General features: G+C 37.4%; 4 protein-coding genes and 1 long non-coding RNA gene across 7 annotated transcripts; 3 read left to right on the top strand and 2 right to left on the bottom strand.

Moving 5' to 3' along the window:
- The first annotated feature begins 20306 nt into the window (after window positions 1–20306).
- LOC104090937 (diacylglycerol kinase 2) lies at window positions 20307–30177 on the top strand. 3 transcript variants are annotated; one of them, XM_018769027.3, is made up of 8 exons: window positions 20307–20485; window positions 21813–23019; window positions 25330–25705; window positions 25981–26057; window positions 26369–26488; window positions 26579–26743; window positions 27979–28116; window positions 29579–30177. In XM_018769027.3, exons 2-8 carry the CDS (start codon window positions 21907–21909, stop codon window positions 29732–29734), a joined length of 2145 nt encoding a protein of 714 aa, XP_018624543.1. In that variant the 5' UTR covers window positions 20307–20485; window positions 21813–21906; the 3' UTR covers window positions 29735–30177. The 3 variants fall into 3 exon arrangements, with proteins under 3 accessions (XP_018624543.1, XP_033510613.1, XP_070030883.1); XM_033654722.2 differs by lacking the exon at window positions 20307–20485 and adding an exon at window positions 20587–20610; XM_070174782.1 differs by lacking the exon at window positions 20307–20485 and adding an exon at window positions 20640–20661.
- Window positions 30178–35596: 5419 nt separating this feature from the next.
- LOC104090938 (protein ZW2-like) lies at window positions 35597–37206 on the top strand. The gene is made up of 2 exons (XM_009596150.4): window positions 35597–35971; window positions 36071–37206. Exon 2 carries the CDS (start codon window positions 36081–36083, stop codon window positions 36939–36941), a length of 861 nt encoding a protein of 286 aa, XP_009594445.1. The 5' UTR covers window positions 35597–35971; window positions 36071–36080; the 3' UTR covers window positions 36942–37206.
- Window positions 37207–38517: 1311 nt separating this feature from the next.
- LOC104090939 (protein disulfide-isomerase-like) lies at window positions 38518–42423 on the bottom strand. Its single transcript, XM_009596152.4, has 11 exons — window positions 42231–42423; window positions 41445–41475; window positions 40941–41228; window positions 40658–40843; window positions 40443–40568; window positions 40191–40334; window positions 39983–40102; window positions 39552–39669; window positions 39141–39253; window positions 38814–39045; window positions 38518–38710 (listed from the first exon to the last, which is right to left on the bottom strand). The coding sequence occupies exons 1-10, from the start codon at window positions 42383–42385 to the stop codon at window positions 38818–38820; spliced, it is 1509 nt and encodes a 502-aa protein (XP_009594447.1). The 5' UTR covers window positions 42386–42423; the 3' UTR covers window positions 38518–38710; window positions 38814–38817.
- Window positions 42424–53646: 11223 nt separating this feature from the next.
- On the top strand, window positions 53647–55343 carry LOC108944216 (uncharacterized). Its single transcript, XR_001968201.3, has 2 exons — window positions 53647–54553; window positions 55006–55343. It is a non-coding gene; the product is annotated as an uncharacterized lncRNA (long non-coding RNA).
- LOC104090940 (10 kDa chaperonin, mitochondrial-like) lies at window positions 55084–56702 on the bottom strand. The gene is made up of 3 exons (XM_009596153.4): window positions 56504–56702; window positions 55446–55585; window positions 55084–55357 (listed from the first exon to the last, which is right to left on the bottom strand). Exons 1-3 carry the CDS (start codon window positions 56606–56608, stop codon window positions 55309–55311), a joined length of 294 nt encoding a protein of 97 aa, XP_009594448.1. The 5' UTR covers window positions 56609–56702; the 3' UTR covers window positions 55084–55308.
- Between the last annotated feature and the right edge of the window lie 15387 nt (window positions 56703–72089).

Raw genomic sequence — 72089 nt, 5'->3', positions numbered from 1 at the left:
TTTCACAATCCATTGTACCATTGGCAGTGCCGAGTTTGCTAAAGCTCTTTGTGATCTTGTGGCAAGTATCAATTTGATACCCTATTCGGTTTTCAAGACTTTGGGAATTGGGCAACTAAGACCCACATCTATGAGATTATAAATAGTCAATCGTACCATGAAGAAACCGTTGAGAGTGATTAAAGATGTATTGGTTTGTGTTGATAAATTCATTCTTTCGGCGAATTTTGTCATTCTTGATTGTGAAGTGGACTATGAGGTGTCGATTATTCTTGGAAGACCTTTCCTTGCTACAGGGAAGGCTCTTGTTGATGTGAAAGCCAGAGAACTCATTTTTCGGGTGAGTGAGGAAAAGGTGGTATTCCACGTGTGCAAATCTATGCGGCAACCAAATAGCAATGAAGTGTGTTCTTTTGTGGACTTGATGACTGATATGATTGTTGATGATACAAGTACCACGATCAATGTGGGTGATATGTTGGAGGACGTCTTGCTCAACTTTGATGATGGCGAGATGGATGGCTTCATGGAATGTGTGAACTCTTTGCAAGGAATGGGGCCGTACAACTATGCACCCCAGAAACTATCCTTGGATCTTGAAAATAGGAAAACTACTCCTACAAAGCCTTCAATTGAAGAGCCTCTGACCTTGGAGTTGAAGCCATTGCCTCCACATCTTCGGTATGATTTTCTTGGCCCTTGTTCTACTTAACCGGTTATTCTTTCCTCTTGTTTGACTAACGTGCAGGTTGACTCTACATTGGCGGTGCTACATAAGAGGAAGAAGGCTATTGGATGGATATTAGCGGATATTAGGGGAATAAGCCCCGCATTTTGCATGCACAAAATCAACTTGGAGGAAGACGTCAAACCATCGATTGAACATCAAAGGAGACTCAATGAGGCTATGCAAGAAGTGGTCAAAAAGGAGATTATCAAGTGGTTGGATGCCGGGGTTGTCTACCCCATTTTCGATAATTTGTGGACCTCTCTTATGCAATGTGTCCCAAAGAAGGGGGCATGACGGTGGTCATCAATGACAAGAATGAGTTGATTCCCACAAGAACGGTGACTGGTGGAGAGTGTGTATAGACTATCGCAAGCTCAACAAAGTCACAAGGAAAGATCATTTTCCACTTCCCTTCCTTGACCAAATGCTTGATAGGTTGGCCGGCCGTGCTTTCTACTATTTTCTAGATGGATATTTGGGCTACAACCAAATCCTTATTGCTCCGGAAGATCAAGAGAAAATAACTTTTACATGACCCTATGGTACTTTGGCATTCAAGCGGATGCCATTTGGTTTATCCAATGCACCAACAACTTTTCAAAGGTGTATGATGGCTATATTCACGGACATGGTGGAGAACTCTCTTGAAGTTTGCATGGATAACTTATCAGTGGTTGGGATTCCTTTGATGATTGCTTAGCAAATTTAGATAAAGTATTGGCAAGATGTGAAGAAACGAATTTGGTGTTAATTGGGAGAAGTGTCATTTCATAGTCGAGGAAGGCATTTTCCTTGGCCACAAGATCTCTAATAATGGCATTGAAGTCGAAGAGGCAAAGATTAAGGTGATTTTGAACTTCCACCTCCAACTTCGGTAAAAGGCATGCGGAGTTTCTTAGGCCACGTGGGATTTTACCGGCATTTCATCAAGGATGTCTCTAAAGTGGTGAACTTGTTATGCAAGCTTTTAGAGAAAGATGTTAAGTTTCACTTCAATAATGATTGCATGAGAGCCTTTGAATTGTTAAAGTTCAAGTTGACAACCACTCTCATTATCACCTCTCCTAATTGGAGTATCCCTTTTGAGCTCATGTGCAATACTAGTGACGTAGTGGTTGGAGCTATTTTGGGGAAACGCATCAACAAAATTTTTCATCCAGTCTACTATGCTAGTAATACCATGAATGGTGCCCAAGTCAACTACAACGTTACAGATAAAGAGCTCATTGCCATTATGTTTGCAATTGAGAAGTTTTGCCCATTGATGGGTGCGAAAGTTATTGTCCACACGGATCATGCGGCACTTTGCTATCTTAAGAGCAAGAAAGATTCCAAAGCTTGTGTGATGAGATGGGTGCTTTTGTTGCAAGAGTTTAATATTGACATCCAAGATCGAAGAGGGAGTGAAAACCAAGTGGCGGACCACTTGTCTCGTTTGGAGGAGGAGTGGAGGCCGCATGATGGCCTTGAAATCAATGACTCCTTCCCCGATGAGCAAATCTTGGCTATTTCAATGAAGGAGGTGCCATGGTTCACGAATCTGCAAATTTCCTTGTGTGTGGAATTATTCCGGATGAGTTCTCTTCAAACCAAAGAAAGAAGCTCAAACGGGATTGTCAAGATTATTATTGGGATGAGCCAAACCTTTTCCGTATTTGTACGGATGGGGTAATTAGAAGATGTACAGGAAGAAGAGCAAAGTGATATTCTTGGGGCTTATCATTCTTCGCCATATGGTGGTCACCATGGCGGAGCAAGAACGACGGCCAAAGTGCTAAGTTGTGATTTTTTTTGGACCATTCTTTACAAGGATGCAAGTGATTTAGTGAAAAGATGTGATGAATGTCAAAGGGTTGGTGGAATCTCGAAGAAGAATGAAATTCCTATCACTACTATTTTAGAGTTAATATCTTTGATGTCTGAGAAATTGACTTCATAGGTCCTTTTGTGAGTTAATATGGAAACACCTACATCTTGGTCGCAGTTGATTATGTGTATAAATGGGTTGAGGCCATTGCTCTACCAAACAATGAAGCGAGAAGTATGGTGGCATTCATGAAGAAGAATATTTTCATAAGGTTTGGTACTCCGTGGGCTATCATAAGCGATGGGGGGTTGCACTTTTGCAATAAGGCTTTTGACACTTTACTTAGAAAGTATGGTGTTACCCATAAAATTATGACTCCCTATCATCCACAAGCTAGCGGTCAAGTGGAAGTCTTCAACCGGGAGATAAAGAGTATCTTGTCCAAAATAGTGAATGCTAACCTGACAGATTGGTCCAAGAAGCTCGATAATGTATTATGGGCTTATCGGACGGCTTACAAAACACCTATCGGAATGTCTCTATATCGGTTGGTGTTCGAAAAATCTTGTCATCTTCCGGTAGAACTTGAGCACAAAGCCATGTAGGCTCTAAAGAAGTTGAATCTTGATTGGGATGTAGCCGTTAACTTGAGGGTTGCATATTTGAATGAATTGGATGAGTTTCAGTACCATGCTTATGCAAGTTCGTCCTTGTACAAAGAAAAGAAAAAATATCTTCATGACAAATACATTTGGAACATAGAGTTCAAGGTGGGTGATCTTGTATTGTTGTTCAACTCACGATTGAGGATGTTTCCCGGAAAGCTAAAGTATAAATAGAGTGGTCCTTTTGAAATTATGGGTGTGATACCTTTTGGTGCATTGGACTTGAAAAATAAAAATAATGAGGTATTCCAAGTCAATGGTCACATGGTGAAGTACTATTTGGAAAAAGTTGGTGATGTCCAGATCGTGGTGGTGATTCATTTCAAATGATGGTAATCCGCGTCGTGCCGTGACGTTAAAACAGGCGCTTCTTGGGAGGCAACCCGTGTGTTTTTTTATTTTCTTTATTTCTTTTTTATTTAGGAGTTATTTTTATCCTAACTTAATTTGAAGTGTGTTGCAGGGATGAGTGTGCTTTACAGGAATTGTGCCCAGAAATCTTGTTAAGTGTGGAAAGAAGTGCGAACCGCAATTACATTATGCGAACCGCACAATTATGGTTGTTGTAGTAGAAGGTGATCTACAGCCGCGGAATTACATTGCGGACCGCATAAATTGAAGGTGGAAAGTGATAGCTCTCTGAAGTTTGCCTGTCAAAAAAAGGGCGGATATGTGGCCGCAACACAAATTTTGCGATCCGTAACAGAATTTGCGGCCGCAAATACAATTTGCGCGGACCGCAAAACAAAAGGGCAATTAGGGCCCTAGGTAACAGAGTGCGGTCCGCAATAGGAATTTTGCAGCCGCACTCACTCCCCTTCCTTTGAATAAAACCGACAAGTATAAATAAAGGGCTTAGGGCTACTGTTCCCATTTTCCCTCTCTGAGCTCACAGCTTGCACACACAAAAATTTGAAATTTCATCTTAAATTGTCAGACTACACGCCTAGAATTTGTTGATCACTCATCTCTTGGACTCACTCATATCTCATATGCTTCATAATCTTGTTAATTTCTTTTAATTTTTAGTAGAAATTTAGACCATTTGTCTTGTTGAAACCATTTGAACAACCATGTGGGGTACTTCTCTAGTGGGTAGACTAGAAAATGCTCTAGGGGAATGGGTAAATATATTTCCATGCTTAGATATTGTTTCCATGTCAAAATTGTGCAAAAATTGAAAGCCCTAGGTAAAAATGATTGTCTGTTCGTAATTGGTTCAAATCTGTGGCCGCACAAGAAATTGTGCGGTCCGCAGAAGCTAAGTCTAGGGTGATTTAGTAAGTTATGGTTCTGCAGCCACAATGAAAAATATGCGGACCGTAGAAATCACATTGCGGCTGCAGAACACCCTATTTCCTGTGATTAGAGAGTTATCAAATTGGAGACTCTCATGTGCGGACCGCAAAAAATAGGTTGCGGCCGCAAAAGAGCCAATTCTCTGTCATCAGAGAGTTGACATATTGGTGGTATCTTAATTGCGGTCGTAATGAGAAATGTACGAACCGCAATCCAATTCCGCGGCCGCAATTGAGAATTGTGCAGTCCGCAAGTCCCATTCTGCAGCTGCAATGAAAAATCTACGGACCGCAAGTCCCCACCCTACACACATGTTTCAATTATGTCCTCACTGTATCTTCTGGTGTGTCCTTACATTCATTGTATGTCTGAACTTGAATTGCATCTAACAATTGCCTTTGCTTGGTACAGAAAATGGTTCGATCTAGAGGCACATGAGACACTTCAAAAGGAAGGGGTGACCCTTCTCGGGGCCGAGGGAAGAGACCCTTAACTAGTGCACAACAACTTGAAATTAGAAATAAAACAGTTGCCTGCCGAGGGAGAGGCACAGACCTTTCCGAGATCAGTTTTTATGCCATATCTAGGGAAGCATCAGAGGGCAACTCATCCTCTATACATGAGCAGTTAGGTGTCCAATCAAGGCCGCTAGAGAGGTATCAGCTCAGGGATGAGTCGTCCACATCTCATAGCACTTCCGATGGTTTAGAAAGTGCTAGTCAGGCTTCTGCGCCATCTATAATACCTGCCCCTGAGGCACCAGAAACATCAGTGCAGGACATCCCCGATGATGGTGAAAGGGGAGATGATGTTGTAACCGGCCTCGAGAGGTCGAAGAAGAAAGAGGTGTGGGAGGACCGATTTGTCAGTTTAGCTACCTTCAGCCATTTCCGTGAATGGTGGCCAGTGAGGTCGCTCACTCTTGAGCGGCAGTTTCAGTTGAGAGATCTTGAGAGATATAACCTTGCAGTATTGAGACAGTTTAGAGAATGCAAAGGGTGGATGTGGTTTACCCAGAGCGTGGTGGATGCGAAGGAAAACCTTGTCTAGGAATTTTACGCTAATGTGGCACATATCAAGAAAGGGACAAAGGTAACTAAAGTGAGGAACCTCAAGGTGTGACTTAATCAGCACACATTGAACACTTACTTGGGTTTTGATGATGTCGAGCCCACAGAATACTTAGAGAAATGTGCACTTGGGGATGCAGCTCGGCCTTGCCTAGTTGAGATTTTAGCAGCTCCTGGGCCACCACCACCATGGATCACAGCAGGTAGATCTGCTTATCGGGCGGTTATTTATACCTAACGGTTCAGCTTATCGGTTATCGATTTTTAAATGTATTAATCCGCAAGCCACCCGATAAGATATCGGGCGGATTGGTATCGGTTTAGCTATTATCGGGCGGTTTATTGGTCTATTTATATATCTTCTATGTATGTTTACATATTTTCCTGGAGATGCATATGATATTCTGACTTTAAAAAAACAATTATGCAATTAGATTTTTAGTGACTTGACTGGAATTGTTACTGATTCATCCACCGAATTAATGAGATGCATTATTACCTTAATTAACAGTATAAAATAACTACAGAACTAACTAAATTCTATTTTTCACTTTGTGAGCTGGCTTAGGCTGATCCTCACTTAAGCTTAAGGAAATCAAAATAAAAATAAACTAGTGTTCGAAAAACAAATAGCAACAGAAAAGAGATAGCGGGCTAGCTTGCTAGTGTTCGAATTCTTACCAGATATATTAGAACTGAATCGAAATCGAATTAGAAAGTAAATTAATTTCCTCACAAAGTAAAACTAGGAAAATGACATTCTTCTGCCACGAAATTCCTCTTTTAATCCCCAGAATAATTTTGATATTTTCCCAAATTTTTACATAGATTTGGTCTATTTTATCAATAACAGAACTAAAGATTCGACCATCAAGTAAAGATTTGAAAATGAGAAGAAAGAAAATTATCGTCTGCTACTCTAGCTATGGCCATAACTGAGAGTTTGAGATCTAGTTATGAGATTAGAGCTATAGAGCTATGGAGGAAAGACCCTTGAGAAGAGAATGGGAGGAGAGAGCGAGAGGCATCGGCTGGAGAAATTGGGAAGTCTAGATTTTAGGGTTTCTAAATTCTAAATTTCTAAGAGAGTAAATTGTACTATACATCTTTTTCTCTATATTTAATACAATGGTGAGTGATGACCACTAAGGCACTAACCGGGAAAAATAGAAAATAAAAGGCATGTATTTTGGCTACCAATACCAACACTTGTTAATGGGAAATTGGGAATTGATACTTGATACTTGACAGAAGTTATATCATTAGGATATATATATATATATATATATATATATATATATATATATATATATATATATATATATATTATTCTTAATGGGTTAACGGATAATCCGTTAAGAAAATTGAATAATCCGCCCCCAAACTGATAAGTCGTTAATAAAAAAATTTCAATATGTTCCCCGTCCGTTAAACCATTAACCCAATACTAATAAGCCATTAAGCTTCAGTTTCGGTTTGATTTTCGGTTTCGGTTCGGTTTTGAACACCCCTAACATCAGGGGTTTCTATTCACAAGAGTATGTTAAGCTTTGAGGCAAAGGAGTGGCAGACCTTTGTATGCAACTGACTAGACCCGAAACAGAATGAGACATATCTTTCTATCCCGCGGGCAGTTCTAGTGGCTTTCATCATGGCCGGGTACCCCCATCAATGTGGGAGCCGTGATGTCGGCCAATATCTCTGTGGTCGCTCGGCAAACTGACATATCCTACCCGTATTCTAACACCATTACAGAGTATCACACGGATGCGAGGGTAGAGCCGGGGGACTTTGATATAAAGATGCAGGCAAAGAAGTCGTTCTCATGGTACTCAATGATGGATGCACACAATCCTAAGAGAAAGGGTCAACCATCTACCGCCACAGGCGAGTTTGATGAGCCATTAGTGGTAGTTGCAGAGGCAGTTGATATTCTATCCACTTCGGTCGGGCCTTTATCGAGTGCCACAGATATGCCTCAACCACTATCCTCAGTTCCTACATCGTCCCTGTCACAGGTTCTACCTCGGCTCTGAATCCGGTGCCCATGCCTAATGCTCCACTCTCTGCGCTACGAGTCTCCTAGACATTGGCGAGCCTCAACAACCGGATGCAGACAACCACTGTAAAGTTGTCTGACTTATCCAGTACTGTTGCAGCACAGTCCTCTATATCGGTACCTCAGATGCCCCTATTAGTGGAAAGCATTCTAAAGAAGCTCCTGGAAAACCAGAACACTATCATGGCTATATTGGTACAGCAAGGGTCAGTGATCGAAGAGCTGGGAAACAAGTTAAGAAAATGAGAAAGTCCTAGGCCTCCAAGAAGTCAGTGGACAAGATCCGGAGACAGGTTACCAAGTTTGCTGCAGTTGGAGATATTCCATTTGATATGATGATTGACCCACACCATCCAAGCCCAGATCCTACAGCACCTACAATACCAACTAGCCAGGCCTTGCTGCTGATACTATCGAGGCAGTGCGTCAGATGTTCCCCAACCCAGTCACTCCTAGAGTTGAGAATGATGAGATCCAGCTGGATGAGACTGAGATCGGTGACGTTGCTGTGGACATAGAGATGGCCAAGGAGCCATAGGGAGCTTTCTTCAATCTTACCCTTCCTTTACTCTTATGTTGTTAAGCATTGGGGACAATGCTTATTTTTATTCGGGGGTTAAGTTTATTTGATTATATTTGATGATTCTGAGACAATTGATTTGTAATAACTTAACAATATTTTCTCATATTTCCTTATTCTGTATATATTCTCTCTTCTCCTCTCATTGTGTATATATCTTCTCATTCTCCCTCATTATGTTTATTCGTTATTCTTTCGATAGTTTTTGCTTTGTAGCTTCTTTATGTTTCTTTTCTTATTAGTTAGTGTTTAAGTGAGTAGCTTCTAGCTTCTTTTTGAATTAGTAGCTTCCTTTTGAATTAGTAGCTCCTTCTTGATTTAGTAGCTTCTTTTTAAGTTTTTGTAGACAATAAGCCTTTGATTTTCTTAATGCCACGGTTCTTTCTAAAGGTAGTTTTGTGTGAACCGGGTAACTCTTCCCAACGATGGATGGCGTGACAACTTTATGAAGGGACTGAGTCAGTTTTTACCGTGGGGATAAGGATAATAGTGAAAATTTGATACAAATTTCCATAACACTCTCTATTTTATACTTGTTCTTTAAGCTTTTAATTTCATGTCAGATTAAAAATGTCGAACTCCCAATCTGCCCATTTGAACATGGATGCTGAGTCCGGCCACCATGGTGAAACCAACAACGTGGTACCCAGCAATGAGGTGCCCCACTAACCCCAATGGAGTCCCAGTCGCTGATCTGATCGATGCTAACTCACATGTGGATATCGAAGCAAACTTGCCTACATATCGCGAAAACAACATTCATGGGTGAGCCCGGTCGATAGCCCGGAGTACACACGACGGAGAAGGTGACGTGATCAACTTGCACGTGATCTTCGAAATGTTACAGGCTCAACATGCAACGATAACCTAATTGCATAACCAAAGCTGAACCCCCAGTAGAGTTGAGCCCGAATCGTCCCGGGAAAATGCCCGCATAAATAAACCAGCCGCAGAAAGACCGGGTGAAGCAGAGCCTAGGACCAACCCCGAGATAATAAAGATGCTTGAGAAAATGACAAAACGGGTGGAATCGAGAGAAAAGAAAATCGAAGTCAACGACAAAAAAATGGAGATCTATTACTCCAGGGTCGACCAAATCCCGGAAGCACCACCGATACTGAAGGGCCTGGATTCCAAAAAATTTGTCCAAAAGCCTTTTCCTCCGAGCGCAGCTCCGAAGCCGATCCCAAAGAAGTTCCGTATGCTCGAAATTCCGAAGATTAATGGAATAACCAATCCCAACGAACATGTGACCTCTTATACGTGCGCCTTCAAAGGAAAAGACTTGGAAGATGATGAAATCGAATATGTTCTGTTGAAAACGTTCGGAGAGACCTTGTCAAAAGAGTTATGATATGGTATCACAACTTACCCCTAATTCTATTAACTCGTTTGTTAAGCTTGTAGATGCCTTTGTAAAAGATCACGCCGGGGCCATCAAGGTCGAGACTAGGAAATCAGACCTTTTCAAGGTAAAGTAAAGAGATAACAAGATGCTCAGGGAATTCGTATCGAGGTTTCAAATGGAACGGATGGACCTGCCTCCGGTCGCAGATGATTGGGCCGTTCAGGCCTTCACCCGAGGACTCAATCCCCGAAGCTCATTGTCTTCACAGCAGTTGAGGTAAAATTTGATAGAAAACCCGATAGTAACTTGGGCCGACGTCCATAACCTGTACCAATCAAAAATCAGGGTCGAAGACGATCAACTCGGGGCCCTTTATGGGTCCGTTAATCCCTTTAGAGCTGGCGACAGATCCAAAAGAGACATTGATCGTGAACCAAGATCGAATAGAGGCCGGTATCAACCATACAATGGAGATCGAAGGGGTAATGGGTCCGGACGTAACACTGTGAGAAGTGAAATAAAGAGCGACCGAGGTCACAATAATCGGGGACTCATCAAAAAAAGCGATTTTGACATACCCATCGGGTCTAAGGAAGCAGCAAGGTTATCGAAGTGCAACTTCAATGTCGACGCTGCCGCCATCATATCAGCCATCGGATGCATCAAAGATACTAAGTGGCCTCGACCATTGCAATCTGATCCTGCACTAAGGGACCCCAACCAAATGTGTAAATATCATAGCACTCATGGCTACAGAACCGAAGACTACCGACAACTGAGATAGGAAGTAGCCCAGTTATTCAACAACTGACACATTTGAGAGATTCTGAGTGATCGATCCAAAAATCACTTTAGGAATAGGGACTCCAACAAGCATATCGAGCAAGAGGAACCTCAGCACGTCATTAACATGATCATTGATGGGGTTGATGTCCCCCAGGGGCCGACGTTAAAGCGCACTAAAGTGTCCATTACAAGAGAAAAACTGACTCAAGATTATGTACCGCAGGGAATCGTATCTTTTAACGATGAGGATGTTGAAGGAATCGTGCGACCACACAATGATAAACTGGTAATATCTATACTCATAAACAAATCTCGAGTTAAGCCTGTGTTAATTGACCAAGGTAGCTCGACCAATATCATCAGATCAAGGGTCGTAGAATACTTGGGTCTACAAGACCAAATTGTGCCTGCAGTTCTAGTTTTAAACGGGTCTAACATGGTATGTGAGACAACTAAAGGGGAGATAACCCTATCAGTAAACACTGCTGGAACCATTCAGGAAGTAAAGTTATACGTGATCGAATGAGATATGAGATACAGTGCTATGTCCGGGAGACCTTGGATTAACAACATAAGGGCAATACCCTCGACACTACATCAGGCATTGAAATTTCCCACACCGGGATGGATCAAAATAGTTTATGGAGAGCAACCGGCTGCAAAAGAGATGTTTGCAGTCGATGAAGTGGTCCTAATATCTACACTCTCAACATCGAAGAACCCGAGTTCGGTCACCAAGGAAGAAACCAAATAGTAATCGCCGACACCGGCCCTGATCGAACCAGAAAAGCAGGGGGCATACGAGAAGGACAATTACGGAGTCCCAGGTCTTTCATAGCCCCTGACGATTCTTATGCAACCAAGTCGACGGTTGAGGAGCTGGAACAAATCATATTGATCGAGCACCTGCCCGATCAGAAGGTATACCTGGGGACAGGGCTTACTCCCGAGCTCAGGAAAAAACTCATTGAATTTCTTATAGCTAACATGGATTATTTCGCTTGGTCCCATCTTGACATGATAGGGATCCTGCCGGAAATAACTACTCACAAGTTGAGCTTAGATGCCGATTAAACAGAAGAAGAGGCCTCAGTCCAAAGTCAAGCACACATTCATCAAATACAAGGTATCCAAACTCCTTAAAATAGGTTCCATTTGGGAAGTTAAGTACCCGGACTGGTTAGCAAACATAGTGGTAGTGCCTAAAAAAATAGAAATAAATTAATGTGTGTATACTACAAAGACTTAAAACAGGGCATGCCCTAAGGACTCTTTTCCTTTGCCTAACATTGATCACATGATCGATGTGACGGCCGGCCACGAGATACTCAGCTTTGTCGATGCCTATTCCAGGTACAACCAGATCCGGATGGATCCGGGTGACCAAGAAAAGACTTCCTTCATTACTAAATACGGCACCTATTGTTATAACGTAATGCCATTCAGACTAAAAGATGGTGGTGCCACTTACCAACTCCTAGTAAATCGGACGTTCGAAGAGAAAATAGGGAAATATTAGTAATATTAGTTAAGTCACTGCGAGCAGAGGACTATTTGAAACATTTGCAAGAAACCTTCAACATACTAAAGAAATACAACATGAAGCTGAACCCGGAGAAGTGCGCATTCAGAGTCGGGTCCGTGAAGTTCCTCGGATTCATGGTGTCCAATCGGGAAATCAAGATCAATCCCGACAAGATCAAGGCCATAGAAAATATCACTGTGGTGGACAATGTCAAGGCCGTTCAGAGACTAACTGGGCGCATAGCTGCCTTGGGTCGATTCATTGCAAGGTCCTCCGATAAGAGCCATCAGTTCTTCTCATTATTGAAGATAATGAATAACTTCTCGTGGACTCCGGAGTGCCATCAAGCTTTGGAAGAACTCAAACGGTACCTTTCAAATACGCCTTTACTCCATACTCCAAAGGTAGACGACCAGTTGTACCTATACTTAGCAATATCCAAGATAGCAGTGAGTGGAGTCTTAGTCCAGGAAGAAGAAGGTACGCAATTCCCTATATATTATGTTAGCAGGACTCTAGGCGAGGCCAAAACAAGGTATCCTCACCTAGAGAAATTGGCGCTCGCTTTTCTAAGCGCCTCCAGGAAGTTAAAACCATATTTTCAATGCCATCTCATATGTGTCATGACTATTTACCCATTAAGGAACATAATGCACAAACCCGAGCTCTCGGGATGATTGGCCAAAAGGGTCGTAGAAATTAGTAAGTACGATATTGAATATCAACCCCGAACCGCAATCAAATCTCAAATTTTGGTAGACTTCGTGGCTGATTTCACGCCGGCCTTAATACCCAAAAAAGGAATTGTTGTTAACCTCGAGGACCTCCTCGGGGATTTGGAACCTCTTTACGGACGATGTTTCGAATGCAAAAGGGTCCGGACTCGGCATCGTGTTGCAGCCGCCCACGGGTAACATAATTAGGCAATCTATTAGAACTGTGAAATTAACTAACAATGAGGCCGAGTATGAGGCCATGATTGCAGGTCTCTAACTAGCTAAAAACCTGGGGGCCGAGGTGATCGAAGACAAATGCGATTCCCTCATTGTGGTGAATCAAGTCAATGGGACGTTCGGAGTGAAATAGGAACGAATGCGAAGATACCTGGATAAGATACAAGTAATACTACATCGATTCATGGAGTGGACCCTGCAACATATACCCCGAGATAAAAACAATGAAGCCGATGCTCTAGCTAACTTGGGGTCGTCGGTTGATGAAGATGAATTCAGCTCGGGAAAGGTCGTACAACTCATGAAATCGGTAGTGGAAGAAGGCAACGCTGAGAAAAACTTGACAAGCTTAACTTGGGACTAGAGAAACAAGTATATAGATTACTTGAAGACCGGAAAACTGCCTTCGGATCCTAAAGAATCGAGAGCTATGCGCACGAAGGCACCCAGGTTCAGTCTGTCTAAGGATAACACCCTGTTTAGAAGAACGTTCGATGGCCCACTCACCATATGTCTGGGACCGGGAGACACCGAATACGTTTTGAGGGAAGTTCACGAAGGCACATGCGGGAACCACTCGGGGGCCGAATCGTTGGTTCGTAATATAATCAGAACTGCCTATTACTGGATCGACGTGGAGAAAGATACGAAGGAGTTCATACGAAAATGCAACGGCTGTCAGAGGCACGCACCGATGATCCATCAGCCCGGGGAGCTACTGCATTCGGTCTTGTCACCTTGGCCATTCATGAAATGGGGAATGGACATCGTCGGTCCCCTACCATAGGAACCCCGTAAGTCTCAATTTATATTATTTATGACTGACTATTTTTCTAAATGGGTTGAAGCTTAGGCATTTGAGAAAGTCAGAGAAAAAGAAGTTATTGATTTTATTTGGGATCACATAATATGTCGGTTCGGAATGCCGGCCGAGATTGTATGTGACAACGGGAAATAGTTCATCGGCAGTAAGGTAAGTAAATTTTTCGAGAACCATATGATCAAAAGGATCTTGTCAATACCGTATCACCCCAGTGGGAATGGGCAGGCAAAGTCTACAAATAAGGCCATACTCCAAAACCTTAAGAAGAGGTTGACCGACACCAAAGGAAAATGGAAGTAAATTTTGCCTAAAGTCTTGTAAGCATGCCGTACGACCTCAAAGTCTAGCACCGGGCCACCCTATTTTCATTAGTCTACGGTGCCAAAGTGCTAATACCGGTCGAGGTAGAAGAAATGAGTTTCAGGTTCTGATATACAACCGAAGAATTAAATGGTGAGGCCATGAGCACGAGCCTAGAACTACTGGATGAGAGGCGCGAGGCTGCCCTCGTCTGGTTGGCCGCCCAAAAACAACGAATCGAAAGGCATTACAACAGGAGAGACAACCTCCGACACTTTAATATCGGGGACTTGGTTTTAAGAAAGGTAACATTGAACACTCAGAACTCGAACGAAGGGAAGCGGGGAACAAATTGGGAAGGTCCATATTGAATTATCGAGATTACCGGTAAAGGTTCATACAAACTCGAAGCAGGGAACGGTGTGCAACTACCGAACAAGTAACCTACTTAAAACGATACTACTGCTAAGGTACGACCCGATTCATTCTTTTCTTTACATATATTGCGAATTAGACTAACACTTAAAGGCAATACCCAAAGAATGATGCAGTTGTTAGGCCTGAAAGCACGCGTTGCACTCTTTTTTCCTTGAACCAGTTTTGTCCCAAATGGGTTTTCCGGCAACGTTTGTAGCGAGGCAACAGTGGATCGCACTAACTTAGAATCAAAGATCGGTTATGAATCGGAATTGATGGTCACATCAATAGTATCCGAGCCCTCTCGACGATCAACCTCAAATATTGGGGGCCATCACCCTCGAGTAATGATTTTAGCAAGGAAGGAAACTTTGTGCTTGAACAGTTTGGGCTTGGTGGATAGGATTTATTGTAAGGGCCAAACGGTCAAGTGAACATGCCTGCGTAGACCACCTAAGCCATAACACGAAGCTTGTACACACTTACAATCTTGTATATTGCACATAGGAATGAAAGAAATTTTCTACCTTGCAGATACATATTTTGCTCCTTAAGACTATTATATTTTGTTCCTAAAGGGTATCGAGCCCAAGGGCTGCCTCTATCCGGATCCAAGAGATCACCCCCACTCGGGGACTATCGTCTAAGGCAAACTCAGACGGCTCTGGCTATCGAAGCCCGGAGGCACAGAAGCTATTAGGCAGTGCCTAAACTTAAAAGGCTACAGCTACCCCCACTCGGGGACTGTCGTCTAAGGCAAATTCGGATGGCTCGGGTATCGAATCCCGGAGGTACTAAGCCTATTAAGCATTACCTGAACTTAAAAGGCTACGACCATCCTAGAAACGGCTCGGAGACATCCGAAGCTAGTAATCAAAATATAAGGCCTTCAAAAATTCTAAACCGGTTCTAAGGCTACCCTCGGCAAAACTATAATCTAAAGATATCTAAACAAGCACTTCGGGAAAAGCTTCCGGTCATACCGAGCCCCCCACAAGTTTTAAAAAGCATTTGCGTCGAGAATGAGTCTTGTTCGAACCTCCAAACAAGACCTTATTACTACGTTTTATTACGTGCTAAGGCATTTGAAATCTTTGCAATCATAAAGGGGAAGCCAAAAGAAACGAACTCAAAAATTGCAAAAGAAAAAAAAAGCCTCATATACATTCCAATAAGTCTTTTAGAAAGGACAATGATAACAGACTCAACAAAATGAACAAAATGCAAAAACAAAGAAAAATCCCTAAGGCACCTAAGCCTGATCTTCACCAGAACCCGTCTCGTCAACGGAGCCGTTGGGGTCTTCTCCATCCTCGGGTTCGCCGGAGCCCTCAAAGCCTTCCTCAACCTCGGGGTCAGCCAACTTCTTGGCATTGGCCTCAAGTCTTATCGCATCTTCGATCTTGGTCGAAAGGTGGAAACGCCGGGCATGGACCTTCTCGAGAGCCTCCCTTCGGGACAACCACTTTATGTACTCAACAGTAACTTTCAGGCGGTCTTAGGCTGCCTTGGCATCAGCCCTGTACTGGGCCACCATCTCTTCAGTATCAGCCCTGGTTATTTCCGGTACAAACCTCGCTATTTCGAGCTCCTTGCCGAGGGCATCCCGTTTAGCAATGGCCGAGCCCAGTTGAGACTGGAGGTCTTCGATTCGTTGAGCCCGTGCTTCAGTTTTCTCTCTCACCACTCGGAGTTGGACCTCCACCGATGATAGTTTTTCCTGGGCAGTCTCCTTCTCCAAAGCCAATAGGTCCATTTTTTCCTTTCCACCCTTCGACCATAGACTTGACCTCGTTCATCTCGGCTCGGAGTTGGTCGATCCTATTAACCTTCTGCTGGACCTGCAAGTTTTGGCCATTAGTCACCATGTCTGACTCATCATCACTAACTTAAAAAATCTTTACCTGTTTCACCGGGTCGGCATGCTTCTTCTGAGCCGCATCCAACTCAGCCCGGAGACTCTTGACTTCTTCTTCGCGTTGCTTGCTGAAAGCCTTATACATATCCCTCTTCTCAGCAAGCTCTTTGAGAGATATCAAAAACTAAACCCGAAGATTGAAGGCATGCAATGATGCCTTACCCGGTTCAGGGCTTGATGTGCGTCGTTGAACAAGCACGGCGTATCCACCTCATTCAGTTTTGTCTGGTCTTCTTTGGTTACTAGGCACCAGAGATAGCTAGCTACTCCAACGAGGGAGGAAAGAACCCGGGCATCCTCCAGGACAGTGATGATTATCGACCGCTTTCGGCTAGGATCCATGCTCGGGGCGAGGAACTGGTTGATAAATTTAGGGCTCGAGTTCAGCCCGCCGACCTCCGAAGATGGGTCTTTTCTTGGCACCTCCAAATCACCCAACCCGGAGAAGTCTTCCAGGACGGTTGAGTCCACACCTTCAAAAAAGGAACGGAGGGGATTGTTCGTACCACGGGCCCCTTCGTTGGATCGCTCCTTCACCGCTCAGGCTTCGTCGAACATAGACTCAGTAAACGAAGGCGACCCCAAAATTTCTATAACACCGGGCAGAGCGGAGCCGACGTCTCGAGAGGTCTTGACCCTCACATATACATCTGCCTTTTGAACCTGAGGGGGATCAGCCTCCGTTGTTTCCCCCTCGGCTGCCATCCACTCTTCGGGGAAGGACTGCTCACAGGCCACAAAAATATCACCTTCCTTGGGCTCGTCCCTGAGCCGGAAAGCGAGTCTGAGTCAGGCGCTTGGGAGCTAGAAATCTCCTTTGGCTTACGGGCTAACCTTCTCTTTTTCTTCTTCTTCTTTTGAACTCGGAGAACTTGGAGCCATCATTCTCTTCTTCTTTCGTGCTGCGGCCCTGGGTTGCCCCGAAGCGGAAGGATCGACGGACAGGTCTTCGCCCCCTAATAAAGGCGTAAGCTCAATGGTCTTAGGCAATCCTGCAAAAGGAAAAGAGAGGGAATGAGAACATGGTGCTGAAAATGGGAGCCTAGTGTTACTTATTCGGGAAAGAAATCTTACCGTGGGAACGGACCTCCCAGCGGCCCTTCGAGATTTCATGCCACGAGCGCTCAGAATAAGGCATCTGCGAGCAAATGCCCTCGATCCACTCCTTGAGCCAAGGAATGGCGTTTGGGACTCGAGCAAGGGCTGCACCACAACAAATATCGATGAGAAAAGGGGAGATAAAACATAAAATAGACATTTAAAATAAATTTATACTTATGTGATACATTCCACTTCTCGGAGAATGGCTTAAACTCGACAGGGATCAAGTTTGCGGTCCTCACCCGGACAAAGCGTCCCTGCCAGCCCCGATCCCAGTCCTCATCGATGTTTGAAATGGGGCTTTGCTAGCCCAGCGTACGAGTTTTATCAGTCCCCCCGAAAGATTCAGGGACTGTACATGCGGAGTAGATGATCGATGGTGAACAAGCAGAAGTCAATTTTGTTCACAAAGAATCGGAGGAGGATTACGATCCTCCACCACGATGGGTAGATCAAATCGAAGCATACTTCATACCTCCTGCAGAAGTCCAGAATATCCGGATCCACCGGGCCTAGTGTGAAGAGATAAGTGTAAACACTCAGATACCCCTCCACATGAGTAGTAATATCACTATCGGGCCCGGGGATTACTATGTCCTTATCCGCCCAGCCGCAGTCCTTACGAACCGTAGGAAGGACGACCTAGGTGATGGAACAAATGTACCTAGATACCACCTCACATTGGCCTTGCACCAATGAGGGCTTTTTGACCTTAAAGTCGTCCGCGACTGAACACCCTCCGGGGACGAACATTTTCAAGGGATGTTGGCTTCCAGTTCATCGGTAGCCGTGCCCGGAGCGAACCTCTCGAGGTCAACCACATCGTGGGCGATCTCCTCGACTTCGGTGGTCGGCTGTGAAGATGAAGAAGCAACGTTTTGGGGAATGATTTTGGAAGTTTTCGCCATTGTTGTCTGGAAAAAGCTTGAAGAATATGAAGAAAGGTTGGAAGATGAAAGGCAAAAGCTTTGCTGAGAAATCAAGTGTGTTGGTTTGGATAGAAAATAAGTGAAAGCTTACAATTTGCTTAGAAATATTGAAGAACTGAGGTAAAAATATTGGAGTATAAAGAAGGGTAGTGATATCCTGAAGTTTTGAAGGTAGAAGCTTGGTCAAAAGATAAAAAATGAACGAAGGTGAGGAGTATTTATAGAGGCTTCGTGCTGTTTCGAGTCCAGGGATGGTCTGCCGATGGCCGACACGCGTTTGAAGTCATTATGACGCGATTGACAGGACGTTTTAGATTCTTTGTCATTTCTGTCACGGCATATTGAAGACGAAATCGAAGTGCTTATGTCGTTTCTCATCGTTTCCGTAAACTTACTCTCCGAGAAACGAGGGGACTATCTGTATACGGGTGAAACCGAGCCCATGGGACGCCTCGATTTCTGATGAAGCGAACGGAGCAAGAAACCGGAATCGAGGCAAGAGCCCCATAATCCGGGGTCCAGGAAAAACACCTGCCCTCGGGAGTATCGGGGCCATGACCCCCAGGTCTGGTTCGAATCCCAAAAGCCTCGGAGAGCATTACCAGATAATCAAGTACGACCAACAAAAGGTCATGATATCCGTGACCAGCCGGATATCACGACACGTATCGGCAGAGAACCGGTAATTAGTTAACAGAAGATTTTTACCTTTTATGGAATTGTACTTAGGGTAAACCTCTCTTACTATATAAAGGGGGTCTGGTTATTCATTAAACACATTGTAACACGCATATCAAGGCAATATACTCTTATTTACTCTGTTATTCAAAGTTCTTATTTTTGTTCATCAAATCACCAGTAACGTGAGCCCGGGATCGAAGGCAGATATTTCATTAAGCTATTACTAAGTCCGGGATCACTCCTCTTGATTGGTTTGACAATTTATTACATCCTTTATTTGTTTTATGTTTGAATTGAATTAATCTGCATATCCTTAAAACCACATATAAATTCAATTATTATCCGTTTTTGAGGGTAAACACAAGTAATTATAAATAATTTTAGTGACTTGCGTAATGTTAGGCAAAATGATGTTTGGTTCACTCTGGAGAAATTTTTGATGTTTTGAAGTTATATATAGTAGAATAATTCCTACTGAATTTGAGTAATTATTATCAAATATAAAATAAAATAGAAAAAGAAGAATGGAGATTTTAAAAAATAGAACACACTTTTGGAATAAATAAACTAATAAGGTGTTGCGGTAGCATTGACTGGACGCGCATGTCCACATTTGCAGTAGGCACGGTGACATAAAAGAGAAATTTAAACAAAAATGCCGACTGATTTTGTATTTACGTTTCGAACTCCAGACCACCAAATAACGTTTTACCCCCGAGACCATCTTGCCACGTCATCTCATTTGGCCAATTGTGTTCAACCAGGATATTAAGTTCACTTAAATAAATTCGATAAGTTCATTCGAAAACTCTTGACCCAATTCCCTGGTAATACATACAAACACTACAAATACTTCACTATTAATTATACCCGTTCAAATTAACCAGGCCTGAGTTCAATTCAACATATTATAATATACAAACTACAAAAGTCATATGGCGTTCTCGAGTTGAAATTTAAAAGGGTCGGCAGACGTGAAGTTGGATCAACTAAACCTGTGAGTAAATAAACATTAAAGGAGGATTGTAATTTGTAGTAAATGTTTTGCGATCTGAAAATTCAAATATTCTACGTTCCAATTTACATTAAAAAATTGAATTAACTGACCTAACCACATAAAATGAAAAGTAAAAAGTATCATAATTTCTCATTTAGTAATCCCCTAAAAGAAAAGATTAAGAAAAAAGAGAAAACTAACGAGAAATATATACATTTTTGATCGTGTTTCTAGCTTTAGAGATCGAAGTCCCGCCTTTAAAGGTTGCTTTCACTTTTTCTTCTTCTCTCTTTTTATTTTTCCTTTTAAATTTAAATACTTAGAATTTTCTTCACGTGAAACTTTTTTTCAGCCAATGTACATTGACATTTTTACGTATAAATACAGATTCTACAGAAATTTTCTGATCTCTGAATATTCCATTAAATGTCGAATTCTGAGACAAACCCATTTCGCTTTTCCTTTTCATCCACAAATCCCTTTTGCCGCTTATTCAGGTTCCCGATCTCGCACCCTTAATTTCCACTTTTTATTTTTTTTAGTATAATGTATTTTGAATCAGTCCTCATATATGTATGTAATTCTAATTTGTAGATCTAAGTTCAATTTGCAGACCAATTCTGTATGCTGATTAATTGATTGATTGATTTGATATGAGCTAATATTGTTTCATGTGAATATATATAGACATCTATTTGTTTTTTGTGATGGCTATGGGTATTTATCTTGATAGAAATTATGTTTTTTATTTGGTTTCTGATTGTATAGTATAGCTTTATAGTATCAGTTTAGTTTTAAGGTTGTGTGGTTTGGGATGTACACAAATTTAATCTAGGTTTCCATTGTGAATTAGGCAGTTTTTTTATCCATAAAGTGCAAAATTATTGAGGATTTTGAATGATGTAGGACAGTGGTGATTTGGGGCAATTCTACTCCTTACCATATTTTTTTTCCCTTTTTATAACCGTGGTGTCTGGGCCAGCTTGCGACACTTCGACTATTCCATCAATTACTTGTTACCTCAATGTACTGGGTAACTCTACCCCCATGGCTTAGGCAGACGGAGAAAGATCACCTAGTTATTTTTTTTTTGCCTCCACTGAACTTTAAACTTGAGACCTCATGGTTCTCTCTTGCCACCCTCTTATTAGGTGGTGGTGGTGGTGGTGGGTGGGGGTGTAGAATGTGGACCTTTTTTCGGGACTTGTTTCTTTTGAGTTTTGTGTTTAAACCCAAATGACGATTGAGGTTCAGTTCAATTTACTTCTTTTATTTCTAATGGATGTCATAACCTATGAATTATGATGGATATATAATATTTTGCACTGTTCCATTGCACCTTAAAACATGGCTTATTACTTGTACCTACTAGCAACTCCACTATACGTGCTTGAATTTTGTTTTAGAATCTATTGAGGTCAAATCATGTTTGTTAGAATTTACAATAGCGCAATGGCCCTTATGGAAGACAAGCTCGTTTGTTATGTTTTCACAAACCAATAGTCTTATTCTATATCATGTGTAGCTTCACCTACCTCGTCTCAGTTCTGAGATATCATTTGATAGAATTCTCTGATGGAAATGCAATTGGACAGGAGAAGTTTCGATGCATTGTCTTTTATCTTGCTCATTTACGGATACAATTGTCTTTGGTGATTATTTGCTTTTTAGTGTATGAGATATTTCTGGATGTAGTTTAATATTTCTGGCACATTCATGTGATATTATACTATTCTACTAAAACTTTTCTGGATTCTTTCTTCTTTTTTGGGGAAATAGACTTTGCTTCTCTTGTTTTGTAAATAAAGAAAGTTCTTTTGGCAGGTTAAGGTTTCAATTACCAGAATTGGCTCCATAGCAAATTGTCTCCAGGCTTCTAATGAGAATTGAGGAAGAATAATGAGACATTGTCTTAACAATGGTTGATATCAGTGTTTCATTATTGAGGTTGCTGAACAGTTGGTATTATTTTGGTTCCTATATCTTTGCATGGTTGGTTACCGGATCTCTTGGACTCCTGGCAGTCATATATGTTTTTCTTAAATGGCAACGGAAGACATCTCTCAATTGGGTTAAAGCTGCTGCTGTAGCAAAGAAGCAAGTGTGGGAGAAGCTGAAGGTTCCCTTATCCCATCATACATGGATTGAAGATTTTGCTTATGGTGTACAGCCTTCCACATGCAGCGTGTGCCTCACATCACTCGTTTCTCCGCATACCTTAGGTACAAAAGCTGCATCACGATTTCCAGTTCATCGTTGCGCTATTTGTGGTGTCGCAGCCCATTTTCGTTGTTCTCAGTTTGCCGCAAAGGATTGCAAGTGTGTTGCACAGGCTGGTTTAAGCCATGTCCGGCACCATTGGTCTGAAAGATGGACCGACTTGGATGAGAATCCTGAGATGTCTGCCTTTTGTTTCTACTGTGATGAACCTTGTGGTGTGCCTTTCCTTGATGCATCTCCAACTTGGTATTGTTTATGGTGTCAACGATTGATACATGTCAAATGCCATGCCAAGATGTCTGAAGAATCTGGTGATATTTGTGATCTGGGTCCTCTCAGAAGGCTTATTCTTTCTCCACTCTATGTTAAAGATGTAGAAGCTGAAACTAAAGATGGTGCAATCTTAAGTTCTCTGGCAGATAAAATGAATACCAATGGGCACATCAGACGAAAGCGTCATCGGAACAAACATGGAAATGACCTCATAAATGGTAAAGCGCAAGGCAGTTGTGCTGCAAAAAGAGCTTTGGAATATGTGATTAGATCCCTGGTGGCTTTGAAGCTTTCCAACAATGAGAAGAATAACGGCTACTCTATAAAATGTAACAAGCTGGGTGGCAGAAAAGGTAGCCAGAATGGGTTGGCCTGGAACAAGCAGGAAAGTAGAATCTTGGGCAGATCTAAAAAGTATGCGCTAGTGGATTTGCCTCATGATGCTAGACCTCTTTTAGTTTTCATTAACACTAAAAGCGGAGCTCAAAATGGTCCTGCTCTTAGAAGGAGATTAAACATGCTGTTGAATCCTGTTCAGGTGAAATTTCAATTTAAGGCTAAGAGTTGCAAGTACTCCTGCATATCACAGCTTTAGTTTAAAAGGGAATAACTGGAATAATTAGCTAATGAGCAAATGATAGCGTATGTTCTAAACTATCTAGATGGCTTAACTAGGCTCTTGTACTCTTTTGGTCAGAGCCGAACTCTTAAATTATATATAGAACCACATATATCATCTACCTTTATCAAAGTGTTTAATTCAAGGCATTTCCCTTTTTTTGCAATGAAAGTTGGTGCCAGTTTATCCTATTGCTCCCTCTATTTGCTATTTGCAATAAGAGCAGGAAAAGAAGAAATAGGAACTGTTTGTAAATTCTAACGCTATAATCATCTCCGACAACTTTAAGAAAAAGGGAAAACCCGCAATTTGCTTGTTTTGTTGTTCTATATGTAACTAATATGAGCCCTCTCTTTTCTTCCCTTATTCTTATTCTTATTGCAATTTAGTTGCAAATAAAGAGAGATTGGAGAGACAACTGGCACCGCTTTGGATAGCAAGAGAAAAATACCAATATGTTAAGAAATTTGATACTCTGCCAATAGTATACGATACCAATGGTTGTGTGAAGCTAAATGCGGCCTTTAAGGCTTATTTATGATTAGATATTATATAAAGGCATAATTTAGACTATTTAGATAGTTAAGGGCCTCTGATATCTTTTGCCTTTATCTAAATGACAGTTCATGTCCTAAACTTTTTACTAACTCAAAATAGATCATCTAATAGATATTTCTTATGATTTAATTTAGGTATGCTATTTTCTTTGGGCACAATTGTGGAGGTAACAGTTGAAGTTTTGCAGGATGTAAAAAAAAAGTGATTGCAACGGTGAATTTAAGCTTAACTTTTTGAAATATGTGCTTGTTTTAATATAAAAGTGGGCTTAATATAAACTATTGAGAAAATATGAAGAGTGAAGGGAGCAAGTTTCCCCTTTTTTTAGGAATGTGGTTACAAAATATTGGACTACCCAAAACAGAAAGAGTGGCAGCTAGTTGGAACAAAAGGATTTTGTCATAGTTTGTAATTTACCCATTCTGTTTAGTGGAATTGTTATTTAGTAGCCGCAGCTGACAGTTTATGTTTATGCCTACTTGAGCTAGAGCTTGGCCCTATCTTTTGCTTTGAGCAGGATAAACCTCATATCCAAGTCACTAATGCTCGTTCTCTCTGACCTGTCTTCTTCATTTAGAATGTGATCTAAGTGATGGCTGAGCATCTATCTCCATCCTCATTTTCCTCGTAATTTTGAGTTCATTTTGTAACTTGGAATAATATGAATTCTGGAGTCGTTTGTTTTATTATGAAGTTATAATCTACAGAAAATTTGATACTCTGCCAATAGTATATGATACCAATGGTTGTGTGAAGCTAAATGGGAGCTTTAAGGCTTATTTATGATTAATATTATATAAAGGCCTAATTTAGACTTTTTAGATAGTTAACGGCCTCTGGTATCATTTGTCTTTATCTAAATGACAGTTCATGTCCTAAACATGTTACCTAGCTCAAAATTAATCATCTAATAGATAATTCTTATGGTCTAATTAAGGTATGCTAATTTCTTAGGGCACAACTGTGGAGGTAACAGTTGAAGTTTTGCATTATGTAAATGAAAGTGATTGCAACTCTGAAGTTAAGCTTAACTTTTTGAAATATTTGCTTGTTTTAATATTACAAGTGGGCTTAATATAAACTTTTGAGAAAATATGAAGAGTGAAGGGAGCAAGTTTCCCTTTTTTAGGAATGTGGTTACAAATTTTGGACTACCCAAAACAGAAAGAATGACAGTTAAAGTTGGGGCAAAAGGCTTTTGTCATAGTTTGTAACTTACCCATTCTGTTTAGTGGAATTGTTATTTAGTAGCTGCAGTGGACAGCTTATGGTTATGCCTATTTGAGCTAGATCTTGGCCCTACCTTTTACTTTGATTAGGATGGACGTCATATCCAAGTCACTAATGCTCGTTCTCTCTGACCTGTCTTCTTCATTTAGAATGTGATCTAAGTGATGGCTGACCATCTATCTCCATCCTCATTTTCCTCCTTATTTTGAGTTCATTTTGTAACTTGGAATATTCTAAGTTCTGGAGTTGTTTGTTTAATTATGAAGTTATATCTTAGAAAATTACCTGAAGGCATTTTCAATAGTTGTCCTCCTTTTTACCTTATCAAAAAAAAAAAAAACAGTTATCCTCCTTTTGTCTTGTAATTTATCCGTCATGGCAAGTGTTGTCTGTGTGTTCGAACGTTCAGATTGCATAAAAACTTCATTTTCATAAATGCAGGTATTTGAACTTGGTCAGTCCCAAGGACCTGAAGCTGGTTTAGAATTATTTAGTAACTTGCAATACTTTCGGGTCTTGGTCTGTGGTGGTGATGGGACTGTTGCTTGGGTCCTTGATGCTATTGAGCGGCATAACTTTGAGTCACCTCCACCAGTAGCAGTTCTTCCTTTGGGAACTGGAAATGATTTGTCTAGGGTCCTGCAATGGGGTGGTGGATTTGCAATGGTTGAAGGGCAAGGTGGATTAAGACCCTTTCTGCACGATTTGAACCATGCTGCCGTTACAATGCTTGATCGTTGGAAAGTCAACATAACTGAAGAAAAATCTGCTCATGACACCCCTAAGGTGCAATCAAAGTTCATGCTGAATTACTTGGGTAAACTTCCATCTGTTTCCACATTGTGACTTGTTTTCTTATTTGATTTGGGGTTTGGATGCCATTTGCCTGCCATAGGATGGGGGGAAGGGGGCTTTTGATGCTAGCCAAGAATACAATGAAAAGACCCTTCTATTTGTGCTACTTTTAGATATGATGCTTGGACCTGCCTTTTAGTATATATATATCAGCAATGCGCTCTCTAGACACCACTTGCATGTCCTTTAACTAGTACCTTTGGATCTATTTAATTACCGGAAGCTTTTCTGCTACAGGTATAGGATGTGATGCAAAGGTTGCATATGAATTTCATATGAACAGGGAAGAAAACCCTGAGAAGTTTAATAGTCAGGTATGAACATGCCATTTTGTGCCTCAGTGATCTCTAAGCTACAATTGTTTTATAACTTAATATGTGAGTGTATATATTTATATGCCCTTGGGAATCATTTTTCCAGTTGCCCATATATTTCAATGGGAAATAATATGCAGAAAAACAATGGCAAATCCTTAACGGACATTGTTGAAGATAATTGATTCTGATTGCATGTTGTCAATAGATCACTATGCTTTAGTTTCCCTCTATATTAATTAAATTCATCTCGCAATTTGCTGCTTGTGTGTGTGTGTGTGTGTGTGTGTCTAATCAAGTTTCTCCTACAGTTTGTAAATAAATTGCGATATGCAAAAGAAGGTGCTAGAGATATAATGGGCAGAACTTGTGCAGATTTGCCATGGCAAGTATGGCTTGAAGTTGATGGGAAGGACGTAGAGATCCCCAAGGTATACACATTGCAAAATCTGGAAGTCAAACTTTTTCTTGCTTTCCCATTTGTAATTCCTAATCAATCCCCTTATTTATAATTCGATCAGGATACTGAGGGCTTGATTGTGCTGAATATCGGTAGCTATATGGGTGGAGTTGATCTGTGGCAAAATGATTTCGAGCATGACGATGACTTCAACGACCAGTCGATGCATGACAAAGTACTTGAAGTTGTTAGTGTTTCTGGAGCATGGCACCTTGGCAAGCTACAGGTGTGGAAAGCTTCTTCTTTTCTATCTATTCATCAAATTCTCACTTTTGCTTTTGACCCATCTAAGAATTTTAGCATGTGTTGGAAGATTTTCTTGTAGATTGGATTTCTGTTTTAAATTTCTAAATTGATTCAATTGCGAAATAACATGACATGTGTATCTAGGGAATAGTTTAGTCAAAGCGAATTCTCCCCTCTTATTGTTCTTTCCTTCTTAAATAGTACATGTTTTCTTGTCAATGTTAGTCCTCCGTTATATAGCATTATGTGATCTTTGGCTTGGAGATTTAACATTTGCCTTTCTGCTCGCAATTGATTGTTCTCACTAAGACTACGAAGAGTGTGAAAATTCTTCTTTAGCAACTTGGTTTTGACCATTTGGAATGAGTTAACAAATTCCAGAAATATCTTGTTAAACAATTGAAGAAGCAAAATTTAAGCAAACTTATTCCGCCCACCAAAAATCTCTATAAAAAATTCCTCTCTCTCTCTCTCTCTCTCTCTCTCTCTCTTTCTCTCTCTCTCACACACACACATATCAGACACACATGGAGTTGCTTTGCCTGAACCACCCATGTGCCATGTCAACCTGACACGATTAGGAGACACGAGTATGGAATTTCCTATCAGGCTGTCACCCAATTAAAGTAGATTGGTTATTTTGCCTTTGGAGAAGACAGAAAAAAGAAGAGAAAAAGGGCAAGAAAACGTGATTCCTTGCCCTGCTGTTTTCCTCTTGCCTTCTGCTTCCCTGCTTCTCTTGTTGTACAGCTTTTGGATGCTGATGTGGATTTATTAGAATATTTTGGATTTCTTAATTAATGTCATGGAAAAGCTGCATCCTTTCTGAAAAACTTAGACCTTCAAAGCAGCAACATTCAATGATAAAATTTGTGGTTCATGGTTTACATAAACAGATGTAGATAACCAAATAATACTTACATGTAAACGTGTCTTTATCACCTTGTTATGTACCTGTGTGTAACGTGTTATCTGGATCTTTACATATCAACCTTTTGACATTGAACACTCTTGAGGACTAGGTGCCTGCTTCCCTGGCACTTACTCTTGAAACTTCTCTCTTGAATATCCAAATTTAAGTATGTATACTGACAGCATTTTCCTTCAACTACTTACTGAGATTAACCTTAGTCTGCATCTTTCATCCCCCCCTCCCTCCTGCTTTCCGTCTTCTTCTACTATTTTACTTTCCTTCTTACAATCTTTGACTTGTAGGTAGGACTTTCTCAAGCGAGGAGGCTAGCCCAAGGGGGAACTGTAAAGATACATGCTTCTAGTCCTTTCCCCGTTCAAATTGATGGGGAGCCTTTCATACAGCAACCGGGTTGTTTAGAAATAACACATCATGAACAGGTATCTAAATTTCCTTGGTCTAGTTCACAAAAATCCTGAAATGACAGGACGTTATATACAAATTAATGAAGTAGGTGCTGATATTTTTATGATTTGATCTTGGTATGTGTCTGGCCTGAATTCTGACTATTGATCAAATGGATATTTCTGAAACTGTAGATTTAAGAATGGGAAAACTTTTATTTGCTTATGGCGTTTGACTTTACAAAGAGTCAGGTTGTTGATAACTTCAAAATACCCATCTTTATTTGCTTTAAGAGCATACCATGGTATTAGTATCTATTTTCTTCTGGTTTTACACTTAAATGCTGCACAAGGCTGAACTCAACATAAATTGGACACCACAAAATGGGTTGTGTGCCCTTTTCTTTCCACATTTTGATGCATATGAGTAAATCTAAGCTTATTTATTTAGTAGTTATTTCACCCTAAATTGTTGTGACATCCTAAGGTGGCCCAGCTCACTCTTAGTCTAGCTTGGTATTCTGCTGTAAAGCACGCAAGCTATTTTTTTGGGTGATTTTATTTCTTTTGATTGAAATAGTTACTGCTCCATGTTAATGGTGCTTGAAGATTTATCAATTTTCATGAATTACAATCCAACTAATTCTATTACCTTTACAGAAGAGGCTTGTAGTGTCTAATTATCTCCTTTCTACTAGCATTTTGAGTTCAGGGTACATTGCAATCTCGGTTCCTCCAGCGTTGTCAAAGGCAAGAAGCTCTAAAAAGCCCTCCAGATATATTGGGGGCTTTAAGCGCAAAGCGCAACTAAAGTGCGGGCTTTATTAAAACAGGCGCAATGAAGGAAAAAGTTAAAATAATTATGTGTAGTTCAAAAAAAAAAAGAAACAAGTTCATTTATAATGTTTTCCTCAACAACTAATACACTTATTTGCAAATTATATTTGTTGTTTAGTACTCTCGATTCAATATAGAACTCATGGGCAAGAGGGCACACGCCTTAGTGCCTTGCCTACACTGAAGCGCATCGTAAGCGAGGCGAAGCACCCTTCCTGAGCTTTGTTGAGCTTCACAGCTTAAGCGCGCCTTAAATGAGCCTTTGACAACATTGGGTTCCTCTACATGTGGATATAACTTCTTTGAAGTGTCAAACACAAATAATCGCCTTTGACAACATTGGGTTCCTCTACATGTGGATATAACTTCTTTGAAGTGTCAAACACAAATAATAATTTTCCGTATTTCATCTAAAATGTCGTAATTTATGTCTCTCAGACTTTTTCTTCTAGTTGTGATCTATGAAAATAATTTCCAGTTATATGCTTCCATCCAAAGTTTTATGCAACTTTCAAGTTTCAGCACAAATGTGTTTGTAACTCGCTTGCTGAGTTAATTGTCTTTCTCATTGAAATTCAAAAGGGAATTTCTGGATCAAATTTAGAAGGATTAATTCTTATTTCAATCTGGCCTCTTAAATCTCCATACTGTTTGTTTCCAGATGTTCATGCTGAAGAAGGCGTCAGGGTCCAACGGGCCTAGAGGTCACGCGGCTGCAATTATGACAGAGGTTTTGGTGGATGCTGAATGTAAAGATCTCATAACTGCTGCTCAAAAGAAGGTACTTCTTCAGCAGATTGCTCTCCAGCTTTCTTGATTTCCGCCCTTGGTCAATATTTTCACTTTCATAGACTGACCTCAATCAGCTCATACAAACACAACCTTTTTCCATTCCCATTCTTTCTTTTTTCTAACCAGTAGTTTGTGCTTGAGGGAAAATTTTGTACACTAAAGAGAATGAAGAGATTTTATACACTAAAGAGAATGAAAAGATACTATAGGAGATGTGAGTTCCAAATGCAAATTTTGAGTATACGATTGTGGTTTTCTAGTTTCTACCAATAGGCAATCTCGTTAACTATTCACAACATAAAGAATTCATTGTGGTTTTTGACATTTGACAAAGGTATCTTTTTTCCTCTTTTTAATTTGTATGATGTATCGTACAAGTGCTTCTTTTACCAGGTACAGTTTTAGATGGTATGATAAAAAACTTGATGTGATTTTTTCACAATATGACATACTATAGCTACTTATTTATGATCAACATGTTCTTTTATATCTTTCTTTAACTCTTCTGTAACTCCTATCTTGCTTGAGGCAGATTAAAGGAAATCCCAAAGTATATAATTATGTTGCTAGTGTTTGCGCATGGAAAAAACTTATGCACTGGCATATATTTATTCGATTGGCATAAACTCTCATTTATTCACTGGAAGTGTTACGTTGTGCTTTGTACAACATCAAGAGGCATATCAATATTCTTTAGCAATAACATCATTGTAACCGAACAGTCAAAAGTTAAGAGTAGTCAAGATTTATCACAACTGTTTTGTAATGTTTCAATAGAAGCCCCTAATAACTAGTTCAGTTTAGTTTGACTTATCATAAAGTTTAAAAAGAAAAAAAAAAAGACTTTTGAAATATATATTCTTAAAAGTTTACGGAATAAAAGTATTGTGGGGTTATAATATTTGTGTGATCATAAAGTGAGTAAAATAAAGTGTAAAGTTAAATTATTTTTAAATATAAAAATTTGTCATTCTTATAAAAATAAACTAATAAAGAAAATATGTCATTTAAATTAAAACGATGGAGTAGTATATCCTTGTAAATTTTGGTTTATGCACAGGTCATGCAGTTTTAATCAATGTTGTTTTCCTCTCTGGAATTGTTGTGGATAGGACAAAGTCAAACATCTTTTTATGGTAATTAAATTGATTTCACCTTTTATGCATGCATTGGATATTTGGATATAGATATGCAGTACCTTGGGAGTTTGTGTCCTTTAAAGGATGAAATCAAACTTCTGGTTGGAAAAGAGAAATGAGGAAATATTAAAACAGGGAAACTACTTTATTACGCACATAGGAAAGTTGGAAAAGTTTTTTGGGGGGGGGGGGGGGGGGTTGGAGTACCTTTGAGAATATTCCCAAATAGAGAATGACAAAAGATGGGTCCCACCATGTTAGTTTAAGCCTTTAAGGTAATGTATTGTTGTTTATTTGGTTTGCTTCATTGCAACTTGAATGAATACATCATCTAATTAGTTGGACTAGGTTAAAAGTACTTTCTTCGTCTCAATCCCTTTGGTATTGTTTCTTTTTTTGGAAATCGTACGAGAATGTGCCAAAAAAAGACACTATTTATCAATAACTAGCTATTTTAATTATGCTACAAAAAATAACCCAAAAAAATTATAAATGATATATAATATTCAAAAAATATAGATAATTTTTTTTTTCCAATGGATATTATTATAATTTTTGAAAACACATAGATATGATAATATATAAAATTTAACGAAGTTTGAAGGTGAGTTAGACTAGTTTGGCGTCAATTCATTCCCAATGATAATTAATATTAAAAAACTTATACAAAAAATAATTATGTAAGGTCTGCGTACATACTACCCTCCCCAGACTCCACTTGTAGGATTTTACTGGATCGTTGTTGTTGTAAGTTTAAGCAAACTTCAATAGCTGTCCATGGCGCTTTTAGTTTAATCCTTTGACCTAATCCAACGAACTATGTTTAATAGTAATTTTTAAATCGAGTTAAGGTGCTTGATTCTCTAAATTTCAACTTAAAGGAATTAAAATATTGTAATATTGCTTAAGTCTCAAATTTGAACTATGTTTGTGTTTTAGCAAAATAGATGTGTTACAAAATGATATTTGGCTAGTTTTGGTATTAGTTTTTATTTATTTATTTGCGATTATAGAACTGTAAATTCCAATGCTTTGATATGCTGGATTTACACAACCTGAATGAATTTGGACAACTTTGATATGGATTCACAACTATCCAGAATAAATAAATTGCAATTGCAATTGCGATGCTTCTTCTTCTTCTTCTTCTTTTTCTGGGTACTTGATATCATCCTTTGATGTTGTATTTATTTGATGCTGCAGATCTTGCAGCAGCCATCTGGATTAAACTTACTTTTAGAATTTCTTTTTAACACTAATAACCAGGTGGGCGGATGCACTCTTAGTGAAGCGGTGTCACGCGACACTGTTTCGTCGAAATATTTTACTAAATATATATATTAATATTATGAAAAACCGGATAAGTAGGAAAAAATGACATCATTTGACATAAATTATCTCTTGATACATTGGTATATGCTTTATTTTGCTCTAATAGGTGAGACTTTCAAACCTCAACTAGCACATTTTTCTATAAATATTTGAAATAGAATATTTCTTGTCTAGAAGTATAATAATTAAAGTTATTATTTTGTACTTTTATAAATTTTGACACTGCTTACAAAAATTTCTGCGTATTCTCCTGCTAGTGGTGCCGTCCATGGAAAAAGAAAAAAAGTTCTTGAAACTTTGATCTTCAATTTAAATAAAATAGAAAATCCCATAAAACTCCGTGGATACAGGTGTAAATTTATACAACGCAAGTTTAAGCACAAAATGTATATGCAATTTTCAATAGAATGAACCTAATACAATACCCGATAAAAATAATACTATATGCATTACGAATCCCTTAATAAATGCTTGTTCGGTGTGTATTAAAAACAAATTTATTTCCCTTATTAAACTCTTGTGTTCAATATATACCATCAAACAAATTTAGGACTCAGCAGCAAAAAGTCAAGCAAATGAGGTACAAAGAAAGTTTCGCAGATAGAAGTCTGAGTAGTGTTGTATTTGAGAAATAATAAAACATTGGTGATTCCATCACCACAAAAGCAGGAAATTAAAGGGAGGTTTATGTCAAGTCCTACTTCCTATACAACTCAACTAACAAAAAAAGAAAAAAGAAAAGGGCCTTTAGCATTTTTAGAGAGATTCTGATATGATTTGAGTAAGGATTAAGCTCTCATTAGTAAAAGTGGCAAACTTTGCTACACAATCTGCAACTTTGATTGCCTTACCTAAAGCAGTGGTTCACAATTATATTTGCCTGATGAATAGTGCTAATAGCAGATTATTGGTTTCTCTAAGCATATTGGTGAGGACACACAATTACTAGTATTAGAAAAGGAAGATATATATAGTACAAGTAGTCCGGGGCGTATATTTTTTCAAAATTACTTAAATATATATGCGTCCACCCATGGTCAAAGACTCTTATGATACAATAATTATTGTGTGCATCTCTACGAGTAAAATTGATAGTTCAAATCTCACTTCAGATGGTCTTGTTTTCGACACAGAGCATAGATATATATATATGAAAATTACTAAAAAAATAATAATTTTGAACCTATAATTTCAAAAGTATAGTGATTTCATAGTAAGAGACTAAAGTTAAACGTGATTCTAGATTCACCTCTTCATAATATTATACCCATCCTCTTAAAATACTGGATCCGCCTCAAATCCAATTGGTATAAGAAAAGGCTAAAAGCAGTGGAACAAACTACATCATAACAGGCACAATGATCGGTGCAAATTTAAGACTATGATGACGATGGACCGATGTTGCAATGAGTAGATATATATATGCCCACTTGTTGTGGTCCAGAATCCCATAATTTGTAATATACATATATAATGCATGTAAAATATTTAATAAGATTAATTTGCCTACAAAAATATGAATCCTGATTAAAGCATTTGCTTTTTCTTTTTCTTTTTAAAATTCACCGCCAAGGCAAATTGTACTTACAGTGATTTCTACTTTGTATTGTTGTATTTTCCAGTTGTACTACTTCCCATTTGAAAAATGAAAAATGAAGACATCTGGATCTTGCCGTTCCTGTATGATTTTATCTTTTACTACTGCATTACTCTATTTTTTATTTGGTGTATCTCAAGAATTAAATAGAGGGAATAAAACATAAAACTGTAATACTTCCCAAACGGCTTAATAGTAATAATCATCCCTATCACTGCAAGGCATGCATCTGATCTAACTTTTACTCTATTATTCTAAAATTAATTAGTTCAAGCATAAATATACTGGTTCAACATAATAAAATTAGGACATGCAAAATAAGGCAGAACACAAGCTATTACAAAATAATTCTCTTTCTTCATTTGATTGGAATATGTAGGAAGGAGAAGGAGAGGAAATGTTACGCTATTAATGAGGTTTGAACCCTCTACCTCAACGGTAAAAGATGAGACATTCATCATGTGAGCTAAGCCTTATCCCCAAACGGTAGTTATATTCATTCATCATTGCAAGAATATATCATAAGGAGAGATTTTATACAATCGAGTTTTGCTAGCTAAATAAATAATAGGAGGTTAGGTTAATTTATCTCTTGTCCTATAAGAAAAAAGTTATGTGGACTAACAGTCTGTGGTGCTAAAAATAAAGTTCCGCGGAAAACAGTGTGTTGCTAGTGAAGAAAAAACTGTTTCCCTCGAGTAGAATTAACCTAAATAGTTATAATATATGTATAATCGTATATAATTAATATATAATTTACGTATACTGGATAAAAAGTAAACAGTAAATTCAGTTGGTTATTTGTTTAAAGATCAAACGTGATACTATTTTCTTATTAGTCTATTCCAAAAGAATAATGAAGATCTTTTGTAAATACCCACTCACCACAAACTATTTACTCGCTCCTACCCATAAAGTTTTCTACCTATTTTTTTTTAAATGCCCGGCCCTTCCAACCAAATAAAGTCAAACTTAGTTACTAAAACTAGTGTACAGAAATATAACAGAATCTATAAATCAAAGGATACATTATATAGTAATCAAAAAAATTATTTGTTCCTTATTTATTCTTTATTATTATTAAATTAATAAATACTTAGTATTATACGTTTACTAATATGACTTTTTATTAACTTGTCAATTGGCTTAATTAGTACATAATAAGTTAAATTATATCGTTATATATTTTATTTATTCTTGAAATTATTGTTTATATTTTTGTCTTTAGTTTTATCTATTATAATATTTTTAGTTATATGATCTTATCCATATTGCATGACCTTGAAGTTATTTATTTATTTTTATATATATATATATATATATATATATATATATATTTCTTTTTATAATAGTTTTCTTAAAAATATATAAATATTTAATTATTTTTAATTCAAATTAAAAAAGAATAACTAATTATTAACAAACCTAACTAATTTGTCATGTTAAATTTTTGTTGTGACACTTGATATCATCACATTGATTTGCTTCTCATATTCTTTATAAATAATATAGATAAGATAAATATTATGAAAGCATATTTTGACCACAAGTTTAAAAAATCACCTTATTTTTCTTAAACTCTACAGTGTCACATATATTGATGCGGAAAATAATACTAGAAACAAATTAGTATGTGGTTGACTATTGGATGTATGTTTCAAGCCACAGATACAATGAACAGAACTTAATATTATGACTGTCAAATTACAAAGTCCAGCTAGATACTGAGTCCTTACTTAGCCCACCGCTTCTGCTCTGGTTTTTACTTCTTGTCGGCTTTCTCTACCGTTATTATAAATATCTTGAACCTTTTGTTCTTAAAATCTAAATTTTATTTTCACATGCAAACAAACAGGTATGCTCACTTACTGATATACTATATATACTTGGTTCTGAAAATTTAATGTTCCTATAGTTTAAAAGACACAGTATTTTCTGAAAAGATGTGTCTAATCTTTGTAATAAGTATGACATATTTTTCACGAAATAGGCTTCATCCTTTTTGAGTCTTTATATTTCACTAAAAATCTCAAAACTCTTACAGAGGCAGTTGTAAGATTTTGAATACACAATACAAGATTTCTAAGTATAGTTCGTCGTATCTTGAGAATCATAGGACATTAATTACTATGCTATTTGCACTTTGGAAATCTACTCTGAAGTCAGCGTCTTCCATAGGGTGCCCCTCAAAACGGTATCTTTTCTTGCCAATTCTAGCATCTTATTTATTTATTAAGTAATTTTTTTTAATTAGTACTTCCATCTCTAATAGGAGTATTTTTTTTCCCAACAGCATATAGACCATGGACCAACATTTGATGAGCAATAATAGCAGAAACGGGGTTCAAAATCGCGAGACATTTCACAAGTTTTTCGAGTCATGGCTTGTTGAACAGAACCAAGATTTGGAACAGCTTGTGCGCGCCTCAAAAGAAGTCAATGGCGTAGAAGAAAACAATCGTAGAATGTTGTCGCCGTTGATTCAACGTGTCATACACCACTATGAGAATTATTACAAAGAAAAATCAAGAAGTGCTAAAGAAGATGTTTTAGGTATGTTAAATCCAACTTGGAGAAGTAATCTTGAAGATGCTTTTTTATGGATTGGAGGGTGGAGACCAAGTATGGCTTTTCATTTATTGTATTCGAAATCGGGTTTACAACTTGAAGCTGGTTTTCATGATTTATTTAGAGGAATTAGTAGAGGGGATTTAGGAGATCTTTCTGGTATTCAACTTGGGAAAATTGATGAGTTACAAAATAAGACATTAAGGGAAGAGAAAAAATTGACTGAAAGATTAGCTAAAGTTCAAGAAACAGTGGCAGATACATCAATGGTTGAATTATCACATATAGTGAGTGAATTAATGAGGGAAGAGGGAAGACAAGTAGAGGAGACTGAGGAGGAAAAAGTGAAGACAAATATTGCTAAAAAGGAGGAAGGTTTATTGGAGGCTTTAAAAAAAGCTGATGATTTAAGGCTGAGGACTCTAAAGGAGATTTTGGGAATTTTGAAACCAATTCAAGCTGTTCATTTCTTGATTGCTGCTGCTGAACTTCATTTGAGGATTCATGATTGGGGAATGAAGAAAGATACTGTTGCTGTTAATTCCCGCAACCATGGTCATGGCGTCCTCAATAACAGAGACAGAGTCAGAATTTAAGGTTTACGGGTTCTGAACTTACCGCTGCACCCGCCATATCCTTTTTATTCATTTCTGTTTATGTGGATTTTCTTCAGTTCTATTAGTGTTGCAGAAACATGATAAGCTAAGATTTTGATGTAGAATGAAGAACTTTAGTCTTTAGGTCCTTTTAATTTCATTTATGTTATTGTTGTTTTTGCATAAAGTAGGGTAGGAAGTCTCCGTCAAACCATGTACTCTATTTGTTTCGTTATATATGATATTATGTTTTATTGGGTATTTATATGACAGCATATTAAATTGAACTGAGAGTTTAAGAAAGTAAAAGATTACGAGGGTGTTTGGCTAAGCTTATAAGCTGGTCAAATTGACTTATAAATATTTTTTGGCTTATCTACACATTTGATAAATACTCAAAGTGCTTATAAGTCAAGTGTTTATAAGCTAAAATCAGTGTCATAAGTTGGTCCCCTCAACTTATGGATTTTTATCTTATAAGCATTTTTATTTTAATTAAGATTTTTATTAGTTTATCCTTAATAATATTTTTTAATTCATAAAATATTTTTCTCAAAATAAATTTTCTAACATACTTTTTATTCCATATTCGTTGTTCATTTTTTTCTTTACAAAAATTTTTTTTAAATTTATAATCTTTTATAAAGTTTTTAAGGATATTTTAGTCATTTTAATAAAAAAATTATTTATCAGCTTTTTTTTACCAAACACATCAACTGTTTATTATCAATTTAAGTACGTCTATCTAAACACGTAAATATTTATTTAAAAAAATCAGTTTCAATAGACCTTACTTGGTGTGAATTTGAGTTAATGTCGGGTATCGGATAAGAAGTAAAAATGTTAGAGAAAGGATTGTTAAAAATTGCTACTCTAATTGCAAATTGCGAGTCAGTTGCATGCATAAATGAGGTGATGCATATAAAACCAGCTCATTGACATCAAGCAAAAAGATAAAAGAGAAAAAAAGGAATTGTCAGTGAGATAATCTTAAATAACAACCAAATGACTTCAGCCAAAAAAAGAAATGCGTAACAAATCTGAAGTAAAGGTAGATCTAGAATTAAGTTCAAAGTTAGCATGTCAAAATTTCTCATAAAAATTTCAAATTTCACTTAAAGTTGAATTTCGAATTTTTTCGAAAATTTAAAAAACTCCAAGTTATTTTTAAAATTTTCACTTCAAATCACTCACAAAATTCAAAAACAACTCTAAAGTGTATTCATGTCTAAACACAACTCTAATTTTCAAATACCATTTTCAACTAAAAAAATCACTTTTTTGGAATTTTACAATTCTTATGTCCAAACACCCACTTAGATAAGAAGATATGGAAAACTGTATAGACTTTATTTTGAAATTAAATGTCTTTTTCTTTTATTAAGATGTAATTGAGTACTTTTTAAAATATGGTTTTACTAAAGTGCGATATTTAATAGTGTCATAATTTCATGACCAACAATACCAATTTAAAATCTATGTTTTTAGTTGAAATAAGTAATTATTCACCAGAGAACTGAATTTCACTGGAGCATTGAGCAAAGAGAAGTGAAGACTATTAATGCTAAGTTGGGAATTTGTGAATTGATAATAATAATAATAATAATTTAGATTCAGTTGCACCTCATACATAATAAAATGGTGCACATGATACAACCATTTTACTGTAATAAAAAAAAACACCTAAACTCAAATAAAAGAGAAAAAAAAGCAGCAAATCCACAACAAAACTTGAGTACTCTCTATTGAGACAGAAGAATGCCAAAAACCTGAACATAAGAAAATAGAAACATATTAGAACTTCCCTTGATCAATAAACTGTAGTAATATTTATAATCATCGGTTGGAAAAAAAAAAACAAGAATTTATTACCTCTTTATAGCTCATCTTTTGCTGAATCTGTTTTTACTGATTCTGATGTGGTGGAATCAGCTTCTGACTGAGCAGTTTTATCGTCGCGATTCTGCTGAATAAATTCAATGATGGCCTCTTTTGTTCTTTCGCCATTATACTGAGACAATTTACCAGAAGCAGATTTGAAGTACAATGTTGGGAATCCTTTAACGTCAAATTCATTTGTACGTATATCATTTGCAGTTGCATCCTGATTAAGAAGAACAACACAATTAACATAATGATCATAGTTTAGACTATTTAATGATCATAGAAAGAATGAAGGAATAAGTAAAAGATTCTTACTAATTTTGCTATCATAACATTTGGATCGTTTTCGAACGAGACAGCTACTTCATCCAAGATTGGAGCGAGCGCCTTGCAGTGGCCACACCAAGGTGCATAGAACTCTAGTAGTACTGTAACAAAGGAAGAAAGAATAGTCAAAACAAAAGCAAAACATTATTAGTTCTTAGAAAAGCAGGTCAGAGGCGGAGCCAGAATTTCAACCATACGGGTTCTGGATTTTAGAACGATGATTCCAAGTGTTAGTGACTGGGTTCTAAATTTAATATTTGTACATATTTAATGAATTCTAAACACTAAATACACTGTTTGAGCAAAAACTATTGGGTTCGGCCGAACCCGTATTTCGGCTTGTGCCTCCGCCCGTAAGCAGCTGCAGTAGAAATACATAATCAAGAAACACTAACACACCATTCTTCCCGGAGTTGAGAACCATTTTTTCGAGAGTATCTCTAACAACCACCTTCACAGGCTCGTCGTTAACCTCAGGGATAGGTTGTGATTTTACGTATGGCTTCAATTTTCCGTCCTGCAACAACGCAAAAAGGAAAGAAATATTGAGTAAAAACAGGAAATTAGCAAGCCATCAATTGACAGTAGAGAACTCCAAATGAAAAGACATACTGCTCTATTGATAAACACAAAAGGGCTTTTTTCATTTTTGTCCCGTCGCCCATTACAGGCGCTAGCCAACATATACACTGATTAATGATTTTGTATATCATGTGTATATTATATGTATATTTATACTTAATATACAAAATATATACATTTGGTGGCTATTATTTTGGAGGGTGGCTCAATAAAGTAATTATCCCAAGTGAAAAATGCAGATTCATCACCTTGTAATCCTTCAACCAAGAAGCAAGGGCATCGGGTTCTACATGTGCTTTGAGATACTTTTGTCCATCATTCTCCATTATTATGATCAGAGGTGCCTGTTCTGACTTCAGCCCAAAGTACTGCAAACGAATAATTAACATGTGTTTATATGGTCATTTGGAAAGCCAATATACTAATTATCAGATAGGCTTAAAGCATGTTACTAACATTGAATGCACCTTCACCAGCCTCAACATCTCCCAAGAGAAAGCTCAATCCCTTCAGACCATTCTCCTTGTAGAGCACAGCAACATCCTTATACTTGGATTGAAATGTGTCGAGCTCAGTGCTAAAGTTCACGAAAAGCATTGCCTGCATATAACAAATTTTAAGTAGTTAGTCATTGAAATAGAATGGATATAGCTTCTTGTATCAGAAAGTGTAGATTTCACAATATTAAAGCAGCAAAGACTAAAGTACCTTTGCGCCGATACCATTAAAGAACTTGCTAACATAAATTGAGTTTTCTGGATCTTTGTCAAAATAAGTGACAATAGGAATACTAGATTCTGCAATTAACTTCTCCATTGCTTCGACTTCAAAATCCTGCATAAGTACAGGTTAAGTGCCAGTCTAACCAGAAGAAACAGGTCAATATCAAACCACATAATCGTTAAAGGAACAACAAATACAACCTCAAAATCAACGAAGAATTCATCGAATGGCTTAAGGAGACGAAGAGTGGGCTTATCAACTGGCTCGCCCCGAGGGAGGAGTTTAGCATCAAGGGTGTGAGCAAAGTCATAGTCAGCTCGTAGTTTTTCAGCTAATGTTGTATAGTTTTCAAATTTCTCCCCTGAGAGTTCTTGAAATATACCAACCTAAAAGAAAATCCATGCATTTTAGGAACAAATGGAATGCTGAGAAAGAAGCTAAACAATGAGAAATGAGTAAGTGATAAAAAGAAACAGCACTTACAACAATGATCTTTTTCTCATCGATGACATTTGCAGCATCTTCTTTCGACTTGATTTCAGGAGATGCAGGACCTGATTGTTTCTTTATATAAGTTACTATACCATCTGCTTCGCGAGGACCATTATATTCTTGAATATTCTTTCCTCCATCCCTAAAAATCTTAATAGTTGGGAAGCCCTTGAGCTGATATTGCGTTGCGAGTCCTCTATTTGCCTCATCACTCGCATCAATTTTAGCTAGAACAATTGGAGGGTCATGACTACTCAAAACTGAAGCAGCTTTTTCATACTGGAAAACAAAAAGAGAAGAAAATGTTTTATTAAGAGAATCAAATGGCTTACAAGAATGTGGAAACAACAACAACAATCACTGGAATCCGACAAGTGGGGTTTGGGTTGGGTAGTATGTACACAGACCTTACTCGCCTATCAAGAATGTGGAAAATGTCAAATAAATATATTCTAATAGAATGATGTCCCTCTTTTCAGAGAAGAAAGCTAGTACCTCAGGGGCAAGTTTTTGGCAGTGTCCACACCTGTTATATTAAAAAGGGACTATCAGATTTCCAGAAAATTGAAAAAGGAACTAATATAGAAATAAAATGAATACAGTTCTTGAAGAGATTAAGAATCAATTTCGAATAAGTTCAAATATTTAACATAGAAGAATATCCACGAGTAGATATCCTAAATAAGCCATCTACAGAGTCCTAAAGAACATTAGAGTTAATCCACAGTATTTAAGCTGTTATAGACCTAAATAAATAAATAAATAAATAAAGGTGTCACATCTCGAACATGTGAACGTTTAAATAAGGTGGTTATATAATATGTATGTTTGGTTTGAAGTCTCCCATCATCTATGGTTGGAGTCTATTAAAGATTCACCATCTATGTCACACGGACTTATATCATGTCATTTCACACATCAAGATGGCTAAAAACAAGTCCCTTTATTCGGTTTGAAACACAAATTAAAATACTCCATAAATTAAGAATTAACTAAAAAATAATTATTATTATTATAAAAAGACTAAAATCGTGACTTTCATAGAACAGAAAAAATTCGTTAAATTATAACACATAATGTAAAAACTAAAACGACATATTATATACAGTAATCAACAGAAACATATTCAAAAACAAACTTAAACACAGATCATTTTCTACTTATAAAACTAGAGTCAAATTCAGAATTTAAAGTTATGCATTTTAATATATTTTTTCGACTCGCCCTAAATACGTCTCTACATACAAATCATAAAAGCCAACGAGCGGGGGGAGAAATTACCAGGGGGCATAGAATTCAACGACAATAAAGTTGTGGTTGGATACAACGTCAGTGAAGTTTGTATGGTCTAATGTTAACACAGGCTCTTCTTCTTCTACTGCTACACAAACTGCAAAAACAACTGATACAACTACCAAAATGCTTCTCCAAGCCATTTTTCACTCTCTCTAATATATGTATTTTTATGTGTATATCTAATAACAAAAGGAGGATGTGACAAACTGAGAAAAAAGCTGTCTTTTATAATGTTAAAAATTCACAGGGGAGGATGGCCATGTCAGCTTGGTAAATGACGTGTAAAGTTTTGATTGGTCTTGGCATGTGTCAAAAGAATTTAACGGTTTGAAAGGAGAATCTGATTCTAAGTTTTGTCATATTTACTATTTTTCTGATTTAAATTAAATACTACATAGCACTAAATAGGATATAAATTCAAGTCTTTTAATTCTTTTCCTTTTCTGTGTGCGGTCATGGTGATTATGTCAAATTTTTTTCCTTTTTTGCTTCTTTTTGTTTCCTGTGACGTTTAATAACTTGCTTAACGTAAATTTGGCAAAATAATTATTCATTATTTAGTTAATATAAAAGTGTAATTCAATTAACTTCCAAACTTAGATTGGAATACATGATATTGTTATTCTATTACCTAAGTTGTGGATTATGTATTTTTATCCCATGATTGACTTTACATGATATTTTTAAAGCTATACTATAAGTGTTTTTAAATGCGTTTTTTGAACGAGACTCAAATGCAGTGAGCTAAAACTCTCTGAAGTAGGAAAGGAGGCGTAAGTATTACAAGGTGTAAGTCCCAATATTCCGGGCATAATCCCTTTAGCATAAGGCGCGACTCTCTTTTGGAGCGTAAGCCCAAACAATTATTTTAAATTGAAACTAAAAATTGCTTAACAATTTTAGTATTATATTATTATTAATTAATTAATAGTTAACTGCTTATTGTCATGATAATTAGTCATATATTTATATTCAACAAACAAGAACACAAATCAATCAGTTAATAAGACATTAGTCAAATGTTTGACCAATTGATTAACTAATTTTATCTATTTATTCAAGATTGAACAATTATGCTCTTCTGTGTATGAGTTTTTAAGAAAAACTAAAAACCAAAAAGAACCAAAAAATCAAATATCAATAAACAATCCAACCAAATCAACATATAAATACACTTAAGTTATATTAAAAATTGTTTAACTTTTTCTTGAACTAGACATATATGTGATCTTGCTTAAAATTTAAATATTTAATATGGCTATTATAGATGATCCATTTTTTTTAATTTAAAAACTGAATTCTAACGTGTATTTTCACTTACTTAACAAGTGTTTGTTTAAATATTGCGATCTCCTTATTCTTTCTCTTACTAGCACAAGATTTAATAAGCTCATATATCTTTTCAAAATTTTAGTATTATTTTATTGGCAATTTTTAAAACTAAACAGGGCATATCTGTTATGAACAGGCTCTTTACCGATTATTTTATTGGGCTGGTATTTGGATTAGTTGTTAAAATGAGAAAATACCAATATGTGATGTGGGATTCGGATTGAGAAAATCCATTAAAATATTAGGGCTCGTTTGGTATGAGGGACAAGGAATAATTAATCTCGCGACTAAATTTAAGAAGAGTTTATCACATGTTTGATTGAGAGAAAATTGTGTATAATTAATCCCGGGATTGTAGTATTTTTTATCCCCATCAAAAGATGGAATAACTAATCCCAGGATAATTAATCCTGGGATAACATCTTTCCAACCAAACGACCTCTTAGAATACTGAAGGAAATAGAGGAGATACAAATAGCATGTGTATGTAGTTGTTAGGCTAAGCTAGAACTTGGTCTTTTCTTTTCATTAGCTATTTTGTAATAGCAATCTGGAACCTCCCTTTTCTTTTTTTTTCTTTTTTTTTGGTTCCATAAATCAGTTGTAATTCCTCAGTTTGGTTGAATATCAGATTATCTTTTCATTTGGTAAACTAGATGAGGAAAGGCCCGTATACGGGCTCAATATTGCAATTTCTTTGGAAAATTACCAGCTATGTGCTTTTATAAGTAGCTTATTATAAAAATTGACCAATTTATTAAATATTATTAATATTAGAGAAATGTTACCAATTAGTTATTTGTAGCCAAAAAATATTAAATTTCCGTTTTCTTTTGAGTGAGTATTATTAGATTAGATTGAGCACATCTTAAGGGGTTTGAATCTCAGTTATGGGATGATTTGACTGAGGTTTGAATTGAAAATCTTAAATAGAAGATGAAACCTGATAAAAATGAGATGTGTATCATACTGTGTATCATTTGTGTATCATATATGTATCATATTTGTATAAAAGGTGTATCACATGTATATCCATATATATTTGTATGTGTGATACATATTTGATACATGTGTCGCAAAAGAATTTTTTGAATTCTAACTACGATTTTTGATACCAAATCACCTCCAATCTTCCTCAAAAATCGTATATTTGACTCATCTATATGTTTTTAATGAATTTCAACCATACCCATTGAAAAAGGTCCCCTTTTACTTAGAAAGAACCTTATTTCTTTTCGTCTTGCATCTAATGTTACTGATCACGCTTAAAAATATGGAAAGAGATCTTTGTGTGTGATTCTTGGAGAGAAAGAACCTTAATTATTTAGATTTTCAATTTTTATATGTGTTTTGGCTAGTGTTGATAAGTCTATGATTAATGGTTAGAGGTTGGTAAGTTGGAACTTATTTGAGACATTTATGTAATATTCTTATTTTAAAAATGTTATTTGTTGGTGCTCAGTTAAATTTTTGATAAATAAATTATCATTATCATATTATGGATTGAAAATGATATTGGGGTCACAATTTACAATTAATTTATTTTAATAATTTACATAAAATTAAGCTACAAATTATAACTTGTTTAAGTTGTTTCAATTAACATAAAAAGATTACGTGCTATAATACTCATTTTAACCTCTGATTAGTGTCAAACACAAACATCAAATTGAAAAATTGATATCAATGATATTATTTCCCCATTGTATTTGAATATATATATATTTTTTAAAAGAGAATACATTAAAAAGTAGCAAGTGTCGTCTATATTAATATAATTTTCTAGAATCAAAAGAATACCAATCTATCTTATATAAACTAATCTGAAATACATCCAAATTGGTCTTGCAAGTGTTTCGACAGTGGGACCGATTAGCTACTTGATGAAAGAAATCTCATTCTTTATAATACGATAAAAGACGGAAAAAAACTATGATTTTACTTCATATCTTGTATACATCAAAATTAAGGTTTTTTTTAGTTCAATAAGCAAAGAGAACTTCCAAGGGGATTTGCATTCCTAATGAAGCAATTTACTACTTCAAACAAAGAGAACAATAGCACTAAAACAAATATTAACATGATATACATTGCCTTTTTATTATTATATTTTTTACATGATATAAATTGTAGGAATTCAATATAGCAGTTTAAATTATATTTTATTATAACTCATTTAAAATGATGTTAACTGGTGATAAAATAATAAATATTTGATAGAAGTCTACATAAATTATACGGATTTTAATTTTTCCTCAATTTAAGGAGGTGGGAGAAATGTTTCTATTTTTTTTTTAATAGAATTATCGCATTTTAATTTTCATAATGAAATAATATAAAAATTATAACAAGAAATATCTAAGACAATTTATTGACAATTGAAAACTTATCATGGAAGAATGGACAACAACAACAACAACAACAACAACAACAACAACAACAACAACAACAACAACAACAACAAAAATTCCAGTGTAATGTAATCCCACAAGTGAGGTTTGGGGAAGGTAATGTGTAACCCCTAGATTATATTTTTACATCAATTCAGTATATAAGAGATAGACTCCCAGTACAGTAGGAACAAATTTCATTACTTAAATTAACTTTTGAGGTTTAACAAACTATACTTTTTAAAATGACTTTTGAATATAAAAAATTTTAGTTTGAAATCGCTTTCAAATAGTGTGGATATATTAAACCATTTAATTCTATTTTTAAACTGCTTTAAAATAGTATGGGTAAATATAAAAATTTTGTAAATTTTTGTTGCCCTATTATTTAAAAATTAATTTTACGCTCTCTATGGAAACTTCTATTTGACTAAAACAAAATTAATAATTTTACATAAAAAAAAGGTTCACAGTACTGATCGAATCCAAGCCTGCACTACTATTGAGTAGCGAGGATGGTCGATGCAGTTTTACCCAATAAGGTCGGGATCGAATCCATAGGGAGTTAATTGATTTGGAATTAGGTTTATATCTAAGTTTAGATGCGTGTTTTGTTCCTAATTACGCTTCCATGCATTTTAGTTTTGATTCTACTTCTAATTCTATTCTATTATATGCAATGATTAAAGCTAAGTACAATATTTTTTATGTTGGTTTTCAAGTGTTTAAAAGGACTGGGGTAGTGACTTTCGCCTGGGTGGACATCTAACGGGTAGTAATAATCTAGGGCAAGCTTGATTAATTTGGGGTCGTGATATAGTTATCTCACCCAAGTACTCACTCTATACCTCTCGATAGTTTGAGTGATTTTGCCAAATTTGGCTTTCTCAAGTCCAAATGGGTATTCATGCAAGTCACGTGATATTAGCTCAAGTCGGGTATTACTATCTCTAGGTTTAACCCTTTAATTGGGGCTATTAATTTCTTGAGTTCACCCCAATTCCTTGTTAGCCTAATTTTACTAGACTTAGTACCTCTTTCTCAAGAAGAGACTAAGTTATAAAGGCATGAACCAGTGCTTGCAACCACTAATTCTACAATTCTAGCAAGAACTAGGCTAAATATCACTAACTCATAAATATTCAAGCCCTAAAATTCAGTATCCATCAAATACCCACCCTAGGGTTGGGTCACAACCCTAACTATGGGTCTAGCTACTCATAGAAATAGCAGAAATCAAAGATGAAAAGAAGATAAAATTCATAATACTAGATTAAAAGATGAAAATCTAATGTTAAAAGGTGAATCTAATACAAAATTGCCCAAAAGGGAAGTTCCAGACGTCTTACGTGCTCAACAAATACACAACATAACCTAAATATAGCAAAAAGTTCTATTTATACTAAGCTGAAATTTCCGAACAAAAATACCCCTGCGGAGTTTACGCGGCCGCATATTTTGACCGCGACCGCACTCCTGCTTTAGCGGCCACGTAATTTTGATCGCGGTCCACGTTTTTCACTTCTGGATCTGGGTTTCGCGGATCGCGTAATTTCCATCACGGTCGCGTAGGAGACTTCCGCGGTCGCATAATCTTGACGCGGACCGCACTTCTTATTTTTGCTTAAAATATAAGCTCTCTGAACTTCAGCAACCGCGGTCCGCATAATTCCAATCGCGGCCGCGCAGGGACTTTCGCGGCCGCACCTTTTTGACGCGGTTCGCGTTCATGTTTTAACCCAAAAATTCATCTATCTGAATCTTTCTTTCGCGGACCTCGAAATAGTGCTCGCGACCGCATTATAGCTTTCGTGGCAGCACAATATTTGTGTGGTCCGCGTTTCACATCTTTTGGCCCAGTCTTAGTTTTTGTTCAAGTTTTGACTCCTTTATGAGTTGATTATGACTCATTTGGCTCATTTTGAACAATCTCTGCAAGCAATCATGTTACATTAGTTTTCAGGAATACCTTCACGCATTTTTGGCCCTAAACACAAGTAAAAGAGAACAAATAACAGGTTAAAATCCTACTTATCAAGTACTTCCTGCAAAAATTGTCTAATTGACAGTGACATACAGTGCATTTAAGAAAAAAGGTTCACAGTACTTCATGAAAAAAAGAGAGTTGTGGCTACTAGCTAGGGGAATGTGGGGTCCACGTGTATCAAACATTACCTGTTAAGAAATGCAATGAGGGGTTTTATTTTTAAAAAGGCAAAATATATAAGTTACCCTGAATTATGGACCAAATTCATGTTATACACTTTTTGCGGACAAAAATTACCTTACACACTCAACTTTTCTATAGTGTAACTAGGACATACCTTTTTATTACGTGGCACACGCGTGATTTACATGCAAAAAGAACGCGTTAACACTATAAAACACTTTTAAAAGTGTATATCTAAGTGGCATATGTCAAAAATTATATTTTATCTTCTTTTTTTGTCATCCATGTTGTCTTCTTCGTTGGACCTGCCATCCTCTTTTCTCTTCTCCATGATTTTACAATCCAAATATCATATCACTTGGGCTCCTAACTTTCAGAAACTTTCAGAAAATTAGTAGCAAATTCGATGTTCTTAGAGATTCGAACAAATTAACAGCTGAAAATGACGGTGCCGTCAATTTGGATTCCGGTGATGCGACATCGTCGTGGTCGAATATGTTGCCGGAGATGCTATTAAAGAGTATAAAACGAGTCGAGGCTTCTAAGGACCGATGTTCCGTCAATTTGGGTTCCACCATATTCAGGTAAAAGGAGATTGAAAATTTAGAACTTTTTGGTGTTAATCTCATAGCAGAGACGTCAAGATATATGACTCACTTTTGCTTTGCTTTCTCTTGACTGAGATTTTATTTCTTTGTCTTTGAATTATCTTGGTCAATAAATTCGAATTTTAGTTCTTTGTCTTCGAATTATCTTGCTCAATGAATTCGAATTTGTTTTAGACTTTGTACTGTATATTAAAGGTCTCATTATCTGTGCATTATCTCTTATGACCATCGCCGCATAGTGTTACTTCTGAAATGTTAGATCTGACAAATTTTGGTTTGAATTGTGGTTATGATTTTTGTGGTGGTCGGAGGGGAAGATGGAGGTGAAAGAGATGTGGTTGAAGAAGACGAAGGTATATGTATAATTTTATATTTTTTATTATTATTTTAAGTTAATGACACGTGTCACGACCTAGTTGGTACGTGACATTAAACATAATTTAGTAAATTTGTCATGAAAAAAAAGGTGTGTCTTAGTTACATTATAGAAAGGTTGAGTGTGTAAGGTAATTTTTATTCGCAAAAAGTATGTAACAGAGATTTGGTCCATAGTTTAGGCCTCAGGGGGTAACTTATGTATTCTGCCTTTAAAAAATGCAAAGAATACATGAGTTTTTATGAAATGACATATATGCTCGTGGTCGACCATCTTTTCATTTCTATATAATAGAAATATGGATCCATTACAATATCATTGTTTTAGGTTTCGTAATCAGTTTTGCATTTTATATTGAAAATTATTAGGAATCATTTTATTCTTTTCATAGGTTTGGTTAAGCTTGAAAGTATATATACAACAATCCAGTATAATCTCACTCAGCGGTGTATAAACCAAATCAAAAAATTACACCAAACCGAAAAGTCAAATCAAACCGATTAAAAAACCCGACTAGGTTTGGTTTGATTTGGTTTGGTATTGAGTAAAAAAACCGAACCAAACCGATATATAAATATATAATTTTTATATATACTTTTAAGATTTTATATAGAATTTTCTTTAAAAAATATCTAGAAATATTTGGGATTCTCTTACGGAATATAATATTAAATAGAATATGAAGTGCTCCATATTTATTAACCTTAAATAATGGGTTGTATGATCACTTTTTTATCAAGTGTTACTGAAATGCGTCAATCTCTTTGTTCTTCCATATTCATATGTTAAGATCTATTAAATTCTTATATCTTTTCGAATTTGAAGTGGTTATTATTATTTAGGTATCATCTTGATTTTTATGTTTAGTTACTAAATTTTGTTAACCTTGAAAGTGTACATCAACGAAAATTATTGTCAGACGACTAAAAAATTAACTATCATGTGTTACTAAGAAAATTCTCCTATAAGAATATTTTAATAGATAATATGTTTGTCAAGTTTTTAAATTTTTACTAAACATATACTTACTTATAAAAAATTTAACAAAGTAAGATTGAAATAATATTTAAGTAACAAAAAATCCGAAAAACCCGAAAAATCAGACAAAATCGAACCAATCCAAACCGATATAGTTGGTTTGGTTTTGATAAAAACCGAACCAACCTGATTCATGTGCACCCCTAACCTCATTAGTGGGGTCTGGCTTGAAAATATATATATATATACATAAATTTGTAGTTAGATTAATGAAGGGGGAAATAAGTATAATTTATTGAGGAGCAAATCTCTCACACATAGATAATTATAAGGGAAAATGATATTGCATAGCCGCTCTCAAAATAATAGCCGAATTTTTTTTTATTACATACATATATATATATATATATATATATATATAAATTCTATATATTTTTGCAGCTACCGAATATAAATAATTTTTGCCGCGGACTATAACTGATGTTTGCGATGATAACATCATATCAATGTAACATATACATTTTGTTGGAACCGACTTTTTTGTTATATTTCTCCCTATACTACAACATTTTACCTATAACATAAATCCAACACTATATGCTTTATAAAATTACTCTCTATAACAACAACAACAACAACCTAGTAAAATTCTACTAATGGGGTTTGGGGAGGGTAGTGTGTACGCAGACCTTACCCCTACCCCAAAGGAGTAGAGAGGCTATTTCCGAAAGACCCTCGGCTCAAGAAAACAAAAAGACAAAAGGACAAAAGGAGACAATATTAGTATCACCACAACAATCATAGGAAAAATAGGAACACCATGAAATGCAAAAGAAAGATGCAAAGCAAAAGCGATAGTTAGTAAATAGGACATGCACTGAAAAGCGAAGTAGTAAAACACAACATTGTCACTAGATATCTTAGACAAAAACCCTACCTGACTAGTCTCACAATGGTACGAAGTAAGTTAAGACTCAACTACATCCTAACCTACAACTCTAATACTCGACTTCCACATCTTCCTATCAAGTGTCATGTCCTCGGAAATCTGGAGCCTCGCCATATCCTGTCTGATCACCTCTCCCCAATACTTCTTAGGCCGCCCTCTACCTCTTCTCGTGCCCTCCACAACCAGCCGCTCACACCTCCGTACCGGAGCATCTGGGCTTCTCCTTTGAACATGTCCAAACCATCTAAGCCTCACTTCCCGCATCTTGTCATCAATGGGAGCCACGTGCACTTTCTCCCAAATAACATCATTCCTAATCTTATCTATCCTAGTGTGCCTGCACATCCATCTCAACATCCTCATTTATGCTACTTTCATCTTCTGGATATGTGAGTTCTTAACGGGTCAACACTCAACCCCATACAACATGGCCGGTCTAACCACCACTTTATAGAACTTACCTTTGAGTATTGGTGGCACTCTCTTGTCACACAAGACTCCAGATGCTAACCTCCACTTCATCCATCCTACCCCAATACGGTGTGTGACATCCTCGTCGATCTCCCCTCCCCCTGGATAACTGAACCAAGGTACTTGAAGTTGCCTCTACTCGGGATGACATGTGATTCAAGCCTCACATTCACGCCCACTTCCCCTGGCTCAGCGCTGAATTTATACTCCAGGTATTCCGTCTTCGTCCTGCTCAGCTTGAAACCCTTAGACTCAAGAGCCTGTCTCCAAACCTCTAGCCTCTCGTTAACACCGGCTCGCGACTCATCAATCAGAACTAGGTCATCAGCGAATAGCATGCACCATGGCACCTCCCCTTGAATATGGTGTGTTAACGCGTTGATCACTAGGGCGAATAAGAACGGACTGAGCGCAGAACCTTAGTGTAACCCCATTACAACCGAAAAATGCTCAGAGTCGCCTCCTACTGTCCTAACCCGAGTCTTAGCCCCATCATACATGTCCTTAATCGCCATAATGTAGGGAACCGACACACCTTTTACCTCCAGGCATCTCCAGAGAACTTCTCTAGGAAACTTGTCATACGCTTTCTCTAGGTCAATAAAAACCATGTGCAGATCCTTCTTCCTTTCTCTGTACAGTTCCACCAACCTCCTAACAAGGTGTATAGCTTCTGTAGTCGAGCGACCCGGTATGAACCCGAACTGGTTGTCGGATACAGACACTGTCATCCTCTCCCTCACTTCAACCACCCTCTCCCACACTTTCATGGTATGACTCAGTAATTTGATACCCCTATAATTGTTACAACTCTGGATATCACCTTTGTTCTTATACAATGGGACCACCGTATTCCACCTCCACTCATTCGGCATCCTCTTCGCCTTTAAAATAACATTAAACAACCTAGTCAACCACTCCAAACCTGCTCTCCCCACACACTTCCAAAATTCCACCGGAATCTCGTCTGGCCCGGTCGCTCTGCCCCTACTCATCTTACGCATAGCTCCCACGACCTCATCAACCTCGATACGCCTGCAATACCCAAAGTCACGGTGACTCTCGGAATGCTCCAATTCACCTAGCACAATATCCCGATCCCCTTCTTCATTCACTTTTACTCAAATATCTATATATTTATTATTTATAATAATAACCAAAATACAATCTATAAATTATATTTTATTGAAGACATGACTTTAATACATTTTGTAAGTTCCAACAAGGAATCTAGAATATTAAACACTCTTATAGCTTGGAACATGTATGTACCAAAAATAAGATAACTTGGAACATGAGAAACTAAAAGATGTAGTCGGAAACTCTTGGTATTTTGCTATTTTACCACATCTTTCACCATTTTAATTGTTTTAAATTTTTAAATTAAATAATTCTAGTACCTTTCGTAGCATAAACAAATTGAAAACGTGAGTTTTTGAATATTATGTTTATAACAGTCATATAAGACATAAATTTCAAATGTTGTTATCAACAAAAGATTATAATAGACCAGACTATGATAGAGTTTCGACTGGTAATATTTTGCAATGAAGCAAAAAGGTCTATAATGCATTCGAAGAGTTGATATTTTCTGTCTTTTGTGCTTTTATAGAAGTGTATACACTAGTTCATATATATATATATATATATATATATATATATATATATATATATATATATATATACCAAAAATATATATATTTCCAGCTTTCATTTTGAGAACGTCTATAAATTATCATTTTCCTTTAATTATAGTATATATATATATATATATATATATATATATATTTCCAGCTTTCATTTTGAGAACGTCTATAAATTATCATTTTCCTTTAATTATAGTATATATATATATATATATATATATATATATATATATATATATTTCCAGCTTTCATTTTGAGAACGTCTATAAATTATCATTTTCCTTTAATTATAGGCAAAGTATTTCATCATCTGAATGAATGATAACTCGAATCCTGCTATTTTATTTCGCGCATAAAAGAAGCACAACAATGTTAACCAAGTTCATCGTCTACAGAAGAGTAAAAAAAAAGTTATATATATTTATCAAATATGAAAAAAACACTTTTTAAATGAATTGACTAGATACATATTACTATACTCTAAAGCGATTATCTGAAAACTACTACTTTGAATAAAATGCTTATCAACAAAAATAATCTTCGAAAGCTTGGCCAAACAAGCTGTCACTCTTGAAACCACAATTCTGAAAGTTCTCTTTAAACCAACTTTGATTCGGGAAACAGATGCAGACAAATTACAAAAGATAGCAAACCATTAAACTCTATACTACCAATAATTAACAACCCAGTAAAATTTCACTAATGAGGTCTGAGGATATGTACGCAGACCTTACCCCTACCCCGAAGGGTAGAGAGGCTGTTTCCGAAAGACGTCCGGCTCAAGAAAACAATTACTACCAACAATTACTATAACTTTAAAGTTGCCGGCTGTTTCATGTTCGGCAGCTTACCTAACTCTGTACCAAATTTATACTACCAACGAACCATCCAAAAACGATAATAGACGCCAGTAATCAAATAACAATAAAGCCTACATACAGCCACAGAGCCTATATACACAATGATAGACGCCAATAATCAAATAACAATAGAGCTTCATAGAGAGCTCACCGAATTCCGGCAGCCAACATAAAAGACAGCTACAAGCACCTATCTCTAGTTATTATTGTTAGTTTCTATAGCAGAGATATCACAACGCTGTTCAGATGTTTGATCTTCACCCAATGCTACCATAACAAGAAGCAAAACAGGCTGAAGATAGCCTTTCCAGTTATCACATTTAATAGTATTACTTAACAGGTCATTTACAAAGAAGCAAAATGAAGCGAAAGAAAGAACTTCCCACACAACCAATATCAACTCCGTAGTAATTCAGTCCTTTTTCCTCTCTTAGCTCCATATTTCTTAAACCAAGTATTTCATACAAAAACACAAAACTAGGAAGAGAGAAAAAACAAGAAACGATTCAAGCACGCCCAAAAATAAAGGTCTAAGCCTAAGTTGTTCGGACTCCGGTGCGGTCATCCGATATAGGCACGGATCCGAGTGTCGGATTCGGTAAAATTTGAATTTTAAGATTCAGGGTGCGAATCCAAGTATGGATACGGGTGAGAGAATTCAGCTAAAAAATTCAAAATAATAAAAAATAGAACTATAAGTCCGAGCTCAGAACACGACCCCTTAAATTCTTGATTTTTCTGAACACAAAGCAGCAAAATATAAGACAAGTACTACAATATTGAAGGTATGTCATTTCGCATGTCTTAAATCTGTTTTATTTTTAATTTTGAGAAATCAAAATCTCAATTTCCCCCAAAATTTGTCGATGGACACAGGTCAAAGTATGCAAAGTTAGTTGACCGAATCTGGGACGTATCCCGCTCACGCTCCCGTGTCTAGACGGGTGCGGCACCAAAGACAAAAAGGCCGCGCAACTTAGGTGTAAGCAAATGTTTATGAGGATTCTCTCTCTAGACAACTATGTTAAAGCTGCATTCAGAAGATAAAAGCAGAAATATCAGTCTAACTTGGGAGATTCATCATTTTCAGTTGCAGATACAAAAAGTTTCCGAGTCACTAAATACTAAAAGAACAGAATTGCAAAGGTTATTCAACTATTACTGCATTAGAGATCAAACACAATTCAACAATTCCAATACTCAACCAAATTCATCCAAAATAAACCCCACTTCCCCTTAAGTTTAACCTCAAGGTTTGAATGAACTCAAATATATAGATGATCTCAGTCATGAAGCGTCCCCAAAATATCCTCATCCCGGTACAAATGAAACCTGCCAGAAAATCATCAAGAATGTTAAGAAAATCAACGAAATTGAAAACTTAACAGCAATTCAAGGTCAAGTAACAAAGTACACTCACTCTTTCTCCCCCAACTTGACTTGTGTACCACCATACTCGGGCAACAAGACAGTGTCACCCTCCTTGACAGCAGTGGGAATCAAGTTTCCTGCCTTGTCACGCAGCCCTGGCCCAACAGCCACCACTTTACCGGAATTCAGCTGAAATTCACAAACACCAACATATCCCAACTTTAGGTAAAATTCAAAACAATAGAACACTAGTAACAGATTGATCACCAATCAACTATGTATCAATCAAATATATCCCCTGTATTTGTTCGGCCACTGTTATTAAAATGCAAAACGAGTACTTCTGAAGCCATGTGCTTCAACTAATGAAGCACATACTGATCTTGACGAGATGCAGTCAGTTCTCTTAATCACAACTTTGAGGAGTTGAATTAATATGGGCATTATCATTTATTGGATATTGAAATTAGTTCTTTAATCGCAATTGATACATAATACTGTATCACAACTTCAAGGAGTTGAATTAACATAGGCATTATGTATATTGGATACTGAAAGTATCCGTTATAATACTGAATCTACATATGTTTAGCATCTCTTAATGTCATAAATTGTGAGCTCTACACTTCTCACTTTTCGCTTCAAGCCCCAGGCCTTGAGCCTTTTGCATCTTCCACTTTTAAAAACACCAATTCCGTTAATTTGGATCCATTTCAGTCAAATGCCTCAAGACACTTTACAGGTTCTCCAAATTTAACACTTAAATAACACACAATACCCCCAGAATATCCCCAATCCCAAACCAAACTAGTTGAGTTCTTGGCTATGCTATGTGAACCCTAATTTTACTCTTTTCCCTATTCGAACCCATTTCGTTCGAACACTTGCAAATCAGAAATTTTCAAAACTAAATGTTCTCTAATCTTAAATTTATTCTACCTATAGAACCGACAACCAAATTATGTCCCCAAAAATGGAAAACGGTAGCAATAATAAAGCAATGATGAATATTCAATAGTATAATAACACACAGAGCGAAGTAATCATTCGATTACTCAACAAATTAGAAGTGTCTCTAACTATATGTTTTCTGAAAAAGTGACTCACCTTAGAGGATTTCTCAGGGAGAAGAATACCGGCATTAGTTTTAGCAGGGGCGGTGATTTTCTCGATCAAAACCCTGTTGAGTGTTGGGAGCAAACGCTTCGCCATTTCTGCTTTTGTTTTTTTGTGTGGTGGTGAAAGAGCAGACCAAAGGTTTATATGCGAAAAGGGTTCACGAATTGAGTAGAAGGTTCTAGTCTCCTCCTTGGGGTTTAGGGTTTTAACAGGGTATTTCCAAATGGACTGGGTTTAGCAGAACCGTATTTCTGATATTGGGCCTTGCCTGGCCCAGTTTCTATATAGTTGGGAAATTTACACCCCATAACTAAGTTATACACTATATTTATCATAAATACATACACTTTAAATTAAAGTAATTATAATGCATAGCTACTTTTTGAGTTTTATAGCAAATACCTTCTTTCAAATCCTATCTCAACTACACACAAGCGCCTTTTTTTCATTGCTTCCCAAAAGATTCAATCTCGTATGTCGCCGCTGATCAGTCACCGTTGATCCGTCATCGCTGCTCCACCGATCTCGTTCGTCTCTGCTGCTACGCCGGCAAAGCTTTGTCCTCTCCAGTGAACGGTCATCGCTGGCTAATGTTTGGCTACAGTGAAGGATCTCTCACATCTGGTCGGATTTTCGAATTAGTATACTCTTAGATCTTGTCGGATTTTCGTTTGTCTCTGGTGACGAAAAGCCTCGAAGCCTCATTCTCATATCTAACTGGATTTTGATAGATATAATGTGATAGTGTATTCTCAAATCTGGCCGAATTTTTGTTCTTTACCATTTTTAGTTTTAATACAATATATATTGTGTTTTGCTTGGTCAGAAGACTCCATCTCCGGCGAACTTTCTTTTCTTCTTTGCTATTGAGTCGCATATATATAATGATACAAATATATTGTATTATGTACATACACACTCAAATTTGAGTGTATTATGTATGTTTCAATGCAAATACAATTTTATTTTTTTTGTATTTTCGCTTATATTTATGTATTCCGAAGGTGTTTTTTTAGGCAGATGCCAGTATTTTTTGATTTTTTGTTGTTTAAGTACAAGAGAATTAAATACAGTAAATTGAATGGAGTGTAAAAGTAGCTACGAATGAACACAGTGAATTGAATAATGTCGAATATCATTGTAACTTTGATTTTTTATTGTTTAAATACAGCTGAATTGAATAGAGTGAAATTGAATATAATGTAAAATAGTTAAGAATAAATATAGCCGAATTGAATACAGTGTATACAACCAAATTGAATACAACGACATACACCTTATTTCTTAATTTTTTGTTGTTTGAATACAAATGAATTCAATACAATATAAAATATATAAGAACAAATACATCTGAATTCAATACAGTGTATACAACCAAATTGAATACAACAACATACATCCTATGACAAGCAATTAGTAGCTACAAAATGTAATTAGCTAAATTATAGCTACGCTTTGCAATAAGCCTCCAAGCAATAGTCATTTTTTAAAAACTCCCCTATTTAGCTCAGTGTATTACTGTATGATATTGATTTTGGGTTTTGTTGTAAGATGTGAGATGATAAAACGTAAGAAAAAATTATACTGTATAGCCACTCTAAAAAAGAATAGTCGGTATAAATTATATCTTCTAGCCATATAATCGGAAAATGTCAGAACTTGCTTTATATTATTTTAAATTGATCATTTTGTGGAGGATAAAATTTAATGGGAAAGTGTCCAAATTTGTCTTGTATTGCTCGAAAATTGTTGGTGATTTGGAACTCTCCGGGAGTCGTTGTGACTTTGGGTATTGTAGGTAGATTAGAGTTGATGAATTTGAGGGGGCTATGCATAAGGTGAGTAGGGGTAAAGCAACCTGGCCAGATAAAATTCCGGTAGAGTTTTGGAAGAGTGCAGGTAAGGCGGACTTGGAGTGACTCACTAGGATATTTAATGTCATTTTTAGAACGAAGAAGATTCCCGAAGAGTGGAGGTAGATTATGATGGTTTCTGTATACAAGAACAAGGGTGATATCCAAAATTACAATAACTATCGGGGTATCAAGCTTCTTAGCCATACTATGAAAGTCTGGGAGCGAGTGGTAAAGCTAAGGGTGAAGAGGAGTGTGTCTATTTTCGAGAACCAGTTTGGGTTTATGCCAGTGCGTTCGACTACAGGAGCTATCCACCTTGTTAGGAAATTGATAGAGCAGTATGAGGAGAAAAAGAAGGACTTGCATATGGTGTTCATCAACTTAGAAAAGGAGTATGGTAAAGTTCCGAGAGAGGTTTTGTGGAGATGTTTGGAGGCTAGAGGTGTACCCATTGCCTACGTTAGGTTGATTAAGGACATGTATTATGGAGTAAAGACCCAAGTGAGGACGGTGGGTGGGGACTCGGACCATTTTTCGGTTATGATGGGGGTCGCATTAGGGGTCGGCACTCAGCCCTTTTTTGTTTGCTCTGGTGATGGACATACTGACGCGCCACATCCAAGGGGAGGTGTCGTGGTGCATGCTATTTGCAGATTATATTATGTTGATTGGCGAGATGCGAGACGGTGCGAATGCGCAATTAGAGGTATGGAGGCAGACCCTAGAATCTAAAGGTTTTAAGTTGAGTAGGACCAAGACAGAATACTTGGAGTGTAAGTTCAGTTGCAAGACTCAAGGAGGGGAAGGGGAGGTAAGGCTGGACTCGCAAGTCAACCCTAGGATAGGGACTTTTAAGTACCTTGGGTTGATTATTCAGGGAGATGGGGAGATTGATGAAGATGTCACACATCGTATTGGGGAGGGATGGATGAAATGGAGACTCACTTCCGTTGTTTTGTGTGACAAGAAGGTGCCACCGAAACTTAAGGGTAAGTTCTACAGAGTAGTGGTCAGACCAATGATGTTGTATGGGCCTGAGTGTTGTCCAGTCAAGATCGCTTATGTCCAGAAGATGAAGGTAGCAGATATGAGGATGTTGAGATGGATGTGCGGGCACACCAGGTTAGATAGGATCGGAAATGAGGTTATTCGCGACAAGGTGGGCGTGACCCCTATTGAAGACAAGATGTGGGAAGCGCGGCTTATGTTGTTTGGTCATAAGAGGAGGGGGAGCACAGACTCCCCGGTGAGGAGGTGTGAGAGGTTAACATTAGAGGGCCTATGAAGAGGTAGAGGTAGGCCAAAGAAAAGGTAGGGAGAGGTGATTAGGCAAGACATAGCGCAACTTCAGCTGACCGAGGACATGACCCTTGATAGGAAGGTATGGAGGTCGAGAATTAGGGTAGTAGATTAGGTAGTCTAGAGTGTTCATAATAGTAATATTGGTACGCAGTCTCGCTTTGTGTTGGTAATATGTTTATGTTATTTTCTTTCATTGTTGATCGCCTTACTATCTTGTTGTTTTTATTCTGCTTTTATATGGCTTTTTGGTATTGTCCCTTCTTGTCTATATTTTTATTAATGTAGTGCTTATACTTTCCTGAGTCGATGGTCAATTGGAAACACCTCCATATCCTCACAAGGTAGGGATAAGGTCTGCGTATATACTACCCTCCCCAAACCCTACGGTGTGGGATAATACTGGGTATGTTGTTGTTGTATTGCTCGAAACTTGCTTTCGTGCACTTTTAGTTCATTAATATTTTTATTACTTGCAAATTATCTTGTATTTGCGCTTGTCACTAATGCAGTTACAACATGAACGGATTACACATATAAAAAAAAATTGAGATTTAAAAAGTATTTATCCTCAACTTTTGGCTATAGTTTGAAATTAACCTCAAGTTGGAGCTCAGTTAAGATCAAGGGCAAATTGAAACTTTTTTTAAAAAGCGAGGGTAATATTAGTAGATCAAAAGTTGAACTGAAGGCAAAGTTGCTCAATTTGGGATAGTACAATAATAAATTAAACCCTTTTCGCCTTGAAATACCACCGTTAGTTGATATTAGTATTTTAAAAGGCGTTTTCGGGGCGAACCCTGGGGCAATGGTGTGGGGCGAAAGTCTCAAGAGGCGTAAGCCCAGCAATTCGGGCCGTACACCCGAGCGTTTGAGGTGTATTTTTTTTAGTGAGGGGTAAGCCCTAGAGACTTTTTCAAATTAAAATAAATTTTGTTGAATAAATCCTTCATATAATACCCTAATTCTCAAAATTCAGTTTGGTAATTACTCAAAAGGTTTAAAAAGGAACTCAAAAGTATTAAATTCAAAAGTCAAAACCTTTTTTATTGATTGAAGCCCTAATTCATGGTCTTTCTCAATTCTTTATCTTATCCGCTAGTCTGCTAATATCTCCTAAAAATAGCGAATATTTAATTTTTTTTACAAATACAAAGAGAACTTCATTCTCTTTCATACCAGCAAGTTCAAAGTTCAAATTGTAGGTTAATCATCATTTTTGTTTCTCTATGTAGAAAACTTTATTCTTTTAGACTCAAGTTACTTGTGCTTATAAGTAGCGTATAATAGATTGTTTTGACTAATTTTTTGTGGGGATGGAGCGTGCGCGCGCGCGCACACACACACACACACACACACACACACACATATATATATATATATATATATATATATATATATATATATATATATATATATATATATATTTTTACCTGTTTATAAATATTTATTATCATTATATTATTTTATAAAATATTAAAAATTAAATACCTATGGGGCTTACGCCTCACTGAGCCATATGTAAAACGACCTGCCTTACGCCCACGCTTTTTAAAACACTGATTTATATTAATTGCATTATTTCATTTGAGTCGAATATCAACTTTATCCGTATATGTAACTAATAGTCAGTATGACAGTATATCCTAAATTTCATTTTGCAACTGATGATATTCATAGTATTTTCAAAGAGTGTAGATAGAAAGAGATAAGATTTTATTTTGATTCCCCGTATAAACAAGGCTTTGACTATTCTTGAGATTTAAAATGTTGAAAAGGCTTAACAAATATTGAAAATAATAGTGTTCGTCTTGCATAAAATAATAATAGCTTTCTTGAAAATTACAACAAATTTTAAAAACTTACGTATTACATTGTATACCATTGCTGTTTAATTAAACAATACATGTATGATTAATTTTGTTTATTCTTTACATTGAGGATATTTCCTTATATTCTATCCATTTCATTTAATATAATTGTATACGGGTAAAACCGAGTCCAATGAGCACCCCGATTTCCCAATGAGGCAAACGGAGCAACGACGTGACTACAAGGAATCAGAATCGGAACCAGGAGCCTCTCGTATCAGGGCCCGAGCAAAATACCTGCCCTCAGAGCTATGAGACCGCGTCTCCCGGGCCCGGTTCGAGTCTCAAAACCTCGGAGAGCATTACCAAGCGGCCGCACACGATTAACAAAGGGCCGTGATATCCGTTCCCAACCGGATATCACGACGTGAATCTCGACCCGTATCGGCGAAAAATCAGTGATTAGCGAAAAGGAAGATTTTTACCTTTCTTAGAATTGTATCTAGGGTAAAACTCCCCTACCATATAAAGGGGAAGCTAATTATTCATTAGGCACACTGTAACACGTATACCTAGGCAATATACTTCTGTTCTCTCTGTTTCTAAAAGTTATTCAAAGTTCTTGTTTTTGTTCATAAGTTCTTCATAAGTGCAAGCTCGGAACCGAAGGCAGGTTCCTTGTTAAGTCTTTAGCCGAGCTTGGACTCACTATCATCATTGGTTTGACTATTTATTATATCTTTTATTTGCTTTATATAACGTTATTAATCACTTGTATTGAATTAGTCTACATATCCTTAAAATCGCGTATAAATTCAATCGTTATCCATTTTCAAGGGTAAACAGTTTGGCCCCCAATGTAGGGCTAAGGATAATAGTGGTAATTTGATACAAATTTCTATAACGCACTATTATTTACGCTTGTTCTTTGAGATTTTAATTTCAAGTGAACTTAAGAATGTCAAACTCTTAGACTCCCACTTGAACGTTGATGTTGAGTCTGACTACCATGGCGAAAATAACAATATAGTACCCAACAACGAGGTGCCTCATGTTGACCCCAATGAAGTCTCGGTTACGGACCCAAACGATGCCAACTCGCATGTGGCCGTCGATGCAAATCTGTCGACCGACCCTGAGAACAGCATTCGCGAAGGAGCCGGATAAGTAGCCCGGGGTACGCACGACGGTAAAGGCTACGAGATCAATCTGCGAGTGATCTTCGAAATGTTACAAGCTCAACATGCGGCGATAGCCCAACTGCAGAACCAAAGCCGTGCTTCCAGCAGAGTTGAGCCCGAACCATCTCGGGAAAACACCCGAAGGAATGAACAAGCCACTGAAAGGCCGGGTGAAGTTGAACCCGGGACTAACCCCGAAATAATAAAGATGCTTGAGGAACTGACAAAGCGGGTGGAATCGGAGAAAAAGAAGATTGAAGCCAACGACAAAAAAGTTGAGACCTATAACTCTAGAGTTGATCAAATCCCAGGAGCACCCCGATATTGAAAGGCCTGGATTCCAATAAATTTGTCCAAAATCCTTTCCCCCTGAGCGCGACACCGAAGTTGATCCAAAAGAAGTTTCGTATGCCCGAAATTCCGAAGTATAATGGAACCACGAATCCAAACAAGCACGTGACCTCCTACACGTGTGCCATCAAGGGAAACGACTTCTAAGATGAGAAATCGAGTCGATTTTGCTGAAAGAGTTCGGAGAAACCCTGTCAAAAGGGGCAATGATATAGTATCGCAACTTACCCCCTAAGTCTATTGATTTATTTTATATGCTTGTAGATGACTTTGTAAAAGCTCATGCAGGGGCCATCAAGGCCGAGACAAGAAAATCAGACATTTTCAAAGTAAAACAAAGAGATAACGAAATGCCCAGGGAATTCATGTCGAGGTTTCAAATGGAACGAATGGACCTGCCTCTGGTCGGGGACGATTGGGCCGTTCAGGCATTCACTCAAGGACTCAACCCCCAAAGCTTTTTGGCTTCACAGCAGCTGAAATAGAATTTGATAGAATACCTGGTGATAACCTGGCCCAACATCCATAACAGGTATCAATCAAAAATTAGAGTCGAGGATGATCAACTTGGGCCCCCCTCTGGGTCCGTTTATCCCATCAGAACTAACGACAGGTATAAGAGAGTCGTTGATCATGAACCAAGACCGAACAGAGATCGGTACCAACCATACAACGGAGATCGAAGGGGCAGCGGATCTGGGGGTAACTATGCGAGAAATTTAAAAAGGAATGACCGAGGCCACAATGGCCGGGAACTCATGAGCAAAAACAGTTTCGATGGGCCACTCGGGGCCAGGGAGGCACCGAGATTATCAGAATACAACTTCAATGTCGATGCTGCCAGCATCGTGTCCTCCATCGGGCACATCAAAGATACCAAGTGGCCTCGTTCATTGTAGTCTGACCATACCCAAAAAGACCCTAACCAGATGTGTAAGTATCATGGCACTCATGGCCACATGACCGAGGACTGCCGACAACTAAGAGAAGAAGTGTTCTGGTTATTCAATAATGGGCATCTTCGGGAATTCCTGAGTGATCGAGCCAAAAATCACTTCAGGAATAGGGAGTCCAACAAACAAACCGAACACGAGGAAACTCAACACGTCATTAACATGATCATTGGTAGAGTTGACGTCCCCCAGGGACCGATGCTGAAGAGCACTAAGGTGTCCATCACAAGTGAAAAACGAACCCTAGATTATATACCGGAGGGAACCATCTCTTTCAACGATGAGGACATTGAAGGCATCATGCAACTGCATAATGATGCACTGGTAATATCTGTACTCATAAATAAATCTCGAGTTAAGTGTGTCTTAATTGATCCAGGTAGCTCGACCAATACCATCAGATCGAGGGTCGTATAACAGTTGGGTCTGCAAGCCCAAATAGTGCCTGCAGTCCGGGTTTTAAACGGATTTAACATGGCGTGCAAAACTACTAAAGGAGAGATAACCGTACCGGTGAACACCGCTAGGACCATTCAGGAAACGAAGTTCTATGTGATTAAAGGGGATATGAGGTATAATTCTCTATTCGGAAGGTCATGGATTCACAACATGAGGGCAATGACACTACACCGGGCACTGAAATTCCCCGCACCGGGAGGGATCAAGACGGTTTACAGAGAGCAACCAGCCACAAAAGAAATGTTCGCGGTCGATGAGGTGATCCTGGCGTCCACATTCTCGATATCAAAGAACATGCGGCCGACTAGGAAGTAAGAAGCAAAATAGCAATCACCGATACCGTCCCCGACTAAACCAAAGAAGTAAGAAGCGAGCGAGGATGATGATTACGGATTTCCTAGTTCGTTCATCACCCCTAACGATTCTGATCCCGCCAAATCGACGGTCGAGGAGCTGGATCAAGTCATATTGATTGAACACTTGCCCAATCGGAAGGTATACCTGGACACGGGGTTAACTCCCGAGCTCAGAAAAGAACTCATTAAATTCCTTATGGCTAACATAGATTGCTTCGCTTGGTCCCATCTTGATATGATAGGGATCCCGCCAGAAATAACCACTCATAAGCTGAGCTTGGATCTGAAGTTCCACCCAGTTAAACAGAAGAGGAGGCCTCAGTCCGAAGTCAAGCACGTGTTCATCAAAGACGAGGTATCTAAACTCACTTAAAATAGGTTTCATTCGGGAAGTTAAATACCCAGACTGGTTGGCTAACGTAGTAGTAGTACCTAAAAAGGGAAATAAATTAAGAATGCGCGTAGATTACAAAGACTTGAATAAGGCATGCCCCAATGATTCTTTTCCTTTTCTTAACATCGATCGCATGATCGATGTGACAACCGGGCACGAGATACTCAGCTTTCTTGATGCCTATTTATGGTACAACCAAACCGGGATGGACCCGAGCGATCAAGAAAAAACTTCTTTTATCACTAAATTCGGCACCTATTGTTATAATATAATGTCGTTCGGACTAAAAACGCCGATGTCACTTACTAACCCTAGTAAACCCGATATTCGAGGAACAAATAGGAAAAATAATAGAAGTTTATATTGATGACATGTTAGTTAAGCCCCTGCGAGTGGAGGACCATTTGAAACATTTGCAGGAAACCTTTGACATACTGAAGAAGTACAATATGAAGCTGAACCCGAAAAACGGCTCATTCGGGATCGGATCCGGGAACTTCCTTGGATTTATGGTGTCCAACCGAGGGATTGAGATCAATCCCGATAAAATCAAAGCTATAGAAGACATCACTATGGTGGACAATGTCAAGGTCGTTCAGAGGCTAATCAGGCGCATAGCAGCCATGGGCCGGTTCATATCGAGGTCTTTTGATAAGAGCCACCGGTTCTTCTCATAATAAAGAAGAAGAATAACTTTTCTTGGACCCCTGAATGCCAACAAGCCTTGGAGGAACTCAAACGGTACCTTTCAAGTCAACCCTTGCTCCATACTTCGAAGGCGGACAAACAGTTGTACCTGTACTTAGCGGTATCTGAGGTAGCGGTAAGTGGAGTCTTAGTCCGGGAAGAGGAAGGTACGCAATTTCCTATCTATTATGTTAGTAAAACTCTAGGCAAGGACAAAACAAGGTATCCCCACCTAGAAAAATTGACACTCGCGTTGCTAAGCGCCTCCAGAAAGTTAAAGCCGTATTTTTAATGTCACCATATATGCATCGTAACTTCCTACCCACTTAGGAACATAATGAAAAAACTACAGCTCTCGGGCCGGTTGGCCAAATGGGCCGTAGAAATTAGCGGGTACAATATCAAATATCGACCCCAAACTGCCATCAAATCATAAATTTTGGTATACTTCGTGGCCGACTTTGCGCCAGCCTTAATATCCGAAGTCGAAAAGGAATTTTTGTTAACCTTGGGGACTTCCTCGAGGATCTAGACTCTCTTTATGGACGGCGCCTCGAACGCAAAGGGGTCCGGACTCAGCATCGTGTTTAAGCCGCCTACGGGTAATGTAGTTAGGAAATATATTAGAACTGCGAAATTAACTAACAATAAGGCCGAATACGAGGCCATGATTGCAGGTCTCGAATTGGCTAAAAGCCTGGGGGCCGAGGTGGTCGAAGCAAAGTGCGACTCCCTCATTGTGGTAAATCAAGTCAATGGGACTTTTGAGATAAAAAAAGAACGAATGCGAAGGTATTTAGACAAATTACAGGTAACGTTGCATCGATTCAAGGGATGGATCCTATAGCACGTAGCCCGAGATAAAAATAGTGAGGCCGATGCTATGGCTGACTTGGGGTCATCGGTTGATGATGATGAATTCAACTCAGGAATGGTCGTACAGCTCATGAAATCGGTAGTGGAAGAAGGCCATGCTGAAATAAACTCAACAAGTTTAACTTGGGATTGGAGAAAGAAGTATATAGACTACTTGAAGACTGGGAAGTTGCCCTCAGATCCTAAAGAATCAAGAGCTCTAAGCACGAAAGGGTCCAGGTTCAGCATTTCCGAAGGTACTCTATTCAGAAGGACGTTCGATGGCTCGCTCGCCATATGCTTGGGGCTGGGAGACACCGAATATATTTTGAGGGAAGTTCACGACAGCACCTACGGAAACCATTCGGGGGCAGAATCTTTGGTTCGTAAGATAATCAGGTCCGGCTATTACTGGATCGACATGGAGAAAGATGCAAAGGACTTTGTACAAAGATGCGACGGCTGTGAGAGGTATGTACCGATGATCCATCAACCAGGAGAACTACTACATCCGGTCTTGTCACCTTGGCTATTCATGAAGTGGGGAATGGACATTGTCCGTCCCCTACAGTGGGAACCCGGTATGGTCAATTCATATTGTTTATGACCGATTATTTTTCTAAGTGGGTCGAAGCTCAAGCATTCGAGAAGGTCCGAGAAAAAGAAGTCGTCGACTTTATTTAGGACCACATAATATGCCGGTTCGGGATACCGGCCGAGATAGTGTGTGATAACGGGAAGCAGTTCATCGGCAGCAAGGTAAACAAATTCGAAGACCAAAAGATCAAAAAGATCTTGTCAACACTCTATCACCCTAGCGGAAACGGGTAGGCGAAATCAACAAACAAGACCATACTTCAAAACATAAAGAAAAGGCTGACTGATGCCAAAGGGAAATGGAAGAAAATTCTGCCCGAAGTCTTGTGGGCATACCGTACAACTTTGAAATCTAGTACCGGTGCCACTCCATTTTCATTGGTCTACGTTGCTGAAGCATTTATACCGGTCAAAGTGGGAGAACTAAGCCTCAGGTTCAGATACGCGTCCAAAGAATCAAATGGCGAGGCCATGAGCACGAGCTTGAAACTATTGGATGAAAGGCGCGAGGCATCCCTAGTTAGGTTGGCCGCACAAAAACATCGGATAGAAAGGTATTACAACCGAAGAGCCAACCTACGACACTTCGATATCGGGGACTTGGTGTTAAAAAAAGTAAAATTGCACACTTAGAACCTGAACGAGGGGAAGCTGGGGCCCTTGAAGATATGGCAAGAACAATGCTTATTGACAGTGGGATAGCCAAAAACTTCTGGGCAGAAGCCATAAATACTGCCTGCTACTTGGTAAACAGGTGCATGATCAGATCATTCTTGAACAAAACTCCCTATGAGCTGCTAAATGAAGGGAAGCCCAAGCTGACTCACTTAAGAACGTTCGGGGTGCAAGTGCTATGTTCTCAACCATGGAAAGGATCAGCTTGGAAAATTTGATGCCAAAAGCGATGAAGGAATTTTTCTGGGGTATTCTTCTCAAAGCAAAGCTTACAATAAAAGGACTCAGTGTGTGGAAGAAAGTGTTCGTGTAATCTTTAATGAGTCCCCTTCATCTGGTGAGAAGAGCACAAGGATGATCAAGACAGTGAGCCACTGCTGGTTTCGGAGAAATCAGTGATATGGCAAATGGAAAGGCAGATATGATGAGTCAAGTAAAGGAGACAAATGAAGGTAATGCAACCTCCTCCACTCCAACTCAAGAGGAACCAGGTACCCAAATCACAACCCCACTTGATTACAGGGAGGAAGAAAGACGACCAAGCATGGTCCTTGAAAATCAGGTTCATTAATCTTAACCTAATCCCCTCAATATATTTTGAACTTGAAAAATGTTTTGATAGATAGATTCCCAAGACAAAATATATATTTGCAGCGAGGAAAAAAAAGAGTTGCATGCACTTGGAATAAAGAATTTGTCTACTTTCAAGACAAGGTTGAGAGGGACAAGTTGAATCCCACTTCCATTTTTGTAGTCGTTTCTTAGTGGAGGATTGAGTTGGATACCCTCTGGTTGTTTCTCAACCTTATTAGCAAAAAAGTACATAATTTGGTACATGTTTCCCCTAATTGTTTCCCATTAATCTCCTAATTATACTTTTTTATGAATTATTATTAACTTTTCATGGAACCTAGCATTCCCTTTAACTTTATTTCATGATTTCCCGTTCTCCTAAATCCTAATCCCTTCCCCACTTGATTAACATTTAACATTTACAATAGTCCCCTTTAGAAACCCTAGCATCTAAAGTTCTAAACCCAGCAGAGCAGCCAACCCTCTGGCCCCTCTCGCCTCTCCCTCTAGCAAGAAATTCTCAAACAACAACCACGCGCAATCGCACACACGCATAGCTAGCAGAGCAAGGAAGAAGGAAAGAGGAAGTCAAAAAATGTATGGCCATGCTTTGCAAGTTAAAGATTCATAATCAATTCTAATCATTCTTTTCTTCACTTCAATTGAAAATCAGGTTGATATTCAGTTAAAGAATATTATAACACAAGCCTGGATAATATTTGAGTTGATAGATATTTGGTTGATATTTTGTTAAAGAATGAAGTTTTTCTATATGAATTGATAAATAGGGATAAATTTTCCATTACTTATTAGCAGAATCTTTTATTGAATTTCCTCAAACTAACTATTGTTCTGTATTAATTTGATCTTGTGTCTTTCTGCAGATAGTTCCTTAATTTGTAGCATGGCTGAAAATATACAAAGTCATAAGGTGATGGGTGAAAGTGGGGCTTCTAATTTAAATGCAATAAGTCAAGCTGAAACAACGGAGTTAAATATAACCAAAAAAAGAAAAAAAAGGTATGTTGTGTGGGATCATTTTACAGAAATTATTACTTCTGAAGGGACTACAAAAGCAAAATATGACTATTGCTTTATTGAGTATTCTTTTAAAATCAAAGACGGTACGTCGACACTTCTTTCTCGTATGTTTAAGTATCCTAAACGCCCTGCTATTGTTGATAAAAAAAACAATCAAATTTACGCTTTAAATCTGTTTCGGGGGATGAAGTAGCTATTGTTACTTGAAAATTTGATCAAGAAGAGTGTAGGAAGGCGTTATGTCGTATGGTAATAGTTGATGAACTTCATTTTAGCTTTGTTGAGAAAGAAGGTTTTAGAGACTTTATGAAAGTGGCGCAACCTTATTTTCGGATCCCTTCCCGTAGTACTGTAACTAGGGATTGTTTTGATCTTTTTAATGAAGAAAAGCAAAAGTTGAAGAGGTCTTTTATAGAAACGAAACAAAGAGTATGTATTACCACTGATACTTGGACTTCTATACAAAGAATCAATTACATGTGTATCACTTCCCATTGGATTGATAGTGAATGGAATATGCATAAGAGAATAATTAAATTTTGTCCTATTGTTAGTCATAAAGGCGAAGATATGGCAAATGGTAGTGGTAGGTGCTTACGTGAGTGGGGGATAAATAAGATCTTCACTGTCACAGTTAATAATGCAAGCTCAAATGATGTGACAGTAAAAGAATTATTTAAGCAATTAACAAAAATGGGAACTAATTTGATGAACGGTAATCACCTTCACGTGAGATGTATGGCTCACATCATGAATCTTGTGGTCTAGGATGGTTTAAAGAATCTTCAGTGTCTATTGAACATGTTAGGCATGCAGTGAGATATGTTAGGCAATCTCTTGCGAGGTTGAAGAGGTTTCAAGAATGCTTTGATGATGAACAACTAAATTGTAAAAAAACTTTATGCTTGGATGTTTCAACTAGGTGGAATTTCACCTACTTGATGTTGCGTAGGGCTGTTGAATTTGAAAGTGTATTTTCACATTATGCTTCTAGTAAAATTGGCCTGAGACATTATCTTGAGCATTCTTATATTGAAGTTGGAATTCCTACAGGTGATCTTTTGAGTAGTGATTGGGAGAATGTAAAAAGAATTACAAAGTTTCTTGAAATCTTTTATCTTCTTACTTGAAATCTTTTATCTTCTTACTTTGAAAATATATGGATCACGTTATGTTACATCGAATATTCATTTTCTTAAAATTTGTGCAGTTGTTGTTTATTTGAAGCAATTGATAGCAAATGAAGATACATTTTTAAGTGAAATGGCAAAGAAGATGAAAGAAAAGTTTGATAAGTATTGGGGTGATCCAGGAAAAATGAACAAGATAATTTTCATCTCATGTATTTTGGATCCACGTTACAAGCTCGAATCAGTTGGCTATGAACTTGTAAAGATGTTTGGTCAAAATCCGGGGGCAACTATACAAGCAGAAGTGAAGAAGTACAGACTTCATTATTTAGTGAGTATGTAAAGTCCGTCTCAAAAGGTATCGTACTTGCTTCATCTTCAGATTGTTCTTCATTGGACACTTATACTTCCGGGCTTTCTGGCAGTCAAGTAAGCACCCAAAATACAGGACTTTTAGAATCACTCATGCAAGATATAAAAAAATATAAAAATGAGAGTGGAGGTGTGGATACTAGAACAGAGTTAGATAAATATTTTGGTGAAGAAACTGAGGATGACACTAAAGAATTTGATGTTCTTCTCTGGTGGAAATTGAACTCAGCTAGATTTCCTATTCTTGCGGAGATGGCTCGTGATGTATTAGTTGTTCCGGTTTCAAGTGTGGCATCTGAATGTGCGTTTAGTATGGGAGGATGTCTTCTTGATTCATTTAGGAGTTCATTAACTCCTAAATTGGTGCAAGCTTTAGTGTGTCTTCAAGATTGGCTTCGAAATGAAAAATTAAAACAACCTATTAGTGTTGAGGAAGATCTTGATAAAATCGAGAAGCTTGAACAAGGTAATAATATTGTTACTATATTTGTTGTATATAAATATTGTGGATATGCTTATATTTATCGCACAACTCATTATTTTAATTTTTTTTCTTCAGATTTAGCTAGCGATGAAAAAGACCCTTTCATAATTGACATGTAGTGTTAATATATCTGGTAAGAATTCGAATTATGGATGTGCATCATTCATATTCCTTCCCTATGGTTTATAGCTATGTGAAACATATGTAACGACTAATATCATGATAAGTATAGGTTTATAGCTTTGTGAAGCATATGTAATAGCTTCGTCTATCATGATAAGTGCAGGTTTATAGTATCACCAAACACTCATGTTATCTGATTCTAAAGTATTCTAAACTATCCTATCTATGAGTTTGGTGAGAAGATATTCTAAAGTTCATACAATATACTATAGATATCTGATTTGCTTGTTATTTACAATTATTTTCTTGGTCAATTTTTTATGGTACTGGGGTAGAACCCATTATGACGTAAATACTTACAATTGAACTAGCTATGT

This window comes from Nicotiana tomentosiformis, chromosome 5 (genome assembly GCF_000390325.3).
Source record: "Nicotiana tomentosiformis chromosome 5, ASM39032v3, whole genome shotgun sequence".
Lineage (NCBI taxonomy): Eukaryota > Viridiplantae > Streptophyta > Magnoliopsida > Solanales > Solanaceae > Nicotiana > Nicotiana tomentosiformis.
Note: the sequence above shows the minus strand (reverse complement) of the source record. Positions and strands in the feature narration are given on the sequence as shown.

Coding starts and splice junctions, on each gene's coding strand:
- LOC104090937 (XM_018769027.3), top strand. CDS start 21,907: ATGGTTGATATCAGTGTTTCATTATTGAGGTTGCTGAACAGTTGGTAT. Junction 26,058..26,368: donor CTGAGAAGTTTAATAGTCAG/GTATGAACATGC, acceptor TTTCTCCTACAG/TTTGTAAATAAATTGCGATA. Junction 28,117..29,578: donor AAATAACACATCATGAACAG/GTATCTAAATTT, acceptor GTTTGTTTCCAG/ATGTTCATGCTGAAGAAGGC.
- LOC104090938 (XM_009596150.4), top strand. CDS start 36,081: ATGGACCAACATTTGATGAGCAATAATAGCAGAAACGGGGTTCAAAAT.
- LOC104090939 (XM_009596152.4), bottom strand. CDS start 42,385: ATGGCTTGGAGAAGCATTTTGGTAGTTGTATCAGTTGTTTTTGCAGTT. Junction 41,476..42,230: donor GTTGAATTCTATGCCCCCTG/GTAATTTCTCCC, acceptor TTAATATAACAG/GTGTGGACACTGCCAAAAAC. Junction 41,229..41,444: donor GCCAAAAACTTGCCCCTGAG/GTACTAGCTTTC, acceptor TTTGTTTTCCAG/TATGAAAAAGCTGCTTCAGT.
- LOC104090940 (XM_009596153.4), bottom strand. CDS start 56,608: ATGGCGAAGCGTTTGCTCCCAACACTCAACAGGGTTTTGATCGAGAAA. Junction 55,586..56,503: donor TCCCTGAGAAATCCTCTAAG/GTGAGTCACTTT, acceptor TGTGAATTTCAG/CTGAATTCCGGTAAAGTGGT. Junction 55,358..55,445: donor GTCAAGTTGGGGGAGAAAGA/GTGAGTGTACTT, acceptor ATTTTCTGGCAG/GTTTCATTTGTACCGGGATG.